General features: G+C 34.2%; 4 protein-coding genes and 1 long non-coding RNA gene across 11 annotated transcripts; 4 read left to right on the plus strand and 1 right to left on the minus strand.

Moving 5' to 3' along the window:
• Positions 1-8,594: 8,594 nt before the first annotated feature.
• LOC102613514 (phytyl ester synthase 2, chloroplastic-like) lies at positions 8,595-17,218 on the plus strand. 2 transcript variants are annotated; one of them, XM_006468795.4, is made up of 14 exons: positions 8,595-9,119; positions 9,679-9,730; positions 9,884-9,939; positions 10,203-10,361; positions 10,800-10,904; positions 11,844-11,950; positions 12,339-12,466; positions 13,352-13,460; positions 13,999-14,129; positions 14,588-14,957; positions 15,507-15,620; positions 16,128-16,213; positions 16,331-16,440; positions 16,932-17,218. In XM_006468795.4, exons 1-14 carry the CDS (start codon positions 8,858-8,860, stop codon positions 17,120-17,122), a joined length of 1,980 nt encoding a protein of 659 aa, XP_006468858.1. In that variant the 5' UTR covers positions 8,595-8,857; the 3' UTR covers positions 17,123-17,218. The 2 variants fall into 2 exon arrangements, with proteins under 2 accessions (XP_006468858.1, XP_006468859.1); XM_006468796.4 differs by having other exon boundaries at positions 12,345-12,466.
• Positions 17,219-21,626: 4,408 nt separating this feature from the next.
• On the plus strand, positions 21,627-30,013 carry LOC102613124 (phytyl ester synthase 2, chloroplastic-like). Of its 3 annotated transcripts, XR_369549.4 has the most exons (15): positions 21,627-22,309; positions 23,421-23,472; positions 23,638-23,693; positions 23,816-23,974; positions 24,121-24,225; positions 25,053-25,159; positions 25,501-25,622; positions 26,340-26,448; positions 26,728-26,858; positions 27,257-27,626; positions 28,183-28,296; positions 28,423-28,508; positions 28,616-28,725; positions 29,413-29,657; positions 29,889-30,013. XR_369549.4 is itself a non-coding variant. In XM_006468794.4 (14 exons), exons 1-14 carry the CDS (start codon positions 21,910-21,912, stop codon positions 29,601-29,603), a joined length of 2,112 nt encoding a protein of 703 aa, XP_006468857.1. In that variant the 5' UTR covers positions 21,627-21,909; the 3' UTR covers positions 29,604-30,013. The 3 variants fall into 3 exon arrangements, 2 of the variants coding, with proteins under 2 accessions (XP_006468857.1, XP_024951278.1); XM_006468794.4 differs by having other exon boundaries at positions 29,413-30,013; XM_025095510.2 differs by lacking the exon at positions 21,627-22,309 and adding an exon at positions 22,956-23,290 and having other exon boundaries at positions 29,413-30,013.
• LOC127899981 (uncharacterized) lies at positions 29,461-33,191 on the minus strand. The gene is made up of 2 exons (XR_008051856.1): positions 33,043-33,191; positions 29,461-30,149 (listed from the first exon to the last, which is right to left on the minus strand). It is a non-coding gene; the product is annotated as an uncharacterized LOC127899981 (long non-coding RNA).
• Positions 32,886-40,127, plus strand: LOC102611338 (phytyl ester synthase 2, chloroplastic-like). Of its 3 annotated transcripts, none has more exons than XM_025095508.2 (14): positions 32,886-33,471; positions 35,176-35,227; positions 35,325-35,380; positions 35,509-35,667; positions 36,364-36,468; positions 36,696-36,802; positions 36,943-37,064; positions 37,367-37,475; positions 37,658-37,788; positions 38,012-38,381; positions 38,777-38,890; positions 39,247-39,332; positions 39,464-39,599; positions 39,753-40,005. In XM_025095508.2, the coding sequence occupies exons 1-14, from the start codon at positions 33,054-33,056 to the stop codon at positions 39,768-39,770; spliced, it is 1,983 nt and encodes a 660-aa protein (XP_024951276.1). In that variant the 5' UTR covers positions 32,886-33,053; the 3' UTR covers positions 39,771-40,005. The 3 variants fall into 3 exon arrangements, with proteins under 3 accessions (XP_024951276.1, XP_006468851.1, XP_006468850.1); XM_006468788.4 differs by having other exon boundaries at positions 32,890-33,471; positions 36,696-36,778; positions 39,490-39,599; positions 39,753-40,127; XM_006468787.3 differs by having other exon boundaries at positions 32,892-33,471; positions 39,490-39,599; positions 39,753-40,127.
• A 6,025-nt stretch (positions 40,128-46,152) lies between these two features.
• Positions 46,153-60,599, plus strand: LOC102611830 (phytyl ester synthase 2, chloroplastic-like). 2 transcript variants are annotated; one of them, XM_006468789.4, is made up of 14 exons: positions 46,155-46,739; positions 47,106-47,157; positions 47,275-47,330; positions 47,450-47,608; positions 49,356-49,460; positions 57,188-57,294; positions 57,503-57,624; positions 57,931-58,039; positions 58,196-58,326; positions 58,459-58,828; positions 59,117-59,230; positions 59,563-59,648; positions 59,965-60,074; positions 60,222-60,599. In XM_006468789.4, the coding sequence occupies exons 1-14, from the start codon at positions 46,346-46,348 to the stop codon at positions 60,410-60,412; spliced, it is 2,106 nt and encodes a 701-aa protein (XP_006468852.1). In that variant the 5' UTR covers positions 46,155-46,345; the 3' UTR covers positions 60,413-60,599. The 2 variants fall into 2 exon arrangements, with proteins under 2 accessions (XP_024951390.1, XP_006468852.1); XM_025095622.2 differs by lacking the exon at positions 59,117-59,230 and having other exon boundaries at positions 46,153-46,739.
• Positions 60,600-60,948: the final 349 nt, after the last annotated feature.

Below are 60,948 nucleotides of genomic sequence, written 5' to 3' on the forward strand. Positions count from 1 at the left end.
CATTGAAACTCAACCAGGTGAAGCACATTAATCTAAAAAACATTCTAACTATCTTTTCAAAGCAAGTACCTCAAATTGAATAAAATCTTGATGATAAAATCTCTCTGCAAGATTACAAATATCATCAATATCAAATGATTTGAAAGAATCAATAGGATTTAAAGTAGAGCTTAGAGTAAGAAGTTTCATCGTCTGATCTATAAATTTATTATTTAACTCTATCAACTAAAAATCTATTACAGCATTAACCAAATCAATTCGATAATAATGCTCCACTATAACATAATCTTTCTGCAGACAAGAATGCATCATACCTTTCATATGGCGATCATTCATTTCAGGCACATCAATATGATGACTTTCACAAAATGATATCACATTCTTAGTAAAAGTATCCCAATCATTCTCCCTAAAGCTTTGAAGAAGTAATTTTGTAGTCGATATTAAATGTATAGTATTCAAAATGTCTTGAGATTTCATTTGTAATGTTTGACAAAGTAAATCATTTATCCCTAAAACTTTATTCATCAAATGCAAGATAAAAACAAATTTAAAGGTTGACATTGCATCATACACACCTTTAGCTTCCTCTCGTATGTCATTATTTGATCCATTACAAATCATCTTTTTAAAATACTCATGAACAACACCAAACATACTAATCAACCTACTGATCGAAGTAAAATGAGAGCTCCAGAGAGTTGCTCTAGGTCGTTGTAATGAACAAATTTGATTAGCTCTTATATCAATTTCAAGCTCCCCAGAGGCTATCAAATCAATAATTTTAGCCTCCCTAATAGATTTCAACTCAGAATGACGCTTAGGAGAGGAACCAAAAACATTGACAATGAAATTCAAAGTTGAAAAAAATATCCATACATCAACACATCTTTGGAAACTTTCACTAATGTAAGTTGCAGCCGATGAGTAAAACAATGTACATAATATGCATATGGACAATCTTCTCGAAATAATGTTTGCAATTCATTCCATGCACCTCGCATATTACTAACATCATTATATCCTTGTCCTCGTAAATCTTTAACCAAAAGATTATAACGAGTAAGGACATTGCATATTTCTTTTTTAAGAGTTGATGCACTAATTTCTTTTACATTCAAAACTTCAAAAAACCGTTCATGAACAAATCTATCACAATCAACATATCTCAAAATAATAGCCATTTGTTCTTTTTTAGATTCATCTTGCGCTTCATCAACAAGAATACAAAATTTTACATCTTCAATTTCTTCACGAATCTTTTGCCGCACTTTATTGGCAATGATATTCAAAAGCTCTTTTTGAGAGCTTTTAAATATCGGATGAAATATATTTTGTATTGCCCGGAGCATGTTCCAAGACAACTTTGTTAGGATCAAGCGCTTACCATTGGGCTAAAAGCTTAAGCTGGCCAGTGAAGGCCACTCCCACTTCACTACATACTCAGAGTCCTTCAGAGCATCTCATTTCACACCACTGACTTGGCTACCCCCCCCAGAGGATTTACGCCTCTGCCAGGCTTCGAACCCAAGACCTCCTTCTCTCCTGAGCATTAGTCCCTCAAAATTGCACCATCTCAACCAACAAGCTTAAGCTGATAGAGAAGGCGCAACTTTATTTCCTTATGCCATGGAAGCGCAGAGCCCCACACTAAGCGATGGATGGACATGTGGGACTGCACACACTTGTAATTGTGCCAATGGGCCAGGTAGTTACGCCCTAGGTAACCTTACTACCACCTTAATGGAATTACACAGAAGGATATTACACCCACAAGCGCACAGAAGAATTGTTGGGGCCTTATAACCTCAACAAACTTCAGCAATATCTTTATTCATCCTTACTGAATACTTTATCATTTCAATAAAATTTCTAGGATTAGAGGATTTAATGGACTCACCATGGCCTCTAAAAGCACATGCTTGCTTTGCAAGCCATTTAACAGCTTCTATTGAGGTCTGAAACCAAAATTTTGTAAAATCGGTTGTAATGATTGTCCATTCATGACTCTATTTATATGTTGAGATAGATTCTTTAAACCACCCCACTTTAGCATAGCCTTAGTATTATGTGAATTAAGCCTCCCTTTATGATGCAAAAAAGAACATCTCTCTCCATTATTAATCCTCTTCCAACTCCTAAATCCTTCAATTGTAAACTTAAGATATATATATATATATATATTTTGTCAAAAAGAAAACATGCAAAACAATATACAACATCAATTTCTTTAGAATACTCAAGCCAAGGAAATTGTGCATACCAAGTGTATTGAAATCGACACAATTGTTGCCCAATAAATGAAGGTGGAAACTCTTCTAACTTTGGTTGATATAGACCTATGCTGATATACATTCTCCTAACATCATTTTGTTGATTAACAAGTAATGTCCATATTGGTTTACGTAACTTCGGATCACATTCTAATGAAGCAATATTTTCACTTTGAACTTTTACTTTTTAAGACTTAGACGCGGGTTGCTCATCTAGTTTAGGATCATCAACATCACATGGAACCTCACTTGACAACTGACCATCATATTTTTTCTTAAAAAATGCAAGAAGAATTTTTATAGACTTTAATGATTAATTGTTTGACATTAATTAACACCTGAAAAATAAAGAAGTAAAAACATAAAAGAAATTAAAAAAAAAAGCAATCACCGATAAGTTTAATAAACAAATTAATAAAAGCATAGAACCGTCAGTCCATCACAATAACACATTGACACTATCCAAAAGCCAAACAATAAGTTTAATTGACAAATTAACATTATATATAATATACTGGATTGAATTTATGGTCTTTATTTGACCTAATAATAATTTAATCTTATACAATCAACTTTTCCAATCAAGTATAGTTACGACCCCCATATAGTTCTTATAACTGAGATAATTTATTCTTTACTGTCTTACAGTTTATAAATATATTGTAATTGTAATTGTAAATGAGTAAACAAAAAATAAATTTATTATCTATTCTTACTAAGAAGAAGACAAAGAATTAAAGAAGTCAAGAAAGAGAGCATGAAGAAGCCAAAAGAGAGTGCAAGACGTTCTGGAATCTGGAACCTCGAAAAAGGAAATCCTTTTTTTTTAATTTATTCATATGAATGGGCTGAATGGAAAAGTTGTAAATAATGAAGTGGTACGGTTGTAAATAAAAGTAAAAAACAATGACAATTTTGTAACTGGGCACAATGGTATTTTTGTAAATTTTTTAAAATTTTAGACAGGCTGTAGCCCGCTCTAGCCCACACATGGCCTTGCCACTGTGCCATTCTAATGTTGTCGTGTTGGGGTTGAGCTAAATTTCACCAACAAGTTCACAGAGGATGCAATGTTTGGTCTGGTGCATTAAGCTAGATACAATAAAGCACTAATTGCATTTAGATATGGTACTTCTTGATCAAGTATCTTTTCATCATCCTTTTTAGGGCAGAATGGATCCTTTTTATAATAAAGAAACCGAACAACCATAGGAGTACTTAGTTGATGAGCATTTCCTATATTAAATCGTTTTAAGATTTTCTCAACGTAAGTTGATTGATGGATAAGCACTCCGTTTGTTTTATGTTCAATCTATAAGTTGAGATAATATTTTGTTTTCCCCAAATCATTCATTTTAAATTCTTTTTTTTAATACTCAACAATTTTTAGGAGCTCTTCAGGAGTTTCAATTAAGTAAATGTCATAGCAAAACCTGCTATAATAGCAAAACCTGCTATAATTGCAAATCCAAATTTGGATTTTCTAATGAATATGCATGGGCAAATAAGATTATTTTTATATCATTCTTTAATTAAATATTCATTCAAATGATATACAACATGCATCGAGATTGTTTCAGTTCGCATGAGGACCATTGTTGCTTGATTGAACATAGATTACAATCATTTGATTTAGATGCTTTAGGCATTTTGACTTCTTTAGGGATTTTCATCTAAATATTAGTATCAAGTGACAATATAGATATATAGTCACTATGTCCATGAGACATATGTCAAGTTTTTCTGACACTGCTAATTAAATTAACTAAGAACAAAACGTAATAGTATTCATAACTAAGGAATACATATACAGGATGTATCTAAATTATAGAGAAATATTATAATTCCTATTCATACTTTTCATTTCTCTATGTTTTCTCACAAATACCCATTTGCATCTAACGAGTTTGACATCCTCAAGTATCTGGACTACAAGGACAAAGTCTTTACATTTAGTTAGAGAAGTCAGTTTTATGGAATTGCTTCTATCCATTGAGGTCAATCATGATCATTTACAACATCAATAGCTATTATAAACGCAAATACATCATTGATGATAATTTATTTACGATTCCACACATTTGTGTTTGTAAAATTTATTGACATGGTTTTATGTCCAGCCACTTCAAGGGCTTATGCCTCATCTTCGTCATATACCTTTTCAAGAGGTCTTTCAGGGTGTTTGGTGTCATCAAGGACCAAAATGCCTTTTAAAATATTACCTTAAGTATAGTTAATAGAAATCTCACTATCTCTTGTGTTTAAGGACCATCAATTTATCTAAAATTATTATGCATAAAACATAGGTACATTTATAGCTAAAGTTTTATTTCCAACAAGATCCTGATTTTTTATTCTCCTCTTCTGGGGAGTTTTATAACGGATAACTCATTAGCTATTTATACATTTGATTGTTCAGCAGGAACAATCACTTGGGTTAGTGTATTAGCAGCTGTAATATGTAACTTGGTTCTTTTATTAAACCTACATCTAATAATTGCTTTATAATTTGTTGTAAAAACATTATCCTCTATACTTACTTCGTTTTCACATTGACTAGTAAGAAGATCTAACTGAGATAATGTGGAAAAACTTTTCAGGACAATTCATTCCCTATTTTAAAAAGTTTTAATTCCCTAACGATAGAAAAAAATTATCTCTTCAAAGTGACAATTCACAAAATGTGCGATGAAAAGATAATCCTATAAGGGTTTCAAGATGTCAGCAAATGCAATATTGTGTGTACATAATAAACAAATATGTAATTACCTTGCAGAAACATTATTCAAAACCATAAAGTAAGGAAATGATCTACTAAGTGGATATATTCGTCCACATATATCTCCCTGAATTCTTAGTAGAAATAATAGAAATTTATGATTAAGATTATAAGGGAACCGTTTAACCACAATATTTTTTTTTTTTTGTGAGCAAGTTGTATAAAAAAATCTAATTAGACAATAGATCTGTTGGTTCTTTTAATAGATGTCCATAAGAATTTTTAAAAATTCTATGCATCATTGTAGACCCAGGATGTCCAAGGTGATCATGCCATAACATAAATATATTTAGATCTATACACTTTTGGTTTATCACTGCGTAACTTTCAATCACATTTGTGATTGTGTAATACAATCTTGATAAGAGTTTTTGAGCTTTTCTAATATGCATTTCTTCCCTGAGACATTTTTAGTCATAGATATTTTGTATTATTTTCATATAAAGTCTCAATATAATATCCATTTTGGCGGATATCTTTAAAGCTCAGTAATATTCCTTTAGATTTTGCTAAATATAAAGTATTCTAAATTATTAATTTTATTCCACTTGCTAATAAGAGGATAGCTCTTCCGAAACCTTTTATCTGATCTGCAAGACCAAAAATAGCATTTACTTTTCCTTCAAGTAATTTTATTTTCAAGAATTTTTTTATCTTAAAGAATAATATGTATGGTTGCACTCTAAACCAAGCATACATCTCCAGCTGTCGTTTCCAAAATAAATGATTTATTTCTAGAATGCATGACCTTACATTAAACAAAATTTCATGTTAGGCATCAAGATTAGATAAAAACATTAAATACATCTTATGAAACTATAAAAAAATACAAAAGTTAACATATTAGTAATTTAATAATTATAGCATAATCACGAAAGCTTAATTAATGTGGATATTTCCATCACTAACTATGTGACCATTTTTTCCCTCTATGCCTTCAAAGAAATCTGATTCATCTTGATGAATCAAATTAACAAGAGTTATTGACTAAATTAGTCTTAATTTTTCTTTTTCACTTCTTGGATGTATAGTATAGGTCCACTAAATGTTTGTCCGTATTGCAAGTATGTGACCAATGGCATTTTCTTCCACATCGATAACAATTTTTTTTTGTTATTATATGTAGCATTTTTTTTCTTTCTACACCATTTTCTTTATTATGTCTCTCATAAACATTCCACTTTCGATGCCGTTCATTTCTGTTGTTTCACAATCCTGCATACCTATGGCCACCACAATGGTAGTAACAACAGCCTCTTTTGCCTCCTCGATTATGTCTACTATTAGTATATGTATTTACATTCATTTTTAGGAATGCTTGAGAGTCTGTTGGACATAATTCATGATTTTTCATTAGGAGCTCATATTTTATTCAGCAACTAAAAGAGATGTTATAAACTCAGATCATTTGTTGTATTAATTCTCCTGATAGGATTGTTGCAGGACATGTCTTTTCAAGCATATCTCTATAAGTAGTTTCTACACCACACAATTTTATTTATGATGTGATGTGGAACAGAGCAGAGTTGTAATCAAATGCTCTTTTATAATCTTGTAACATCATATTTAACCACTCATGTTTAGCTTTTGAAAGGAAAATATTCTTGTGGTGGTTAAATGTATCCTTAAAATTATTCTATAATGTTAATATATCTTTCACTGTCAGATATTGAACTTTCAGGCTCTCATATAAATGGTGGCAGAGGAAAATCATAACCTTTGATTTTTCTTGGAAGAATGTTTCATTTCATTTTGTTATAGTGCCTTTCAGGCCCATAGTTTGCAGATGCATTTTTGCATCTAACACCCAAGAAAGGTAGTTTCTTCCAGAAACTTCAAGAGCAAAAATATGTGAATTCATGAGATTTGTCATTTTAAAAAGGACCTTGTTATTAATAAGCAAAGAAAAAAAAAGAAATAAATACCATAAATATAAATTAAGTAAATATAGACAAAAACACAAATTATGAAATATGTACATATTTAATGCATGTATTAAAACTTCAACTTAAAATCATAACTTAGAACTTCAGGTTCTCACCTCCTCATTTGTGTTGTAAAGTTTAAGTTACAACAATAATATTCAACGATAAATATATGCAAGAACAAATTATAATTTATTGCAAATGACTTGATAAGCGGTTAAACCAGTCATATAAGCAAATTAATTAAACAAAATAGGGGTTAAACCAACCATATAAATAAATTAAACAAATCTTATTAACATAATGATAACATATCAATAAAATAATAACAAAATACGTAGTATTATAGAACCAACCATTAAAATTATCATAAATAACAAACAATTAAAATAACAGCATAATAAATTCACAACATAAAAACATAATAATAATAAAGCTTAAAAAAATAAGCATACATAAACATAAGCAGTAGAAATTAAACTATCCACATTAAACCAACTATTGCATTGATAATGTGTTATAAAACAAATAAATGATAAAAAAAATTCAAATTAACTAAAGTACTTTGCATACTTTGTTATTAAGTTTATTATTGATAAGCTTATTGTTATTGATTAATTTAATAATTACATGAGCTTCCATGCATATATATAGTAGTTCCGGGGGGGGGGGGGGGGGGGGGGGGTTGCTTTATATTTCCAATGAGGAATTTTAATCTGATATACTTAAGACGTTAGGTCCCTAGCTAATAAGAATTTTACGTGGGACTTTACAGAAGTGGTGAAGTCACCGTAGCTTGTAACAAACATAGTTTGCAATTCTTCATACTGGTCCTTATAACTTTGACTAATTTTGACTCTTAACAAAGATTAGTCTATTCTCGGGTCCAAACATCTCGCCAAAATCAAACGCAGCTGCCGCTAGGCTCCTAGTCTGTTAGTATTAGGGGTGGCAATGGGGTGGGGTGGAAGTGGGGAGGCCTACCTCATTTTTCACCCCGTTAGAGATTTTTGCCTCCATTTCTCACCCTATTTTTCAATAAATTTAGTGGGATAGGGATGGAGAATCCCTATGTGGGGAATGCTTTCCCCATCCCCACCCCATTCTCCATTTATTTATTTTATATTATGTATAAATACATGATTTCAGTAAGTTAAAAATTAGAGATTTAAAATAAAATCATCACCATATTATAAAGTATTTAAATTCTTTTTAAAAAATATCTAAAAATTTGAAACAATATTTTAAAATGATATTAAAAATAAAAAATATTTAAAGAGCATAGCACTTTAAAAGAGAAAAAAAATATAATAATATTTCATAATTAAAAAATATTATAGGATTTTTTTTCATTTATATCATGTTTATATTACATAAAAATTAAAAAAATATTAATTGACATTAACATTATAATTCATAAAATAAAATTTATTAAATAAGAATTAAAAATATATTTATATATAATAGAGATTGAGGTGGGAGGTGGAGGGTGGGACGGAGAGTGCAAAATTAAACCCCATCCCATTAAAAATTTAAGGGTTATTTTTTCACCACTCCCCCACCTTATTTCCCAAAAATTATTTAAAATTTTCCCCATTTAAAATGAGAATCCGTGATAGAATTTTGCCATGCCTAGTTAGTACTAACCACCTCGACTCACTCCTCCATTCCTCCAATTTCCCCAATTCAAAAAACCTTCACAGAATAATCAAGCCACATACGTGCAGCGAGAATGGTTTGTCGTTCACGTTTGTTATATCACAATCAGTTTCGTCACAAGTTTCTCGCCTCCACAACTGCTTCCGCCATTTCTCCTTACAAATTACATATAAATTTAAATCTCCCGTATTCTTCCACAGTGTTGTATTATCACTCTCTCAATGGCGACAACCGCAGGAGCTTGTTTCTTCGCCGCCGGCTCGTTTCAGGCCTTTCACCCGAGTCCGAGGCGTGTGGCAGCGACGACGAAAACGACGGCGCGCTTTGCAGAGATGAATGTAGAAGGTACGAGAAAGGGATTGAGGGATTACTTTGAAGAATCAAAGGTTATGATCAAATCAGACGGCGGACCGCCTCGCTGGTTCTCTCCACTGGAGACTGGGGCCCGCTCTCACGATTCACCTCTCCTTCTCTTTTTGCCTGGTCAGTGTCTCTTTAGTTGCTTGTTTCACTGTTATTGAATTGTCCGTTAGCTTTCTATATGTTTCCGCTTAACCGTCTGTCGCTCACTGATTGGTTAACACTTGTAGTCGTTCGTTTATTATTAAAAATGAGTTTAGTTTTAATGATCTGTTAACTTAGCTATCAAGTAACTATTATAATTAAAAAAAGGAAATTAGAATTTAAGTTGTCAAGTTCTTATTATTTATTGGTATAACTTTTGTCAACATCAATCCTTTTAGTTTCGGTACAATAAGTTATCACTATTCAGAGATTTCACTAGTAAAAGGCATTTGTATTATGTAATGTTTGATTCATAAAACGCATTGCACATATGAAATGGTAAAAGATTAATAGATTGGTTTATAATGCTGTAGTATGTTAGATATGTTTTGTCATTATAGCTCAATTGTTGATTTGCCAATTTAGAATTTATTTGTTGCTGGAGTATTTTCTTTTTTCAAATGGTTTACTTATAGCTTTGAAGCTCTGAGTGGAAATAGCATGAATTATTCATTTTTTTTTATTTTAAATTTTGAAGGGATTGATGGAGTAGGACTTGGACTGGTTAGGCACCATTACTCGCTTGGAAAGTAAGTAATGTCCAAGATTTGAGTGCTTTATACCATCAATCATTGATAATCAGAACTGTTGAGAAGTTTTCGAAATTGAAGCCATCTTGATGTGGACATCCAATGATTCACCATGTATGTCTGAGTAATTTATCGATTTTTTTATTAATGAAGGATTTTTGATATATGGTGCTTGCATATTCCTGTCAAGGATCGAACGTCGTTTGCAGGTATCGTTATTCTTTGTGGTGGTGTATTTGTTGGTTCCTATAATGAGCAATGTAGATGGTGTGTAGGATTTACTTTAAATATTTGTTTCATGTATAAAATCAGAGTTTTGAAATTTGAATTGAGTGGTAAAGGAGATGCTAATATCTCTCTTGCTCTCTTTATATTTGAAAAATACAACCTTCAATCCATGCCGTTCTGATTCTGCAGCCAAATTTTGTGTTACCAAATGCGACCTTGTTGTAATCAAGTATTTCATGTACAGGTCTCATCAAGCTGGTGGAGAAAACAGTCAGGTCAGAAGTTAAACACTCACCAAATAGACCTATATATCTGGTTGGGGAATCTCTTGGGGCATGCATTGCACTAGCTGTTGCATCTTGTAACCCTGATGTTGATCTTGTTCTGATTTTGGCAAATCCAGGTGGGATATTCCTTTGTAGATCATATTATGGAATCGGTTTTCCTTACTTTTTGAAAGTTTTAGATCCTGGAAAATCCAACATTATGTAAGCATGTATTGATAGGACTGTTAAATTTAGTTTCAGTTTTTACCCCTAATCATATCATAAACTGAGTACACAGTGTTTTTTTATCATCATATATATTTTATTGTACAAAGAGAACTATGATTAACTAGTAGAGTGCTTAAGTACTTGGAAAATGGTAAAAGAGAATAAAACTAGAAGGCTGCAACATGTAGACAGTTAAAATTTGAAGAAACAAATTGCTATAAAAGCAGCAGAACTTCAGAATGATAAAATAAAAAATGCTCTGCTTCAATAGAAGTCCTGCAAGTGAATCAACTTTATAGAAGATAATTATTTGCTTTCACTTTACCTGAGTCATGTTCATTCTTCAGCTACATCTTTCAGCAAGTCACAGCTGCAAACAGTGCTTCCTTTGTTGGAAGTCATCCCCGACCATTTCCATCTTAGCCTCCGTTATGTACTGAGCTCAATGACAGGTCTATATTCCGACTTATATTATTTTGCTGTTGTTCAACATATATATTGGTTTTTTTGGTCCAGAATGGTCATCTCACCCACATTTTTACCCCTTAAAATGGAAGTGCATTAAAAATGCACCAAATATTATTTCAAAACATTCCTCTTACGGAATCATTCTAAAAAGTTGTTGAAGTTTCTTACTAATAGAAGTTTAGGTCCCTGGATGGCTGGAAGCATGGGATGTTGCCACCATTTAGTATGCTTTTTGGGTCTCATTTAGAAGTCAGTAGCATCAATTCATTTAGTTTTTTCTGGTATCCTGCAAATCATGGCGTGCTTTCAACTAGTCATCAAAAATCAATTGATTGAATTTAGGTGCCTAAACCAGTGGTCTTAAAACATGCTGAAGAGAAGAGGAGTTGTTATAAGTCTTGGTTATGTATCTCTAAAAAGAAAAGTTTAGGTGTCTGTCTTTATGGATTTAATGATAAAGGCTGAATGCACAATGGACATGCAGCTAACTGTAGATTATTATTTTTTTTCTTTTTCTTTTCTGATGAATCCAAATCAAAATGCTCATGCCAATACAGTTTTTTAAGAAATTTACAGTAGGATATGCCCTTATCCCTTTTTTTCTTGAGATATTTTTCTTTTTCCATTAAGTTTTTTTCTTTTTTGGTGGTTGTTGTTGTAAACATCCAGTAGAAGATCATTTCTGCCTCTCACCCTTGTATCATGATCTACATGTCAGAAGGTAGTTTGTCAGATTTGTACTTAGTACCTCTTTCATAGGTTGAGTAGAGGGGTCCACTAGCACCTAGTTGTTGAAAACGCTAGGATTCTTTATTTTGATAATGGATTCTTTACCATGATCAGATATTTTGATTTTGTTTCAATATAAGTCCCCACACGAAATCTTCCAAAATAGCATTAGCAATTTTGCGGCATATATCCAGGTGATCTTTTGAAAAGGGTGTCAGGTATCCTGGTAAGGGGACAAACTCTGCAGGAAACAGTTGGAGGTCTTTGCCAAGATTCTGTTGCACTGCCCTTGTATCTCTCCGTAAGTTTAATTCAATAGCATGTAAACTACCCATAGTAATATACTTGTCTTATACTTGCATGTGAAAACAGAGGATATATCTTAAGACGATAATCATTTGCCTCATATAGGAAAACAAAATCTTAAACACCATAGAAAGATGCATCTTTGGATCTGTATTTTGTCAATATGTCAGATACCATCACTTGCCCTTCAATTCATCTAATTGGCACATACGCTCAATTCACCACCCAAAAAAAAAAAAATGATAAGTTGCTTGTTGCTTCCAGTGTAGTTTGACCTTCTTTTGTATTTTTTTATTAAAGGAGATTGCTCTTTCTTTGATCTTGAAGTTGATTCTCACTCTGTAACTCTCTTTATTGCTCATCAATTTAATTTACAATTTAAGTTGCAGGTTCTCACAGACATCTTACCACAAGAAACACTTATCTGGAAGCTTCAAATGCTTAAAACAGCTTCCACATTTGTCAACGCACGCCTTCATGCTGTAGAAGCTCAAACACTGATACTTTCCAGGTCCATTTATCTTTTGACATGATTCCCTTGTGTTTCAGTGGTTATTAGGGTGAAAGAAAGATGTATTTCATGGTAACAACTTTATACTATAAATCCAAAAAGAAATATTTTTTTTTTTTAAAAAAGGCAGAATGACTGCAATAAAAACAACCAACAAACAGAAATTTTGAGCATCTACTGCTTGATGCAACTTTAGAAATCTACCCCTCAATTTAAACCATTATTATAGCATTCAATTTTGTTGGTTTTACCTCCAATTTTGACACAAATGGTGGGAATTTTCCTTAGTGAGAGTCTATTCGAGTACATAAATATTAAGAAGATAGATGAGATCCACATTGTTGAAATGACACCTTTTGTATCTCTTGGGAAATATTTTGTCTCCTTGAGAAGTTTATTGCAATTTAGGAAAAAGCAATGCCGATATATTATAGTTAAATTTGGTTTTCACTTGTGCAGTGGAAGCGGAAATGGCAAAGAGAAATTAATCATTTCAGAAATCAGGATTGCATGATAATAAAATAAACAAATTATCAACATTTGCACAGAGATTGAGTTTCACCTGTTATGATGGGCTGGTTTCTGTTTTGACTATATTATTCATATCCTTCCTAGATAACAAGATAGAGTAGTGAGCAGTAGGTTAGCATAGTCAAAATATAGTATTTACTTAAATAACTATAAACAGCATCCCTTATCTTTGTACACAAGAGATAAAGCTTCCACATTTATGTCCCTGATGTAAGAAAATGCTGTTTGTTGTCTAAATTGGTCATCTAAGCTTGTAAAGCACACACACACAAATACCATGATTTTCGCACATTTCTCTTTTAAGTTCACTATTCTTTCCCAACTGATTTGGCTAAATTGACAATGTCTTTCTAGTGGAAGAGATCAGTTGCTACCTAGTCTAGAGGAAGGTGAAAGACTTTTTCATGCATTACCAAATGGTGAGATTCGTCGTGCTGGGGACAGCGGCCATTTCTTATTTTTGGTAATTGATCTATGTCTCTCTGTGTGTTTGCATGGGTGAAGTCAAAACTGTCAGAGTTGTAATGTTTTAGGCAATCTTTTTATGAATACTCTCTTAGCCTAGGTAAATGCAACAGGTGATACTCTTTTGGACTATGATGAGAATTTTTAGACAGCAAAGAGCAACGAGAGAAGCAATTATTTCAATTTTGAACTCAGCTACAGATAATACCAAACAATTGGAATAAATAATTATCTATAAAACAAAAGGGCAGTAGTCGACCAATGTAATTTTAATGCTACCAACCAATTAAAATATTTCTTCTACTATACTGAATGGAGAAATCTTTGAGAGCCTTTGTGACAATCAAAATTGTAAATGATGGGATCAAAGCTCTTTAAGTTGAAGTAAATTTAAGCATTTTTGTAAGTTTTCTTGTTTATGTTCGTAACATTATCAATTCCTGTTAAGTTTCTGTCATCTTACATCCAAGCCGATTTGACTGGGCATAGTATTGAACTGTGTATTGCAATATTTTATATGCTTTCTTTAATGGCAGGAAGATGGCATTGATTTAGCGAGTGCCATCAAGGGTTCATATTTCTATCGTCGTGGAAAGTACCTAGACTGCGTTTCAGATTATGTGCCATTAGCTCCTTCAGAATTTAACAAATTAAATTTAATATTAAGGTAGGCAGTGTTCTGCTTAAAACTGAGAAATGCTCTTTGAAATTTGTCGTTGTCACAGTATGAATAAAAGGTTTGATATGAGCCAGTCTATCAGTTGATTAGCATTATTTGTAGGTTTGGGGTTTGTCAGTTAATTATAGAGAGACTATAGAGAGACTAATTGTAAGACCCTATCAGTTTGACAATTTTTTTTTTCCCTTTTGGACAGTTCCGTACTGTCCTAATGAAAAGGCGTATACTTTTTTTTCCCCTTTATAGACGAATTAAGGTGGGTAATTTTATTTGATTATGGATTTTATATGAGTAAATGTCACATTGATTAGTATGCCTTTAGCGGGCAGAGCTCTGTGCGGACCAAGATGTTTCACTATCTTCATTGAATAGATTTTCTGTTAAATTCAATTTCGTTTAGTGAAGTTTATTTTGAATATGAAATCTAATAGTTGTGAAATTCCCAGTTATATTGAGCAAATGTTTAGCCCGGTGACACTCTCCACTCTGGAGGATGGGATGATTGTGCGTGGTCTTGGAGGAATTCCTATGGAAGGACCAGTCCTGATTGTTGGCTATCACATGTTATTGGGAATTGAATTAATCCCCTTGGTCTGTCAATTTTTTATCCAAAGAAAAATTGTTTTGCGAGGAATGGCACACCCTATGCTATTCGTTAAGCTAAAAGATGGACGATTACTAGACTCATTTCCATTTGACCAAATTGGAATTTTTGGTGGGGTCCCTGTCTCAGCAGTTAACTTCTACAAACTTCTATCATTAAAGTCCCATATCCTACTGTATCCAGGTGGCATACGTGAGGCGCTTCATCGAAAGGTAACATTTTTAACGGTTATTTTTACCTTTAAAAGTGCTTAAATGACTAGAGACTAGTGCAATTTTATTTTTTCCCTTAAGAATTTAAGTCAAAATTTTAGTGATTTAGAATTTGAACTTAAAAATTTAAGTCACAATTTCCTTGTAGAATGTAGTCATTTTAAAGAAAGTTAGTGAAGTGAAGTAAAGCCTGTATTTTTTTTAAGCCAAGAATTGTTGGAAAATCTGGTGGAGTTAAAACAATTTTGACCCATTATAAAAGTGATCTGCTGTTGTAAAATAATCATGATATTGTCTTCCTCGTACTTATTCAGACAGAGAAGCCTTTTCACTTTCCATGATTGCCACGCCAAACAACTTGATGATGAGCTTCTCTCCTACTGAATTGGACCACAACTGAAATTCAAATGATAATTTATGAAGAAAACATAATCATTCTTACTTTAGAATCCTAATATTCACGTTTGAGGATATCTGGTGCATGAGTACGTATCATGTCTATCGAGAAAAAGGACTTATAATTTAATTATGTGATCCTCATATTTTCAGGGTGAGGAGTACAAGTTATTTTGGCCAGAACAGTCAGAATTTATCAGGATGGCGGCTAGGTTTGGAGCTAAAATTGTACCTTTTGGCGTTGTTGGAGAGGATGATTTTGGAGATGTAAGTCTGCAGAACTTTTAATTGATTGGTTTGAACATCTTATCAACTGCTGTTAGAAGTGTAAGCTTCAGACTCTCGATATGTGCAATGAATTTAATGGAGAACTTCTAGAAGGTGTTTTTCAACTTGTTAAATACCATACACAGCAGTTCCTGCCAACTTGTAGATATCCTAAGCTATCCTACTAGTGTCAAACCACTGGTAGACATTTTTGTTTGAGAGATTGTTTGTGGTGTTGGGCGCGGGGAGGAGGTGGTGGTTGGCAGGGTTGGGTGAGGGAAGAGAGGAAAAGGGTGGGGGTAGATAAAATTTCTTGTTTCTTCTAAAAGAAATTACATTTTGAATAAGTTTCCTTTATGCCTATTAATATTATACACTCCTAAATAGTGTCACGTCATTTGTACCTTGTGTATCTTTAACTTATCTGCATACACCACACTTTATATTATAGCTCCTCAGTTGATCACTTTTTCTAACCAATAATTGATACGTGTTTATTGTTGTCAGGTACTGCTTGATTATGATGACCAAATAAAGATTCCCTTTATGAAGTCTATCATAGAAGAATTTACAAATTCAGTTGGGAATCTAAGGTACTGGGTGTATATGTTTGCATAATAAACTATATATTTTTTCCCTTTCATTTACCCTTGGTTATGTTCCAATTATTGCCGGTAACTTAGAATTTTAGCATAAACTTATGATGATAGGACTGAGACGCGCGGGGAGGTGGCAAACCAAGATTTACATTTTCCCATGTTTCTGCCAAAAGTCCCAGGCCGCTTTTATTATTATTTCGGGAAACCAATTGAAACAGAAGGTATGGCCGTTAGATACACTGATTATCTATTATGTAATATCATTTGTGATGGTTATCTTGTTAGCCTAAGCCGACACAAAGTAATAGCGTCATTTTACTAAACCTTCTCTTAGGCTACCAATCAAAAAGTTGCGTTTCTGAGTTGTGTTTCATGCAAGTTGAATACAGAACTTTCCCATTCCCAGCATCCCTCCATCTGAACAATGCAGAAATGCCCATGGTATAAATTAGCTTAGGTTTACATAAACTGTTCTTTTGGAGGTATAAATGCATGATTTTATGTAGTCTCAAATCAGAATGAGAAAGCATACTGGTCCACTGCTTCAATCAATATATATGAACCCGGCCTGTCCTTTGATGCATGTGTATCATTTGTTCATGAGCTAGTTTTTGACAATTAGTAGATGCTAACATATTTGTCAAGTTCGGTAGCTAATATTAACTTATGTTCATTCATTCACTAACTTGAATCTTTTATTATATTTGGGAAGGGAGGAAGCAGGAATTAAGAGACAAAGGTAAAGCTCATGAATTGTACTTGCAAGTCCAAGATGAGATCAAGAAAAACATTGCTTTTCTGAAGGAGAAAAGAGAAAAAGATCCTTACAGGAGTGTGTTGTCCCGACTTGCTTACCAAGCTGCTCACGGCGTAACATCTGAAATTCCAACTTTTGAAATTTAATTAGGCCATGATGGTCTCCTAGTAAAAAGTTCATTATGGTCTTTCGAATTCGCAAGTTTTTTTAAATCGAATGATTAGCCGTCCTTGAGACTCTCATCATTTGTTTACTTTTTTGGGTTTTGTTAGTATTTAAAGTGACAAGAAATTACGAAATAGAATTAAACTTAAGCGTGGAACGGAGTTGGGATAATTTCTCACGACATTAACAACAATGAATAAATAAATTCATTAAATAAGGTCCTCGATTGAACCCGGAAAATTATTTGTACTTTTTTGAAAAATCAAACGTAAAATATAGAGAAAATGAATCTAATTTTGTTGGACTCTTCGAGGTGTCCATGACTCGACGTCAAAAGTCGGGCCGTCCATTAAATCATCATCGACTGCAACGTTAGTTTGTCTTCTCAACTTTCATGTCATAATCATTGATATCTTTTTTTTTCTCCTTGAACCTTCATTGACAAGACAAGGCTCATCATGCAGTTCATTAATCATTACCTGGTGCATGACCGTGATCTGGCTTTTTTTTTTTTTTTGGGGGTACTTTTTTTGAGTTATTTACTTATTATTCATCAAATCATTTGTTTTACTTTAACATCGATTAATTTTACAATGGGGACTGCAATAATCGTTTTCGTATGGTCATAGCCCATAGCGCACGGTGCATCATCTCGAAATCATGACTGCAAATGATCAAGTATATTCTAAAAGCAGACTATTCAACGACAAAGACCTGTCTTACAACACTTAAAATGAGACTATTCAATCAAATCAATCTCATGTGTTTTCATTTTCTATCTTTGGTTTCGTCCATCAAAAATTCATAATTAATAAATTTTAATAAAGATTATACACTTATCTAAAAGATAATAATATAGAAACACACACACTCGAAGTTAGGAATGACATGGTATACTACCATGACGTTGGATTTATTTATTTTTTTAAAAGATTATATCAAGATTAGTTTGGGTTGCAATAGTTACTAAAATAAGTTGTTTCTATTATGTGAATGAAATAATAATTTGACGGTTGATAAATTATATTGTTTGAAAAGTAAAATATATTTATTTGATAAATTTTATTAAGATGGTGTTGTTTTATTGCTTAATAATTAAAATAGAATGCTGCCTCTTGGATACCTACCCCTATTTTCTCCAGCCGTTAGATTTTAATTATTTTAATCGAACGGTTGGGATTTGTAAATGAATAATGAAGTGGTGTTTGGCTATCATCTTAACCCGTTGCTTTTAATTGGTTTTTGTATTTTTTGCTTTCTTCTCTATAATGCTTGACTAGCTTTGGAAATATCGACTGCCATCGACAAAAAAAAAATTCTGAAACTATTATCATTTTTCAGTTGTGGGCAAACATAATAGGATCAGGGACGACGTGTGAGTTTGGATTGGAATAATCACGTGAAATTATTTTTTAGCATGCTAATCTAACAACTTCCGAATACATTCATTCAAATATTAAACTTACCAGTATATGGATTTACACTTTGCAAATTGCGGTAGGATACCAAAAACTGTAGCTTTCCGGATGGTCATTCCCAACACGGCAACACCTATGGCTCTTTTCCTTTAATTTTGTTCTTTGAATTTTCCTTTGATTAATCATAAAAAAAACTGCCTTTATTTTTTTTAATCATGTGTTGTTAACATTTACATGGTTAATGTGATTGAAATCAAGTGGTTGTTATTCATGGAAAGAGAATTGCCAGAGATTTTGTTGTCCCCGTTGCAATAAGATATTGTTATAAATTGTATTGTTTCTTGTAACAAATACGATAAAATCTCGATAAATTAATAGTTTTGGGATTATGAAAAAATTTATTAAGTTTAACAAATATCGATAAATTGATAAATTAATCAATTATTAATTGATGAAAATATTCATCATTTTGAAAAGAAATGATCATGCTTATACTATTGATTTACCTTGAGTTGGTATCTATTATGTTTTATTTGAATAATAATTTTCTTTTAAGATGATTTTTTAATACCTAGCTACCTTATATTAATAGTATTAAGATTATTGTACGGTTTTTATTTTTCCATGTCAAAGATGATAATTCTACTATTCAGACCTTTTCAAACAAAGAAGTAACGATATTGATACTAAACAATATCTTCTCGCAGAATGACAAAGTCAAAGATGAAATCCAAATCGAAATTAATTTAAAAACCAAGCAAACATTGTTGAGAATATATTTTAGACAAGCCATATGGACATTTCATATGAATTTTGTCTTATACTATGTAATTATTAATTTATATAGTAAGTGGTAACGAAAGATGAATTTTTTTAAAAAACTATTATTTTATAAATTTATGGAATTATTAGTTTATCACTTTGTCATTGACAAAAACTATTATTTAACTTAGATTATCAATTTATTGAGATTTTATTATAAATAGTAATTAATTATCATGTTTACGCTTCTCAACTAGTAATTGCTTCAGCTTATTTTTGTTTTCACGTACAAATTTATTGGAAAGATAGTTCAACTTCAACATATGTCTTTTTTCCAATAACAATTTTCTTGCTACAAAAATAGTTTCCTTCTCATGACCGACTTCCCCAATATTCTATATGTGCCATGTGCTGCTTTTCTCACTGCTGCTTTTTAGTAGATTGGATTGCATTTTAAATGCCCCTAAATTCCTACATCTACTTCCTATCATTCCATTCTTGGTTCATTTTTTTCTTTCATTAAAGTTAAGTCACCTACATTTTATGTCAATTGCAACAACAAAATTGTAAATAGCCTACATTGTATTGTTTCTCACTAAATATTTGCTTCTACAAATACTTGTTCCAACTAACTAATTTATTGTTATATACAGCAACATTTTCTTGATTCCTTAAACAAAATACTTGCAACATTAAATAGTTCCCATCTAATGACCTACATTCCTGGTTTGCTTCATGCGCCATGTGGACACTTCTTCACACTTGCACGATATTGCTCATTCTCATTCAACGGCAACTTCACTACAAGATGAATAAAGAGGGTATAGTGCCCAACGGACACGATAAGCGGAGCCATTAAAAATAAACAAAAGTTAAATTCCCTTTTATTTATAAATCAGGATTTATAAAAAGCAGGACATAATTGTCTTTTCATTAAAATATTAAGGTTATAATAAGAAATTAAAAAATGTGTGGTAATTTATTTAATGATCTACTCATAAAAAATAATTTCTTTTTGCTTCTAAAAGTTGTTGTTAAAATAAAGAAACATATGAAATAAGTAGTTTTTAAAAAATTATCAAATATTATTTTTATTAAAATTTATTAAATAAATTATTTGAAATATTTCAACTTCAATATGAATTAGGGTGAGGCTATTTGCACCCTGAAAAATATTTTGAACACTCTTTATTTTTTATTACCAAAAAAAATCCTTTTATGAAATCACTAATAATGATATTATAAATTTAATTTTAAAAATAAAAATAATTTACACAACCATTTATCACAAACCCTAAATCTTTATTGACAAATTCATCATTAAGGTAGTATAAAAACTCTAAAACAACATTGTATATCTTGCCATTGGTGCAGAGAACAACAATCCAATGCTTCCAGCAAATAGGCTTAGTTTAGACTTTTATTTACAATATCTCATAAATTATGTTAATAGAAAAAAAAAAAAAGATTTATGCAATGTTTGGCTCAAAGATTAGGCATACTGAAAATTAATTAAAAAGAATAACAGATTCAAAGAAAAAAAAAATGCTAAACATAGATGAAATGATTAAATACATGAAATTCTAAACTTCAAGTTTAAGAAAAATGGATCCAAAGGCGAAAAAAAAAATGTTAAACATAGATGAAACGATTAAATACTTGAAACTTTAAAGGAAAACTAAAATCTTTCAATCAGAACACTCGTCCATTCGTACACATTAAAAGCCACGGGTTAATTCTTGAAACATTTTAATTTTTTGAAAGAGTTCTAATGAATTTGCAAAATCCAATAGATCCTCTTTCTTAAGATGTTATCTTTTAAGTTTGGTTTGTGAAAACAAAAGTAAGAAAAAACTAAAGGAAAAGAGAAGAAGGAGAAATGGGAGTTGAAAAAGAAAAAAAAATCATAGGTTATTTTTTAGATTTAATATGGTGTACATAATAAAAGTTTGATTTTTAAATTTTATAAGTGAGTGTTTTAAGTAACTAAGTGTTCTAACTAATTTTTTTGATTGCAAATAACCCATCCTATCAATTATCATTAAAAAAAGTTGCCATATGTTTTTTTTTTCTTTTAATACTGATTACATACTATATTATTGAATATTACATTAAATATTTACAACTACTATTATAGTAGAAAAAACACACGATACTTATAATAAGATATATAATTAAGACTATAATATTACATTTAAATTTTATAAAATACTTATTCAAATAAATAATTCTCACAACAATTATGAAGACAGTGGTTCACCTCCAGAGGCAAAAATTGCCATGTGTTAAAAACGGAAACTATCACTAAACCCCATTTGACCAATGTTATCCTCTCTGTAGTCTGTACCGACGTATAGAATTTACGTCCCTCTTAAAAGTAATACGAAAATATCGCCCACTCGCCGGTCGCCATCTCACTCTCATTTCTAATTTCTTGATATTTTCATATTAATACTTTTATTATCATAAAAAATAAATCAAACAGCCTTTTGAATCCCTCTGCACACGCTAGTGCGCTGCCGCCAGATATCAATAAAAACAACAACGAGGGAGTTCTTGTTCCCGCTGCTTACTCGCTTCAACTCTCCATGGCGACGATCCCAGCTAGCTGTATTTTCTCCGCCGATTTATCGGCAATATATCGTCGAGACAAGACGTCGTCGTTCGGAGAACGGAGGCGGAACCCGGTTTTGAAGAGAGTAGCTGTGACGACGGAGCAGACGTCAAGCAACAGCGGAACGGCAGTCACGACGTCGGGGAGGAGTTTTGTGCAGGAGAAGGCTCAGAGGAGTAGTGAAGCAGAAGCCGAGACGTCGTTGCGGAGGGTCAACGTCGAAGGAGATTGGGAAGAGAGCAGAAAGAGTTTGAAAGATTACTTTGACGAAGCCAAAGATATGATCAGATCAGACGGTGGTCCGCCTCGCTGGTTCTCTCCGTTGGAGTGCGGGGCCCACTCTCCCGATTCTCCTCTCCTTCTATATCTACCTGGTTTGTTTCTTTATTTTACTTCTTTATTATTCAATTATTTATTTATTTATTTTTTAAAAAAAAACATTTTAATTTATTCTGCCACCGCGAGGCTGCGAGCGAGCAAACGTCGTTTCTGGAAAGTGGAAAGACTTTTGAACTTTTGGTGTTTTAAAAGAAGAAGGTCAATTATTGATCAATTACGAGTGAGAAAGTTTAGTGACATCACTTTCTTTCTTTACAGTACTAATTCATGTCCATACTGATAATGCAAAATTATTTACAATAACACATTGGCGGCTCGTTTTGCGAACACATTTCTGTTTTTTATTTTTTATTTTGCTTCTTCAAGTTTCGGACAAAACCTATTATATTTTTAGCATTTTTGTTTCTGAGTATAAGCACGGTGTAAATGTTCTTTTTAATTATTTTAAAAACTTATTACACCCAGCAAGATTCGGTCAACAAACCCTAATATAAATATAATATAAGTAAATTTTAATATTATTATATTATTTGTAGTACGATTAGTATTACATTATTAATTTTTTTTTACTTTTTTTTTTTTTTTACTATAAGTATATTTTACATTTTATGTGGTGGTCCCGGCGGATCTACGTTGAGGCCCCTAAGCCGCAAGGCCCGAAAGGATATTTGAAAGAGTCACCGCTTGGTGCTTTGCCCGTACACATTGCACACAGCAAATTTAGCCTAGTTTATTAAAAAATGTGAATTAATTTTATTGTTTAGTCCTCTCAAATTTATTGTTATTGTATTAGGTGCCCTAATTTTTAAATATTTGTATATTATTAACTACAAATACTAATTCTTTGCTATCATCTCCTTCACCGTTCATTTATGCGTGCGCACCTATGTGCTTTTTAATTCTAATTAGTTGGTTTTGCCCGCTCAAACGATTTTTCGACATGTTTTCACCATGTCTCACGATTGGATACCATCTCAGACTTTCTCTATAATTCAAGCTTTTAAGCATGTTCAAGTGTATGGTATTTATCTTATAATTCTTTTTTTGCTTTCTATTTCTAGCAAATGACTTTTTCACTTCTAATACTGTCCATTTCATTGGTATTAAGATTCTCACATTTACCGATGATTTGTATGAATTTCGTAGGGATTGATGGAGTTGGACTTGGACTTATAATGCAGCATCAAAGAGTTGGACAGTAAGGATTATATAATGCTTTCTAATACCACCACCAATTACTTCTCTGTGTTGTGTGTAAAATGTTTATAATTTTTCCATTTTTGGGTCAGTATATAATTTGATTATCTTGCTTCCTCAACTTGATCCGTCTGATAATCTAATTTGGAATTTTCCATGAATGAAGGATTTTTGATGTATGGTGCTTGCATATTCCAGTCAAGGATCGAACATCATTTACAGGTCTTTTCGCTTCCATTCACTCCGTAATTGTTAATGTATTATACTATTCATACCAATGTGTAAGATGAATTTCCATTTTATTTTTATTCAAATTTTGCTCTTCTCAATCTCTTGATTTTCAGGGCTAGTGAAGCTGGTTGAAAGAACAGTCAGATCAGAGAATTATCGTTTGCCTAATAGACCCATATATCTTGTTGGAGAGTCTCTTGGAGCATGCCTTGCACTAGCCGTTGCAGCTCAGAATCCTGATATTGACCTTGTACTGATTTTGGCTAACCCAGGTGACTTTCTCATCATTTGTATTAGCAATAGTTGAGATGTTATTTTTAGTAATCGATGGGTATAACGTGGACACTGGGTATTATTTTTAAATGATGAACACTATTTCTTATTCATATGGTATCTAGTTAATGTTCTCTCCTTTCAGCTACATCTTTCAGCAAGTCACAGTTGCAACCTCTGATACCTTTATTGCAACTCACGCCTGATCAAGTCCTTCTCGCCTTTCCATATATGCTGAGATTAATGCAAGGTTTGCTTTCTGCTCCTCAAACTTCCTTTTCTGGTTTCTTTAGTTGCATATTTTCAGAGGTAATTTCTAAAGTTCCCATTTTTAGGAGATTTATTTTATTTTATTTTTTGAAATTCAGGACAAGAGGATAAATTAACTATTGGTTTCTTCCTTATTTTGTTGCAAATATAGGTTGTAGTTGATAATAGTCAGATGAAGAATTCAGGTATCTGTATGTGTTGTTTGTTAAATTTCAAGACAATGGCAAAACAAGAATTGGTATTTGGTGCTTAACCATACAACCGAGAAATTAAAAAGGTTCATTGGCTGGCTGCACAATGTGATGGTCACAGACAATTTCTCTGAGTTTCTTGCAGACTATTTTTGAATGGCATGGATTTTCTTATTCTTTTTATTGTTTTCTTCAAATCAGCATATAGGATTTCATTTTAGACTTTGGGGTTATTATGGTACTTTCCGATGATTATAATGCTTTTCTTATCTGCGCTTCAATGTTGACATGAAGTGAAATGCACTTGTTCTGTTCCTCATGGTAACCTTTGTAATAGCCTGAATGGAAGGGAAGACAATTAAAGGTTCTGGACTTCTACCTTTCAAACAATGTAGAGCTTGCATTCAGAACTGTTTTTCAGCTTGTGAAAGGGGGAAACAGAAAAAATTAAATTTGAAATGAAATGATTTTCCCTTCTTATTGTACTAGGAATTGATTCTAATTAATGTCCATTATTCCTAAACATGATGAAAATTTATGGCACATAAGTTTCTTCCATATTTATTATTCTTATATTATTGTGTTTAATAGCCGACATTATAATGTACCCACCTAGGTGATCCTTTGAGGATGGCAGTGGATATTCTGGTGAAGGGACTTCCTTTGCAGCACGAAGCCGGAGAGGTGTCACAGGATCTTGTTGTAATGTCATCTTACCACTCTGTAAGTTCTAACTGTCAAGATAATAGTGGCATTTTATTTCTATTACTTTTGAAAAGCAATTTTCAGTTTATGTTTTCAGAACTAATGCAATCAGCTTTTTGTTATGCCTTGGATCTGTTTGATTCATTGTAAACGACATGTCTCTGTTGTAATGTTTTATTATCTAGCAATATAACTTATTGGATAGCAGAAAGTAAGTGTGCTTTATAAATCTGTTTGACCTCTTATGGTGATGATTTTCATATGTTGACTGTTTATCTTTTCACGTTGATGCTTCCATTATATATTTCTCTTCACATGCTGTCAGTTTCATGTAGAAGAATTGATAACTTAATTTACAGGTTGTTGCTGATATCATGCCTAAAGAAACTCTTCTATGGAAGCTAGAAATGCTTAAATCAGCTTCTGCATATGCCAATTCACGCCTTCATGCTGTTAAAGCTCAAATGTTGATAATTTCCAGGTGCTCACACTTTGGCATGGTCTATTTGGTTCCAGTAATTATTAGATAAAAATTGGCTATATGTGAGGTTAATCTTTGCCCAATAGCCAGAGAAGCACCCTCACCTTCCTAACACACGCTAAGGCAAGAAAGAAAAGGCGGGGGGGGGGGGGGGGGGGGGGGGGTGGGGTGGGGTGTGGTGTTATCACTTTGGTAGACTGGTATCCAGTACACTGATTGTACAAATTCTTCTCTCTTCCGGGAGAATATTTGTTATAATCAGTCTTCTTATTGGTGCCATGGGGATCTTTGACCCAGCAGACCCAAACACACATGTGGTCTGCGACAAAAAATCAAATGCGGCAAACAACCCAACCAAAACAACTTGAAATAAAATAAGAGAAACAAACAATTTCTATTAGCAAAATAATATCTCATAAAATTCTGGAAAAAGCAACTGTTTCCATGATTAGCTTATTGACATAATCTTCTGCTGCTGCCACAACGGCTGGCCTTGAGAGCTTATTGCAGCAACTCTTACTGTAATAGCACTTTCCTCAGTTTTAAAGGAATGGACAGTTTTAAGTATTTTGAATCACATGACCTCCTCCCTGTTCTTATATTCTACGCTAGTACCTTCTATAAAGCCTAAAGTTTCAGCTTGTTTTTATCCAATTTTTTTCCGTTTAAGTGATTCTTCCAGTAAAATGTGTCAAAAACATTGTGTCTTCTTTACAGTGGAAAGGATCAGCTCTTCCCAAGTCAAGAGGAAGGTGAAAGACTCCGTCATGCACTGTCAAAATGTCAGATTCGTAAATTTAATGACAATGGCCATTTTCTCTTCTTGGTAGGTTTTCTTCTTGCTTTCTTTATATGTGTGTGTGTGTGTGTTCAATTGTACGCATTAATGAGATTCAGAGTTTAGAATTCAAATGGTAAAATCTCATAGGTTATTTCCTTGCTTGTGCCCTTATAATTATTTGCTTCATTATGTGCCATGATATGATGTAAGTTCATGTGAACATGGGGTGAGTGTATCTGCATATTTTATAGCATAATTTGCACTCAAAATGTGTTATTTCATTTTCTTTTTGATGTTCATAGTACACCTTCCCATGTGTGGCAGGAAGATGATATCGATTTAGTAACTATCATAAAGGGTACAAGTTTCTATCGCCGTGGAAAATACCATGACTATGTTTCAGATTTCATCCCACCAACCCCAGATGAATTCAGAAAGATATATGAATCAAACAGGTAAAATATAACTTGCTAAGGTTCTAATAATACAAGTTAGATATCTACTATAACAAAATAAAAAAATTGGCCGGTATGTATTCAAGCTATTAATGAAATGACAACATCATCTGCCCAAAGAATGCCAGTTGAAAGTTGGCTGAAAATAATCGATTGGACAATCCATTTGTTCCATTAACAGTCATCACGGGACTATAAGGTTTACTGGTGTTAAGAAAATTGTCTAATGGAACATGTGAATATGCTTAATATAACTTGGTATCCTGGTGTTTGTCGTGTTAATCTGATAACCTAATAATTCCCTTAACTGCCCTCACTACAGCATGCTTATGATTAACTGAGTTGTGATTTCATTAATTTTGTATATTATTATTGGCTCACAACTAAGATTGTCCTAGGGGGATTTGTGTTGCTACTGGCCCTGTCATGCTCTCAACTTTAGAGGATGGAAAGATTGTTAGGGGCCTTGCTGGAATTCCTTCTGAGGGTCCTGTCTTATTCGTTGGCTATCACATGTTACTAGGACTTGAATTGACTCCTCTGGTATGCCAATTTATGATCGAAAGAAATATTCTTCTACGAGGAATTGCACATCCACTGATGTTTGTCAGATTGAGAGACGGGTTGTTACCTGATTTAGCAACATTCGACACACATAGAATAATGGGTGCAGTTCCTGTCTCAGGAACCAACTTCTACAAGCTTTTATCTTCAAAGTCTCATGTCCTACTGTATCCTGGAGGCATGCGTGAGGCTCTTCATAGAAAGGTAACATCTCTCAGTTAAGTTGTTACCTTCATCCTAACTTTTAAATTCATAAACTTGTTTGATGTTCACTTCATTCAGAATTATGCAAATTCACTCTAATACCAAAACTTCAATTTCCAAATTCCTATATGCCTTTTTATAAATGCAATAATTTGAAAGAGAAGATAGCAAGTTGGTGAATAGCCTATTTACTTCTGCAAACTATGAATGCAAAAATCTTTGAATGAGCTAAATGATATATCTTGTTATATGATGCAAATAACCTTGCTGTTACAATAAATTTAATTTACTTTATTTATGTTTGTCCTGAAATTTGAATTCTCTTTCCATGATGTAATGCTGACTAGCTTCACATGTCCATGTCACAGTCTTACTTGAGTAGGGTGATTTTGTTTGAGCATGTATGCATGCATCTGTTTTGTGGGACTACAAGTATTAGATATTCTCCTTATTCATTTCTTTCTGTTTGATGGTTTTATAAACTTGTACAAAAATGAGACGCTAGGTATACTTGTTAAAATTCAGAATGTTTTATCTCATCTCTTCATCCTTTTAGGGTGAAGAGTACAAGTTGTTGTGGCCAGATCACTCTGAGTTTGTCAGGATGGCAGCTAGATTTGGGGCTAAAATCATACCTTTTGGTGCTGTTGGAGAAGATGATATTGGTCAAGTAAGCCTGAAACATTACCTCTGCTGTATATTTCTGCTTATTTTTCAGATTCATTTAATCAGCCACTAGCTTTAAGTCAACCTCTGGTATCTAACGAACAGTTGATTGCATATTCATTGACGTCAGGTAGTTTTTGATTATGATGACTTGATGAAGATTCCTTACTTTAAAGCTCAAATAGAGGCATTAACAGGCGAGACTATCAAGTTGAGGTAGTTTGAGTTATTTTGTATGTTTTTCCTTCACATTTTTCATTTAGTCAATATCTATGCCTTCCTGCATGACCTCATTAGAGTTTGACATGATCTGCTGATGATAGGACTGATGCAAACGGTGAGATACAGAACCAAGATATTCATCTACCAGGCATTCTACCCAAACTTCCAGGCCGCTTTTATTATTATTTTGGGAAACCAATTGAAACAGAAGGTATTGTTGTTCAATGACCCATATCATGAAACCTATCAGGTTACCTAATTATGAAGAATCTAGTCAGGCAAAACAAATTTTTATAGTTCAACTGTGTCTAGCTAACTAAACTAATCTCCTTTTTCGAAAGGCTAATGATATAATATGGTGATAGGATGTATTGCTAGGGACATAATAACTGTTATTTTGCTTCCACGATAGATATTCTTGAGTGAAAACCACTTCTACCAGTGACCATGTCGTGTTTGAATTATCCAGTACTTTAGTGGCTGAAACAACCAAGAATTCAACTGGACTGTGACAATAACTTTTTGTTCAATGCTTCTTGATTCTGGGTTCCTTGTCTTGCAAGTATCCGTCCCAACTAAAAGGCAAACAGTTGATACTTTGTTATAAATCATTAGTTTATCCACCTAGAAAAACCACTAGACTAACCTGCTAGAGGGTGTTCAACATTCAGATGTGGTAGGTCTATACCAATAGATGCATGTCTTCTTTCTAATGTTTTCTATTTCAGAATTTAGGGTACTTGTATAGATTAAACAAAGTTAAATTTCAATAGTTAAATAAAATAGTGCCTCTAAGTTGTAGTTATTGTATTTTCTTTTATTGTTGTATTTTCTTTTTCCCAAATCTTTCACAGCTTTGATATTTAATGCAAGTTGATTAACTTAAATTTTTGTGAAGGGAGGAAACAAGAATTAAGAGACAGGGAGAAATGTCATGAGTTGTATATAGAAGTAAAGTCTGAGGTTGAAAAGTGCATTGCTTATTTAAAGGAGAAGAGAGAAACCGATCCGTACAGAAATCTATTGGCTCGACTTACTTACCAGGCTACGCATGGCCCTACAAATGAAGTCCCGACTTTTCAAATCTGAGCATTGATTCTTTGTAATCTCTGAGAAGATCTGCAAGAGCTTCAGGAAATAAAGGTAGCATCAGTTCATGGAAAAAAAGTAGTTGATACTTTAGACAAACAGTTCAAGATTGTTGATTCTTGATTAGATAGTAGAATTTGTTTGAAGAAAAGAACAAGAAAAACGTAGATAGATCACACGTTTGTTAATACTGCACATAGGGTCTTGTAATAGACATTCATAGCCGTTCAAGACGGAAGAATAGTGTCTGTTCTCTGTAGATTAATTACAACACTATTTTTTCAGTGAAATGGAGTAAAAGTACTATTGTATTTGGTACATGTGGTGATCAGCTTGGGGACGAGTCTTCCCTGGTCACGACGGTATGTATTTTGCAAATATTAATATTTTATTGATATATTTACAATTAATGGCATGGACCCATCAGATTTTCAAGTGTGTCGACGGAAGAAGGTGGACTAATTTTGCAATTTGCTAAGTAGCCGTTTCGTACGGTTCACGTGAGCTGCCTGATTGGGGGAGCATGTGGGCTCACAGAGTCACTGTCTGTCGGACCAACAGACCAAATTAGTGTCAAAGAATAAAAATATCTAGGTGATGGGGTTCTTAACTAATGAAATAAAGCTTTGGGGTGAAGATGTCCGTAATGAACTTAAAATTCGGATTGCTTGATAACAAAATGATTTTAAGCTAATATAGTACTGCCAAATCATCTATAAATTTGTCGTTGTTGGTGATAAGTTTTTTCATCGATCAAGAGCTTCTTGTCATAAAAATGATAGAAACATATCCAAGCCTGCTCATCTAAGAAGATCGTGACACTCCACCGATCAATACTGGAATCTATGTAAATTAGATTCGCGTCCTTGTTTTTTACAAAATCAACTTATTAATTCGAAGTGTATAGAAATTAGGTCTGAGTGAGAGTGAGAGTGAGAGAGAGAGAGGAAAAAAGCAAAAATAAACAAATAAATAAATTACGTTTCACTTACAACTCAAGATATTCCACTATTTGAAAATGTGTTTTGTCTAGAATATAAATTGTACACTTTATATGATATTGCATGCCAGATTTGAAAGCTCAGCATTATGGCACGTTTGAAAGTATCACAATAGTTTATCTTTTATTGAGGTCATCGACGTGTTCTTTGGTCAAACCTCATTGTCATGGACAAATGAGAATTATTACAGAAAATTATTTTAAAAGGTCACATATTGTTTATTTAATAATAATAGGGATCTCAAAAATTAAATTATTATTAATAAAAACAATGATAACAATCATATTAACAACAACAACAACAACAATAATAATAATAATAAATATTATTATTATTATTAAAAACAATGACAGAATAATAATAATAACAATGATAAAATAATAAAACAATATATTAATAAAAGATAAAAGTAGAATTATGAAATTTAGTTAGAGTAAAATGGTGGGTTTAAAGAATGAAAACTTAATTTTCATGGGAGATAGGAATTAAATTTTTGTTCCTTAATCCTTAAAGTGCATGAGCCCCATATATTTCATTCTCATTTCTTTATTGTTTTAATAAGTAAATATCATTAATTATTTTTATTCTAAATTCAAATTCTTCAATCCCCCAAGTAAACACTATTAACGGTGCGATGCTATATTAATTAAAAAAGCTTGGGAGAGGACCAATGAAGGGAAAGAAAAAAAAAACTTTTCTAATATTTTATAAACTACTATCGAACTTCATTTTTTTCAAACTATTATAACCATACCAATAGGGTGACTTGAACTATTTACCTTAAAATTAAGAGGAGAAGATGGGGAGAAGATGACGCCCACTTCAATTAATTCAATTGCAATTAAATAATTAAAAAATTGAATAGAGAATTTAAAATTAAAAGAGAAGAAGAATAACACTAACCTCCCTAGTGTTTTTCACTTTGACTACTTAATTAAATCTTTGATTTTCTTCGTTACAAAAAATCTTTATTTTTTTAATTAGTTATTACATCTTTTACGTTAAAATAATATAAAATACACTTTTTTTTTGCATTATAACCTTCCTATTAAATTTTAATATGGTTTGTTTGTCAAAAGGTAAATTAATATGGTGGTACACTGTAGACTCTACGCAACATTAGTTCGTCGCCATTTATTAACTTATATTTTAATTTATTTTTTTTAAAAAAAAGACAATTTACAAACTTGGTAGCTGACAGCTGACTCCACATTCTTTAATTGGTAAGAAACAAGAAGTTATATTATATTCACAGCTGATCAGCTATCCAAATCTTATATTTCTAAGTAATGTTAATAAATATTATAAAATTATGTTGAACACTTTAATTTTAATAAAAAAAATTTATTATATCATCATCTATTACACGAAGGGTCCGACTTTGGCGGTATTGCTCCACTATAATGTACTTCTATAACCATATGATCATAACAATAATTTATTTTTTACTATTTATCATTTTGATCGTGTGGTTATGAGACAATACTCTACAAGGGAGCAACACCATAGCCATTGTGTTAAATGAATTACTATTAATTGTAAGATAGATTAAATGTATCTTACAATTAAGTTTTTTAGTACAAAAATGAAAAACGAAATAGTGGAATCAAAAGGCCCAGTGAATGAATTTTACCTAGTTATAAGTTACATTAAATGTAATTTAGAGAGACCCTCAAGGCAATATATTATAAGTATTATTATATGATTTCTTTGAATACTAATATAATACTCATTTTTAATGGATATTTCTCATGTTATTAAACGCTAGAATTTTTATTTCCAACATCTTATACTTAGATGGACAATGAGGAATTCATTAGTTTGAAAAAATTTTGACTACAAATTCTGTGCAATACTTTTTATTGTAAAATAGCCTTTTCTTTTAACTTCTTCTTCTCCTAATCTCCTTCTTTTTTAAAAAAAAGTATTTATAGAATTATTATTTTGTTTTGAGCACAAAATTCAATATTGAAGATAAATAAATAAAATTAATAATTAAATTGAATAAAATAATTTTTGTACAACTTGACTTAATTATATTGTTGTAAATATGCATTAAATCTCTTAAAATTATGTGTCTTAAACATTTTTTGGTGTTTTAAACAAATACAGTTAATTAATTTTTAAAAAATTTAAAAAGTTTGAATTTTTAAAATTAATATTTAAAATACACATAATAATAAAATTTTCAAAATAATTTTTAAAACGAAATGACACCAAGAGAAAAATACACTCGTTTTCTCACTTTCTCCTCCTTGTTCTGTTGTTCATTTATATTATTTTAATCATATATTCCGTTCATTCACAATAAATTGACTTTTAAATTATATTAGATCAAATCTGTTTACTAAAGATGGAAAAACATTCCAAGAACCTTACATAACATCACAAGTCACAAAAGCGCCACAAAACAAACAGAGGGAGAGAGAAATTCTTACTTCGGTTCTAGATGGCGACGGTCGGAGCTTGCATCTTTTCGGCCGTTTCCTCGCCGGTTTTTCGTCGACAAATTACGTCGTCGTCCGAGAAGCCGAAACGGAATCCTATATTGAAGCGAGTAGCGGTGTCAACGGAGCGGACGTCAGCTGCAACGACGACAGTGATGACGGAAACGACGCCGACGAGGATATTTGTGGAGAAGAAGAGTAGCGAGTTAGTAGAAGATGAAGCTGAGACGAAACAGAGAGTTAACGTGAGAGAATATTCGGAGGAGGAGAGTGAAGGTAACGGAAAGAGCTTGAAAGATTACTTTGATGAAGCCGAAGATATGATCAAATCGTCATCAGGCGGCGGTCCGCCCCGCTGGTTCTCGCCGTTAGAATGCGGGTCCCACACTCGCGATTCTCCTCTCCTCCTCTTTTTGCCTGGTGCGTTTCTCTTTAGCCAATCCGTTATTATTGTTTATGTCGTCACCTTTTACATTTTTTAATGCTTATGCTTTATCCAAAAATCATTTGCTAATTATTAATATACTTTTTATAATATTTTACGAGCAAAAGTTTCCCTTTTTATTTCTTACTTTTTGTTTTTCCCTCCCATTCTCATTTTTTTATTAATTTATCCGGTATGTATGGTAAAACCTCTCTAACGTTATAGTGGTAGGACCAAATATAATGATAGGCCCAAACTAATATTATAATTATAAAATATGCTGGGATCAAATTAATTTTATTATAATAAAAAATTATAATTTAATAGATATGTAATTACAAAAATTATTATTTTGATTCAATTTTCTTTAATATAAGTAAAATAGAGGTAAAATTCACTTGTTAAATTCATTATATAGACACAATTGAAAAATATAGACATAATTTTTAAAAAACTAGTTTGTAAATCTATATAGCGTTGGAAATATGTAAAGTAATATTAAATGTCTAAAAAATTAATCATTGTCCCAAATTATTTTAGAAAAAAATTTTATTCTATCATACACGTAATATTATATATATATATATATATATATATATATATATATATATATATATATATATATTGTAAATACAAATAATGATTACTACGTAGAAACAAGTTCTTTAAAATAAAATCTAGAAACATTATAATTTATTTTTAATTGAAGTTTATTCTATTTATAACTGTCCCAAACTCTTTTTTGTGATTACATAAAAGTTATTATGTAACACAAAATAAAGAGGTTTTACACTATATGCAAAAGAAAGTATATCTATAATAAACCATTGTTATAATAATAATAAGGATCTTGCGACCTTATAATTTCTATAAGATACAGCCCATAAAATGACAATGTGGCCAATAATATCTTGTCACATGTATAAAAATCAATGGTTGGAGCCCGCTGCAAATAATTTTCCCTTATTTCTTACTCTCTCTGTAGTCTTCTTCTCTCTAAATACTTGCTTGTGAAGTTCTGCTGGTCTCATTCTCCGAGTATGCACTTCCAAAATTTATAATGATAATTTGAATCTTACGCTCTTCTCCATCTTATGCAGTTGGTTATTTGAGCTCAGTTCTCTCTATATGATTAATAATGGATAATGCTGATTTTAAATTTTAATTAATTGCTTTTGAATATATCAGTATTGGGTTTGAGCTCTTGTATCTTATTTGTTAACTAATTTTTACAATATAATAAAAATAAAATAATTTAGTTGCAACAATTTTTATCTGCATCCATAGCGATGGATGGAATCAGCTCTGTAGTAATTTTTAATGAAATTTTGTAAGAAAGATGGTAACTCTAGAAAATCAAATATTATTAAGAAAAATTTACTGTCAAATTCAATCGATTCATGCCCTTCCGGTACCTTCCTCATGCGGAGATTTCCAAATCAAAACTGAAAGAATCAGTCAACCAGCAACGGCCACGGCGGCTAGAGTAAGAAATAACGGCTTTTTGTTACTTGTTACGATCGCTTAAAATCGAAATTATTTGAATCAGTTGCCCATTTATTACTTATTCACATTATATTGTATGTCATCCATTAGATTAAATTCTTCCAAAATCCAATGCTTGCGATTGGCTGGGCTGTTTGTTACAGCAACTGTAACTCGGCGGAGCCTAATAATGATACTTGTCATAAACTCTGCAGGGATCGACGGTGTTGGACTTGGACTTATAAGACAGCATCAAAGACTTGGAAAGTGAGTATATTATTAGGCCTTTTTATAGTTGTACTTAATGCTGTATACTACATATTTAAATTACCTCTTATTGATTATGTGACGTGGCAATTTTAAGGATATTTGATATATGGTGCTTGCATATTCCAGTTAAGGATCGGACATCATTTACAGGTCTTTTTTAATTAATATATTTTATTTGATTTACATGTCTTTTTTAATTTATATATTTTATTTGATTTTTTTTTTAATTTTCATTTCATTCTTCTTTTATTTAATCTCTCAATATTTTGATGACTCAGGTCTAGTAAAGCTGGTTGAAAGCACTGTAAGGTCAGAGAGTAACCGTTCACCAAAGAGGCCCGTATATCTTGTTGGAGAATCTCTTGGAGCTTGCATTGCACTTGCTGTCGCAGCCCGCAATCCTGACATCGATCTTGTACTAATTTTGGTCAATCCAGGTGAGGTGTGAGCACTTTCTGATCATAAATCATATATCTAAACCATGCATTGATGACATACGTACCATGGGATTGCATCACATCAATTAATACGAGCTGACTTGTATCAAAACTTTTAAGCGAAAAAAATATAAATCAATTCAACTCATTTCACCCATATATATATATATGGGTGAAATGTATATATATACAGTAATTTTTTGGTCAAGAATTTTAAAATGCGGAAAAATTAGGGAAAATTTTAAAACCGCACGGTTTTAAAAACTTATAATTTTAAGTTTTTAAAACCATGCGGTTTTAAAACTTTACCGCACTTTAAAATTTCAGACTAAAATATTTTCTCTCTCTCTATATATATATATATATATTGTGTAATTTAGATTAAAAATATTATATTAGCTATTGATTGATTTTCTTATTCATCATTAGTATGCTAATATGGTAAAACTTATTAATAACCGACACGTCAAATACTACATTACTTGATATACAAATTATGTATTTTAAACTATAAACTCATTTTTTAAAAGATGTAAAAGTTTTTTGTTCATCGATTGATCTAATGTTTAAACTGGAAAAACAATTCAAACACTTGGTTAAATGATCATTTTTCACTTACTAGTAGGTAGCATATATATTTGTTAATTGTTGAAGTATACTAACTCGATATTGATGTTTTTTTATGACCTTTTGCAGCAACATCTTTCAATAAGTCAGTGCTGCAATCCTCAATACCTTTACTTGAGCTCATACCAGGCCAAATAACAACTATGCTGTCATCTACTTTGAGCTTAATGACAGGTTTGCTTTCATCTATTCCTCGAAGTTCTGTCTAATTTTTTTTTTTTTGAATATGTATTTGTTTTTACAAGGAACCCAATTAAGCTGCATCAAGAAATATTTAAAATTGTGATAGTTAAAAACCATTAACTGAATTAGGAACAAGACAAATTGGATTTTAGAATGGAGTCTCGCTAAGGTTAAAACTTTATTGAACATATAACAACAATTGTATGATATATGTCCAGGTGATCCTTTAAAGATGGCAATGGACAATGTGGCGAAACGGCTCTCTTTGCAACCAACAATACAAGATCTATCACAGGATCTCGTTGCTATCTCATCTTACCTTCCTGTAAGGTTTAACTATATAACAATGTCACAAATATGCTGCAATAAAGAGGCATTTGTCTGTTACTATGTTGTCATTATCAGTGCCATGTTTTTTATGAATTAACCTTACCATTGTATCTCAATATTAGATTTATTTAACAGGTTTTGGCAGATATCTTACCCAAGGAAACACTCCTCTGGAAGATAGAGTTGCTTAAGGCAGCTTCTGCATATGCCAATTCACGCCTTCATGCTGTAAAAGCTCAAATGCTCGTTCTTTGCAGGTTCTAAATCTTTGGCAGAGGCCAGCTATGTTCAATTACTATAAGAAAATATTAGATCACTTATTAAATGTATTATTGAGTGCTGATAAGTGATAATAGAAATTCTTCTCCTGCTCAACTATTTTCAATGCCAGTAATTCATAAGCCTGAGAATAGGCATCAATCATTAGATAAGTTGTTTTAAGATCAATACATAGAATTTCTTGCATTATATCATGTTGCATTAGTTGTAGGCTTAGTGTTTGTCATTGTTTTGTAGTGGAAACAAAACATATCACCGAGTTTAATAATTATATTTTCAGTGGAAAGGATCAGCTGATGCCGAGTCAGGAGGAAGGTGAAAGGCTTTCTAGTGCCCTGCACAAATGCGAACCTCGTAACTTTTACGGCCATGGCCATTTTCTCTTGTTGGTAGGATGATCTCCTCTTTTCCCCTCCTATTCTTTGTGTGTGTCCAAATTTGTGACTCACAGGTTAAAATGGAAAAAAAGTAAAAAATAAAAAACAACTAGATACTTTATTCTTCAAAATTCTATTTCTAATTTTTTGAAAGTGTATTAGATTTCATGTGTACTTCTGCCCATGTATGGCAGGAAGATGGTGTTGATTTGGTAACAATAATCAAGGGTGCTAGTTACTATCGCCGTGGAAGAAACCATGACTACGTTTCAGATTTCATGCCACCAACTAGTAGCGAATTCAATAAAATATGCGAAGATTTCAGGTAAAGGTATCTATCATGAAAACTTAACAGTAACAAAACGTACTTTGTGTTTTAATTTGGATGATACTTAAGCATTGGTCTGTCCATTAATTAAATTTATGAGTCATACGACAACAATTGGTTCTTTGGGGATCTCTGTTAATTCATATGGAACAGGCCCACTGATTGTTTGAGATATTGTGATTAATTGATTACCAATAAATTTACTAATTTGTTGTTTCAGATGGATGCGTGTTCTTAGTAGTCCTGTAATGCTATCTACTTTAGCGAATGGCAAGATTGTAAGAGGTCTTTCTGGAATTCCTTCAGAGGGACCTGTCTTGTTTGTGGGATATCATAACTTACTGGGACTTGATGTACTTACGTTGATACCAGAGTTCATGATTGAGAGTAATATTCTTCTTCGAGGCTTAGCACATCCAATGATGTACTTTAAGTCTAAAGAAGGAGGATTAAGTGACTTAAGTCCATATGATGTTATGAGAATTATGGGCGCAGTTCCTGTCTCCGGAATCAATTTATATAAACTTATGTCTTCCAAGTCTCATGTCCTGCTATATCCTGGAGGAGTGCGAGAAGCTCTGCATCGAAAGGTATATCTTTTGATAGTTATTAAATTCTATTCACTATTCTAAATCTTAATCAGCTTAATGTTCAGTTTGTTGAAAATATTTATTCATCGAGTGAATTGAAATGATTGCTTGCTAGTTACATTTGAAATGTGAAATAAAATAGACACCAGAAGGCGATGTAATCGTAGGTTTCCATTTTTATTCACCCAAACATGGAAAAGAAATTTCATAAGAGTCATTCATGTTGCAAAAATTTATTTTCTTCTCTTCAATTATTGTTTTTTCTTCTGTGAAGTGAAGCTGACATATCACACGTTATACGTGCTTGTCTCCCGCTTTACCTTTATTATGATTAATTTACAAAATGGTTTCTTGTAGAAGATGTATTAACAAATATATCTCTTTCTACTTTCCAGGGTGAAGAATATAAGTTATTCTGGCCAGAAAGTTCCGAATTTGTCAGGATGGCGACTACATTTGGTGCTAAAATTGTACCTTTTGGTGCCGTTGGAGAAGACGATCTAGCTCAAGTAATCTCAAGCTTAAATACTTCTATTTTCTCCTAACTTCTCTGTTACATAAACACACTTTGTCTATTGGGAGCATCAGATTGCCTTTTTTGCGCTTGTGTTGGTGAATCTATTTTGAAGGTGTTGTCACTAAATGATCAATACATTAGTCATTAAGAATGTCGGAGTTTTTGTGTTGTGCAATAGCCATACGCAAAATTTGAAAGCCATAATTTGTCAGTGTTGGCAAAAAGACTATTCTCGTTCTCTATATAAAATAACATGTATACACTCTGTATGTACCTTTACCTTGGCATTGTGCTTGGCCTAAACTGATTTCAGATATCTCATCGATTGCATTTTTCATTACTTTCCAGATAGTTCTTGATTACAATGACCAAATGAAGATCCCTTACTTCAAATCTCAAATAGAAGAACTGACAGTAACAGCTGCTAGGCTGAGGTAACTACAGAGCATATTTTCTTAGTTAATTTCTGCAAAAGTTTCTTCTCTACATTATATGCAACGCCCATAATGAATATATTCCTTGTTTTTTTTTTTTCCATATTTATAGTTTATGCTTCTTCATTCAGCTTTTCCCCTTCACATTTCTGTATAGGACTGATACAAAAGGTGAAGTGGCAAATCAAGATATGCACATGCCATACCCTGTACCAAAAGTTCCAGGCAGATTTTATTTTTATTTTGGGAAACCAATTGAAACAAAAGGTACGTTCATTGAAATATATGCCTTATGTAACTACAGTCAGTCTGTTGCATTCACTTTAGAAGTTTCCAAGAGCTAAAAGTCGTATGCCCGGTTCATCTTTTCAAATATTGATTCTTGACGTACTAAAAGAGTTGTTTAATTATGTTATGAAGGGAGAAAGCGAGAGTTAAGAGACAGGGAGAAGGCTCACGAATTGTATTTAGAAATCAAGTCCGAGGTAGAGAAATGCCTAGCATATTTAAAGGAGAAAAGAGAGAATGATCCTTACAGGAATATATTGCCACGACTCATTTACCAGGCTACGCATGGTTTTACATCCCAAGTTCCAACATTTGAGCCTTGATTTTTCATTTTTCTACAGAAGGATTTGCATTCAATTTATGCAAACATGTGTATTATATACGATGTAGCTGAGGGATTATGATCATGCATTTCTGGGATCACTATTATCCCTGTAATTACAAAGAGCCCAGCTTATTAATTTTACTTTCAAAATAATAAGAAAGAATCGTCTATCTAATTAATCACACGCACTCTCTCTCTGTTCTTTTTCCTTTACCTCTTCCCCTCCCAAGCTCTCTCTTTGCTCTCTTCTGAGCACTTTGTCTTGATCAGCAAGAAAACATATGATTGACTGGACACAAACTCTGCAGTAACCATAAGCTGACTGTCTCCTGAGACCGCACGGAAGGTCAATAAATTTTTTCACTTTTTTACAAGTCTTATGTTACATACGTAAATTTAATTTTTGTTTACTAGATATCAACAATTTACTAGTAATAGATAGAGCTAGCAAAATTTAACTTTACCCAATTACCCAACACGAACACGATACAAATAAACTAGTATGCATGTCAAATTTGACAAGATTATTAAATGGGGTAGGTCCGGGTCAACATGATTTTTTTATGCATTAAGTTAGGGTTAAAGTTTTTGACCCATTTACTTAATCAATGACACGATTATATTTTTTAGGGAAATTATCAGTGATATACCATTAAATTACACCCGTATCAAATGTGTGTGAACACTTTTCAAGTGTATCACTCGTATACCCTAAGTTGACAAAACACTTCTGACGTCCACCAATCTATTAACTTCCGTTAAAAAGTTAACAGAATTGTGGCAAATTGACTATTTTGCCCTTAAAACTCAAAATGAGGTAAAAAGATCAATTTACCCCAAAAATTAACGTAAATTTTCAATACACAAATTTTTTTATTTTGTTATTAACAATACATTTTTTTATTAAAAAAATAAATTATTAATGGTACATATTATTAACAATTATCCATAAAAAATATCAATATTATACCATAAAAAAATTATTAACAACATATTATTTACAATTATACATATTATACCATAAAAATTTTTCAGTTGGAGCTTGGAGGAGTAGATCTTAAAAAATTTATGTTAAATTTTGGAGAAGTAGATTTGATTGTAAAGTAGTTTTTTTAGCAATTATTAACAATTATCCCATAAATGGGATGATATGTCATTTTTATCAATATATATCATATGACATGTCATTGTTTACTAGGTAAATGAGATGACATGTTGTTTTTTTAAATCAAAGTTTCGTCAATCTTAAAAGACTAAATTACCCTTATGATGTCAGCGCTTGCAAACAGAAGTTAACGAATTGGTGGACTGCAGAAGTGTTTTGTCAACTTAGGATATACGAGTGATACACTTGAAAAATATTCATACACGTTTGATACATGTGTCATTTAAGGGTATATGGCTGATAATTTCTATATTTTCTATTATAAATTAATTTGTAGATTCTTATCATCAAAACTCAAATATTAGACATATTCTCTCTCTCTCTCTCTCTCTTTTTTCTTGGAAGGATGAACATATACACAATGTTTCATTTGTAATATTTTATATAGATTTAGAACTTCATTAATGTAAATATGTAAAATATTGGTAAACATGGGTATTTAATAATAGCAATATATAATATTATTTACATATATATAATTAAAACTTTAATAGTATAAATGTGTAATATTTTGATAGATATGTATATATAGTGTGCAAACATTTGATGTAAATTTTGTTATGTATATAGATATTACAAATATTTTATCCAATAATATATAAAATAATTAAATAAACAAAGATAGTTTCCTAAACAGTTATTTTTTATTTACTGATCTAAATAAATGAGATTTTTTTCTTTTTGATGTATTATATTTTGAAACTTTAAATGTATTTTCTAGCTTTATTTAAAAAATTAATTTATTTAAATCTTGTTTAATTTTAAATTTAATCGGTAGTAAAATTATTTTTATATTAATTTTTTTTGTTAGAGTGCAATTTATGTACTAGTTTTGCATTGTTTACTTCCTTTAATGTTTGAGGATGATGTTTGAGGATAATTGTTTTCTTGGAGAAATTATGAGCTTCAGAAAAACTTTGTTGATAAGGCGTGAGCACGTGCTGTCAATTAAGGACCTGTAGTTTTTATTTTAACGTGTTTTATCTTTTTGGTTATTTTTGTAATTTTGAATTTAATATTTAGATAATATTTTAGATATTAGTATTTTATTTTTGGGAGAACTCTAGAAGAGGGGAGAGACGTGAAAAACAAAAAGGGAGAGATTTTTGAGAAAGAAAAGAGAGAAAAATAAACCCTAGATCTAAATTTTTCTCTTTTCTCTATGAAGAACTAAACCTATTATTCTGGTTGAAGGTTAATAAAGTTTTGATTCATCATTACCGTGAGATCTTTCTTATGCTTTAATTGTTTTATTGCTTTTTGGGTATTTGTTTATTCTCTAAATTATTGTCATGATTATGTTTGTTAATTAGATAATTGGTCACTATTTAATTATCAACTTAATCTATTGTCAATTAAAAGATTCATCATATGAAGATTTTAATGTTTGTGACAAATAGCATAGCAGTGCATTGTGTTATGAGAATAAACAATCTAATTTAAATGAACCATCGTATGCGTTTGTTAATTAGGATTTGAGTCTCTCTGATTTTTCAGGCTGTCAATTGATTAAACCATATGATCGTATCTAGGGTTGTCTATTGAATAGGGAAATAATCAATGGTCGTACCTTAGTTATCGACTAATTAAAGAGAGATTGGCTATTAGAGGGTCTTAGTAGCTATAACCATTCTATTCATAAGTAGTAATGATTTATATTTGAATCAATGATCAGTAGTCGAATCAAGCTTAGTTAATTCCTTCAACCAGAGCTTTCCCCAATTTGAATTACAATTTTAATTTGCATTCTTGTTATTTTAATTTGATTTTTGTTATTGTCAATAATCCCCCCCCCCATTTTGCATTTTATATTTTAAAAGGATTTAAATAATTACCGATCTCTATGGACACGACCCTATTCAATCACTATACACAATTTATTTAGAGTAGGTATTTATTTTTGTTGGCTTCGACAACCATCATTTTTTATTTAGTTATTTTGTGGATTGTACAGAATTAAAAATTTTTAGTTTGCAAATCAATCCACAAAATGGTAGTTTGAATATGGATTGGGTCAAATTCGCATCCGATCCGCACAGTATGGATCATATTTGAATTGAATTTCACAAATCCGTGAATTAGATTGGATTAAAAATTTATAATCTGTAAAATTGTGGATCAGATATAGATTGATATCCAATCCGTAAAATCTGATCCGCGAACACCCCTAAAGCTGACTGTCTCCTAAGACTGCACGGAAGGCTGATAAAGTTTTTCATTTTTTTGCAAGTCTTATGTTACATACGTAAATTTAATTTTTATTTATTAGATATCAACAATTTACTAGTAATAGATAAACTTGGCAAAATTTGACATGACCCAATTATCTGACACAAACACGACACAAATAAACGAGTATGGGTGTCAAATTTAACATGATTATTAAATGAGCCAGGTCTGGGTCGACATGGTTTTTTTCTTCATCAGGTTAGGGTTAAAGTTCTTGACACATTTACTCGATCAATGACGCGATTGAATTTTCCATTCTAAATTATTTTGTAGCTTATCATCAAAACTCAAATATTGGACATTATTCTCCTTTTTTTTTGGAAGGATGAACATATACACAAAGATTCGTTTATAAAATTTTATATAGATTTAGAACTTCATTAGTGTAAATATGTAAAATATTGGTAAACATGGATATTTAATATTATCAATATATAATATTATTTATATGTATACAATTAAAACTTCAATAGTATAAATGTGTGATATTTTGGTAGATATGTATATATATTGTGCAAATATTTGATGTAAATTTTGTTAAGTATATAGATATTACATAGGTTATTGGGTAACACGTTTATTTCTATGTCCAGCTAGGGTTACAATAGTTTGTTGCAATTATTAAATGGGTCATGTTTTGAGTTGACCTAAATTTGACACAACGTGAATCTAACACAATATGAATATGACTCCGTAACCCGTTTTGTTAGCTCTAATAATAGATTTATTTATTTAGGGATATTATTTAATACCTACCAAATGATGTTTTCTGACTACTACATTTTATCACCTAATGGTTCTATTGTTATTATTTTACCATCGGAATGTTTTTTATTTTTTGTCTGAACCACGAGGTGGTCCTGAGTGGGCCCCAACTGTGGGAGGTATCTTTAAACCCGTACCACAACCCAGACTAATTTCCGCTCGCAACGGATCGGTTCGTAAGGGGTAAAGTGTTGGCCAAAGTGGTGACTTCATACGAGAGCATGGGTTGAACCCCTGACCTCTCTTAAGGAGTGAGAGTGCCGAACCATTCACATCAACCAACTTTGGTTACCATCGTCAAGAGCTCAATGGGATGGATCAGTAGGCAATTCTATCACTCGTATGGTTACCACCGGGAGAAGTTCATCCACCGGATTCGGAATGGGGTGAGGCTTTGTGAGGGGCCTCAGGGTGCCCGCGGTGAGTTGCAGGCCCAGCCCTGCCCAAAAATACTACCCCGAAGGTCAGGGTGCCAAAAGGCCCCAGGAGCCTCGATACGGGTGGGCTATAGCCTTGGTGGGGGGAGCGGGCGAAGTTCGTCCGCCGGACTCAGAATGGGGCGAGGCTTTGCGAGAGGCCTCGGGGTGCATTTTTAAAAGTTGCGGGCAGAGCCTAGCCCAAAATTAGAGCACGAAGGTTGGAGTGCTAAAAGGGCCCAGGGGCCCCGAGACGGGTGGGCTATAACCTTGGTGGGGGGCGCGGGCGAAGTTCGTTCGCCGGACTCGGAATGGGGCAAGGCTTTGCAAGGGCGTCAGGGTGCCCGCGGGGAGTCGCGAGCACAACCCCGACCAAAAATACTACCCCAAAGGTCGGGGCGCCAAAAGGCCTCAGGGGCCCCGAGACAAGTAGGCTATATAACCTTGGTGGGGGGAGTGGGCGAAGTTCGTCCGCCAGACGCGGAATGGGGCGAGGCTTTACGAGGGGCCTCGGGGTGCATTTCTAAGAGTTGCAGGCAAAGCCCCGCCCCAAATTAGCAGCCTTGGTCGGGGCGCTAAAAGGCCCCAGGGGCCCCGAGATGGGTGGGCTATAGCCTTGGTGGGGGGAGCAGATGAATTTCGTCCGCTGGACTTGGAATGGGGCGAGGCTTTGCGAGGGGCCTCGGGGTGCCCGCGGGGAGTCGTGGGCACAGTTCCGCTCAAAAATATTGCCTCAAAGGTTGGTGTGCCAAAAGGCCCTAGGGGCCCCGAGACGGGTGGGCTATAGCCTTGGTGGGGGGAGCGGGCAAAGTTTGTCCGCCGGACTCGGAATGGGGCAAGGCTTTGCGAGGGGCCTCGGGGTGCATTTCTAAGAGTCGCGGCCAGAGCCCCGCCCGAAAGTAGTTCCCGAAGGTCGGGGCGCCAAAAAGTCCCAGGAGCCTCGAGACGGGTGGGCTAAAAAAAATGACATTTAGTGGCGAGATCACCTATTATCCCAAAAAAATAACATTCAGGTCATGAAGAAACATTCTGTCTTAAAAAATTAAGTCCTCACAAAATATGGTTGCAAAAGAATATATATCTTGTAGAGAATTTCCGAAGAGTGTCGCGCAGTTCATTTAATTAAGAGAGTGAGACACCCACTAACAGTTCCAGAGAAAGAACGACGCCAAGCATTTGGATTAACTGGAATTCTGAACCTATAAATAATGACTACATTCCACTATTGAAGGCAAGATATTCTCACAGAAGTTAAGAACATTGAGTACTCTAAAAAATCTTCTTAGCTGATCATCTATAAATTTGAGTGTTTTGAGTCTCGTAACAGGTAAACCCCACACTCCGGAACAGCAAACCAAGAGGAAATGAGTGAACCATGCAAGTTTTATGAAAGGTAAAAAATACTGACTCCTTCATTTTTTCGTATACCGTTTTTGTTTTTGATGAATCATGAGTGTACGACAAAAACATTTACCCCTTTTTAAATTTTTAAAGTTTTCTTTATTGATCTTTTTTTTTTCCCTAAAAGCTTTCAAAATTGACTAAAAGACAAAAATCTTTTGTCATTATTAATCACGATTTTTGTTCATTTGACACTGTTTTAATTTAAGACAAATTATGAATTATGAAACAATGGCACCCGGAGAAAACTAGCCACGGGCACAGTTTACTAGCAATATTAAAATTGTTAATGTAATACTATTTTCACCGACCATCAATCATTTAAACCGGAGACGACCGCATCAAGTATAATGCAAAACAGCGCGACAAACTTAACAAACAAACGGAGAGGGAGCTTTTTACTTTACTTAAATTAGTTATCTCGATGGCGACCGTCGGAGCTCACATCATCTCAGCCGATTTATCGCCGGCATATTGCCGAGACCCGACGCCATCATCAGGGAAGTCAAAACGCAATCAGATTTTAAAGCGACGACTGGCGGTGTCCAATGAGCAGGCGCAGGCGTCAACAGCGTCAAGGTCGACGGCGGCGACGAGGAGCTTTGCGCATAACGAGTTAGAAGCTGAGACGAAACGGAGAGTTAGCGTGGATGAATATTGCTCGGAAGGTAACGGAAAGCGTTTGAAAGACTACTTTGACGAAGCGGAACGTATGATCAGATCATCATCATCATCAGACGGCGGTCCGCCTCGCTGGTTCTCTCCCTTAGAGTGCGGGCCCCACAGCCCTCATTCTCCACTCCTACTCTTTTTACCCGGTACGTTAATTCGTTTCGTCATTACGTTGAATCTCAAACCAGTAATTACCTTAATTACTTTCTTATCTAACTGTTTTAAGATTTTGTTTTCACAAACGCGACCATTTCTTCGTGTCCGTTAACGTGGGCATGCATGAAACATCGAAAGACAATCGTTGGTGAATCCGATAATAATTACTGTTCGGCGGTTTTTATACTGATACACTGAGTGACTAGCAAGATTTTATTTTTTATTTTTATGGTCAGCACAAAATCAACTGAGCATGATAACAACTCAATTAAAAATATAATAACATCAGTGAAAATTTTGATAATTGATAGCTTGATACTCTTGAAAAAAAATTGATAGTCTTGTGAACTTTGAAGGAATCGATGGTGTGGGACTTGGACTTATAAGGCACCATCAAAGACTTGGAAAGTGAGTATTTCTTTTTCTTTTTTGGCCTTTTTCTTTTCGGCATGTTGACCTTATCATAATGGTGCAATAAGTTGGTTGATTGTGTGATTTAATTAGTGAATGTTTGCTTTGGTGAAGGATATTTGATGTATGGAGCTTGCATATTCCAGTAAAGGATCGGACATCATTTACAGGTTTCTCTTTTTTCTTATGTTTATATTAATTTATGAAGCAAAAAAAAAAAAAACTTTTTTATTTTTTATTTTCATCCTTAATTTCCTTTATGAGTTTAATAAAATACATGATGCTCCAGGTTTAGTGAAGCTGATTGAAACAACAGTAAGGTCAGAGAATTACCGTTCGCCGAAAAGGCCCATATATCTTGTTGGGGAATCTCTTGGAGCATGCCTTGCACTGGCTGTTGCATCCCGTAATCCTCGCATCGATCTTGTCCTAGTTTTGTCCAATCCAGGTAACAATTTTTTTTATTAATTTTAATTTTATCAGTAGTAGGGCTTGGACCTACACCTGAACCTTTAGAATGCAAATTTTCCTATCGGACCCGTTCAAATATGATGAGGATTGAGGCATGAACAGTCGATGACGTTTCACATAATATTGAGAGAAAGTCTAAAATATATAACACGTCATTCTCACATAATAATTTAATAATTTGGACTTATCTTTTATTGTAAAAATTTGTCGGGCTAGTTGGCAACGATTATGACTTTTATGCAAAATTAGTATAACTCAAAAACTAAAAAAAAAAAAAAAACATAGCGAACCCAGCCAAAACTGCTAAATTGACCGAGTTGGGTTGCATTTGGGATAAGTTTGTATTATTTTATTAGGTTTAGTAGCTTCTAATCCACTAAAGGGCAGTTGCTGTACTTCATAGAGTTAGATGAAAATTAGTTTCAATAATTATCCGATTGTAAATATCATTAGTCTTGTGGTTAATTTGGTAATATTATAATTTTTAAAATAATTATTGTTAATTACGCTGTAAAAATAATCAAAATGAAATGAATAAGTTAAACATTAAATAATAATTTTTATTTTGTTTATAATAACTGATAACTAAAATAATTTTTTTATTTTGTGATCTCAATTTAATAGGTAATAATAATAATCTTTTAAATTTAATAATTTTATTTCCTAATTGAATAAGGATAATTTTGGATTTTATAATAAATATAAGGATACATATGAAATTATATTTATTATAAAAATGATTATCAAAATCAAATTTTAAAAAGTTACTCATTATATGCTTTTCAAAATCTACTGTAGTATAGATGATTTTGCCAAAAAATTTTTTTAAAGAATTTACCAAACTCCGCAATTTGCTTTAATTTTTCAAAATCAATTTTGAACCTCTCAAAAGTAATTCCAAACGTGCCCAAAATAACATTCCATTTCCACCAGGCATAATTTTCCTTTATTAGTGGCAATTTTTTTAATTTGGTGATTGATGAAAATAATTCTTTATATATATATATATATATATATATATATATATATATATATATTCAAGTACGAACGCTTTCATTTTTTTAATGTGGACACGCTATTAAATCATATGATTTAATAGAGTTAGTGTTCAATTCACTATAATGCTATATGGTTTAATAGTGTTATGACAAATTTTATTAAACTATATGACTTAATAGTATGTCTATATTAAAAAAAAAATAAGGACGCACGCATGAGAGAAGATTATAAATAATATACATGATTTTGCTAAATTACAATTAATGCAACTCACAGCCCACCTAAAACATGCATAAATAAGTATAATGGCAGTGAGATCCACGTGATTTTTGTATTGTTTAACAGGAATAAAATTCGCTACAAAGGTAGCAACTAATGTCTGTTAAATTTTCGGTTTTGATATTTTGAAGAAAACTTTTAATAATTGTTAATTTGCAGCTTTTTTTTCTATTATCATGTAATAAATTTTATTTCCAGAGAATTGAGTAATTCGGGTTAATATAGATTTTTGTCTTATCAGGATTTCGTAATTTAGAAGATTGGTAACTTAATTCAATACTTTTTTTCTTTTTCGCTACCTAGGAAATTAAATTCAACTATACATTAATTCGAATAAAACTCGCTACACATTCTTGCATGAAGCATTTTTCTAACTAAATTTGATGGTATCAAATTAATGGATGATGAACTTTAGTAACTCAGCACGAATGTGTCTTTTTGGGCAGCTACATCATTTAGCCGGTCAGCGCTGCAATCCACAATACCATTACTGGAGCTCATGCCAAGCCAAATCACTCTTACCCTGTCTTCAATCTTAAGCTTAATGACAGGTCTGCTTTTCACTGTTCTCATTATTCCCTTCGTCGTGTACTCTGAGATACATATAAATTTGTATATCCAGATTGTTTGGGGATAAATAGAGTATTGAAAATGAAGCGCCACGTGTCGATGCAAAGGTTATGTAATTATTAGTTATCTCCGGGATACCCAACCTACCCCATAAAATTTGGTACCCGGGATACTCGAGATACCAGACCTACACTATAAACTCGGTACTCGAGGTACCCGACCTACACCATTAGTTCGGCACCCGGGGTACCTAACCTACCCCACAAAACTCAGTACCTCGGGTAGACCATAAAAGGATATAAAAATCTTTGTAAATATGTGAAGGGATATGTGGGCCCGGAATCTCAAAAAGATCGGTTTGATACGTGTCGAAAAATAAGGAAATCTTGTGCCGCAAAAGAGGAGATAACCGCCTGTCACGCCAGCGAATCCGTCAAAAGTGTGATATTATGACAGTTGGGACCACCAGCTTTTCCTGCTACGCCTGCAAAATTACAACGGAATTGCACAGGTACGCGGGACCACTCCACTACGCCCAGAACGTGAATACGCCACAAACTTGCTCTCCACTGATATTTTTGAAACGTCTAAGCCGCCATACGCATGAAAATAAGAATATTCCTGACATGACAGCAGGGAACGCCACTAAAATAGCGCCAGGTGGCACGGCGACCGGGGTACACCATATAAATACTCAGGTTTGATTTTTATCAAGGGAACACACTCACCAGAAAAAACGAAGGTTTCTTCAACCTCAAAATCTCCATTACCGAGAGCTTGCAAGCTCTCTAACCTGAGATAACCCAACTCTGACTTGAGCGTCGGAGTGTGGTCGCCGGCCACCCCCGGCTCCACCTTTGACATCTTTTTGGTTGTTTCGCAGGTTTAAGGCGAGTTTCACCAGCCCTCCGCACCTGAAGTCAGACCCCCTCCATATCCACCGTCATCTCAATCCTCCTTCACTCCACAAAAATCCCAAACAGCCCGCACGTGCCGAACAAGCGAGGTACCCCGCTCCCCGACAAAAATATAAATTTATTGCTCTTGCGTTGGTTTTGTGGTTTTTTATTCATTAACCCAAAATCAGCCGAAAACAATTGGCGCTGTCTGTGGGGACACGAGCAAAAAGCTTTCACACGGTGCTAAGCTTGTCGGTACGTGTGCTTGCACAGCCATGGCACCCGACGTACCTGTTGATAACCAAATGCTAGGTCATTATGGAGAAGAGGACCACGGCGGTGATGAGAGGGGTGACTCGACAAGGAGGGCATCCCGCCTAGAGAAAGGCAAATCAGTTAAGCAATCAACTGGTATTCAACCCGACGAGGAGCCCGTTACTCATAAACACTTTGAGGATTTAGCTCATGCGATTCTCAGAGCAGTAGGATCTCGGGTACCCAAAGCAGCCACTTCCCTGGTAACTCAAGATGTCCCGCCTCCACGCGGTGAAAAACAGATCATACCAAGATCTGAAATACCGGAGGGAAGTAGACCAAAGCATGGGCCATCGGGCACCCGTTCAAAGTTTCAAGCCGCCGGCTCCCGGGAAGAACGCTCCACTGCCTCTTGCTATTCCCGTAGCAGCCAGGGTACCAAACGTAAACAAAAAGCCCATGAAGATCTCCGGTATAAGTTGAATGCCAAAAGAACTTCCCAAACAACGGCTGCATCCTTAGGTGTACCTGGGGTACCCCATGAGTTACTAGAAAAAAATGGAGTACCTCGAAGCTCAGGTGAAGCTCTTTTTTGAAAAACAAAACCCCACCAATGCTCTAGCACCAGTAGTGCATAACTCGCCATTCACCATGGAGATTCGGACAGCGGTTCTCCCAAAAGCGTTCACCATACCTCAAATACAACAATACTCAGGTACCTCGGATCCCGTGGAACATGCTGAGTTGTATCGTGACCAGATGATGATTAAAGGAGTGGGTGACAATGTTATGTGACGGATGTTACCGCATACCCTCACCGGACCAGCCAAATCATGGTTTCGATTATTGAAGGCAGGTAGTGTATCCTCCTTAGACCAGCTCCTAAAAGCTTTTGTTCATGAGTTTGGTTATGCATCCGCCCAAGATATAACATCCTCCAAGCTTGCTTTCATCAAGCAAGGGGATTCGGAGTCTTTAGCCGAGTACGTAACCCGCTTCCACCAAGAGGTGTTACGTACCGGTACGTTTGGTCACCAACATACTCTTACTCATTTTGAAAAGAATTTGCGTTTGGGGAAGTTATGGCAGTCATTTCAAAAACACCGCCCTCTTTCATATGGGGAAGCTCGTTCTCGAGCCCTGCAACAAATAGAAATTGATGAGAAGTGTAACCTAAAGCGGGAGGAAGATAGAGTCGAAGTTGTGAGAAACAAAGAGAAACCCAAGAGAGCTGAGGTACCTCCGGTACTCTCTTAAGCACCCCGGGTACACAGCCCACCTTGTCCAACCCCATGTGTGAAAGAGCTGAATATTCCTGGTGTACCCCGCGTACCCCAGCAGTGCAATGACATTTAATCGCCTTACTAATTAGGCGCTTGCAATACAATGAAGAGCTACGCGGTGGAAAGTGTTATAGACAACTAGTCCTCTAAAACAAAAAAGAGTAGGGCCAATGAAGGTAGATACGGTTATGCATGATGTACCCGAGGTACTCCAAAGTCTTAATTCAGCGTTAATCGAAGAGTTAGAGGTACCCCTGGATCCTCGGGTGCCGAAGAAAGAAAAGGAATGAGCACACATGCTACTCTAAATGAAAAGAACAATTATAAAGCACTTGTGAAATGCTACCATATCGAGGAAGTACTACTAATAACGGGAAACACTTTACCTCTTTTTATTTACTTTATTTATTTTTCTTCAATGCTTATGCATTTATAATATTTGATCTATTGTGTGGTGTACTTTATCATGCAGGGTACCTAGAGTACCCCAAACTGATTAGTTGCACTTTTCAATTCTCCAAGTCTCTAATGACAAGGGTGATCTCAAGATCCCCCATTTCTTTAAGATAACAGAACATTATCATGTAATGATCTTGGTTCTATCGTTTATAAGTATGTTTTTTACTTTATGAGATGATGTGTATTCTCCTTTTTGATTACCGAATATGATTGCAGTTAAATTTTCACCATTAATGTGACTCCATCTTATTACGCCACGTCTTATTCAGCTATAATTGCTCCATTTCAAGATAATCAGGGGAACCTGAGGTATCTGACTCGATTCGATTGTGAAGATTTGTTCGAGGTCAACGCCAATAAGAAATAATACAACAAATTTAAAGAGGGAGGGTCAGAGAAGGCCCGAGGGCGAGGTAAACCAGCATACCCTAGCGCCATGAGGTTCCGTTAAGGTATGCACACGCCCACACCTCCAATCTTTTACTTGAGCCAAGTAAAGAATAAATAAACGAAACGAGGTAGGCAAGCATGCCCCTCTATTCGCATTATTTTATTAAATATTGACTACAAGCGGATGGCAAAACAAGCATGTTTTTGACCATTTCTGTAAAAAAGGGGGCTAAGAAGGTCCCCAAAAAAAAGAGGGTACCTAGGGTACCCGAGAAACTCCACAAGTCTATCTGAGATACCCCATAATCTTTATTTTATCCTAGTTGCGCCAAATATAAATGTCTTTTTATCTTATGATGATGTGCGAATTATTAAATTATTTTGAGATACGCCATAATCTTTATTAAGATGAGCAGTGAGCACATCTACGGAAATCACCACGCAAGCGCCAAAAATACATCAGGGAGGTACCTGGGGTACCCGAGGAACCCCCGCGAGTCTACACAAATCAATTATAAGCAATGAATTCAATGGTATGCCGAATAAAGTCTATTGCAGAAGTTTAATGCGAATAAGTAGCAAGATTGCCGAGGCAACCTTCCTAAAGACAAGTATCCCAACACAACAAAAGGATGATGCCATACTACAAAGGTACATAAGCAAAGAAAGAAAGCTGCTAAGACATCTCGAGATAAAACCCTAAATGGCAAGTAAGATCAAGCAGAAGGGGGGACATCCTCTCCACCGTTCCCTTCAACAGGGGGATCAACAAGAATACTCGCGGTCAAAGAGCTGCTACCCGCATGAACAGCGCTAACCGAAGGGAGATCTGCCTGGGGTACCCCCAAAGATTGCTGTGGGCTGTAGGATGGTGGAGCCTGGGTTACCCTCTTATCCTCTATTGCCTTCAGGATGGCCGACTTGTCCACCCATTTCTCTACCCGGGGTACCACCAACTCTAGGTGTTCTCCTGGATTTGGTCGTCTATACGCCCCTGTAAAGCCCTGACCTCCACCTCAAGCTTCTCCTTCCGAGACTGACCAAGTCTGATCTCCCCTTGTAATTTATCTGCCTCCGCTAGCGTAGCCGAGGTACCACTAAAGTCTCAGAGACTGTGGCTAAGGTAGAAGGTCGCCTACAAAAAAAAAGAGGAAGCACTCATGTCATGACAATCCTTGAGCACCCGGCTATAGCGCTCATTTAGGTCCAATCTATCCGCCTCAATAGTCATGTCTGTATAAATGCACTCGGAGGAGTGGAGGAAGCAATCGGTGAGATGAGATATGCTCTTGTTTGCCACTAGGTCAAGCTCGCCCTCCATGAGATCTCCAGAGACCGTGAATAGAGAGCCAAGCTTTCTCTTGTGGGTAGCCGGGGTACCCCGAGAACTACCAAAAGAGGAATCGGGCAATTTGCCTTTGGCGCTTGGAACGGCGAGAGGTCGATCACCCTTTGCTGAGGTACCTAGTGTACCGGAGGAGGCTGCCGCTTATGCGACTGAAAAAAGCATCGAAGTCTTCGGCGAAAGGGTTCATACCTACCCAACACCAAGCAAAAAAAAAAAAAAAAAAAGAGATCAAGAAAGATGTTAAGAATCGCCATAATCTCTTAAAGACTAACAACAAGCATATCTGGATGAATTGCCATATGTTCGATGAAATTGGGTTACTTCGCTATGAAGAAAGAGATAGCTCAATGAATATTTATGCTGATGGATACCTGAGATACCCCATGCTCAGAATCAGATTTCAGAACACATGAAAGGTACACAAAAGATCCTAAAAAGGCCGCCAAGTCAAGTAGTGGCATCTAAAGCTATGTGAAATAAAGTACCAGGAGTTTGTTAGTATAATATTGAAGTAGTTCGGGTACCCCAACAAAATAAGGTTGGTCATCTTCACCTTCATCCCTCAGGATAGGGGGATCAACAAAAGTGCCAAAAGCAGCAAAAGCGCAAGCATTGATATCAGAGATACTTGATGGCGACTTTGGCTGAGGTACCCCAGCTGATCTCCATGGCTTTCAGATCGCGATATGTGGGAAGCCCTGATCTTCTCCCCAAAAACTTCATCAAAGCTTCCATTCAAAATCTTGTTCAATCTAAAGAGCTTCATTTCACGGGGTCGAAGCACATCTTTCTTTTTTTGCACCTGGGCTACTCCTAAAGCTACTAGGAAAGGAGCCTTGGGATTTTATTTTCGTCCCTGGAGCATGTAGAGGAAATGTGCCCTTAAATGAGATGGATCTTGAGGTAACTGACGAATTGGTTCTCAAAAGGCCAAGAAAGGCATTGAAGTACTCACCGGAGCGATCTATACTTGCTAATTACTAGAAAACAAAATATAGGTGATGGTGGGGTACCCCTACATCATCCTCTACACATACTTGGTGGTTCGTCCCCATAAGCAGATGAAAATTTTTGATCAATCAATTCCGCCCTCTCTAACTTATCCAAATTTGATAGCTATTTATAAGGCATAGAGAAAAGGGAGTCCATCTTTCTTTTTGGGGTACCCGGTGTGCCCCTAGAGCCGCTATTTTTCAGCTGGGTCCATCTGCACAAGCAATTTTACTGAGTAAGAGAGGAAGTAAAATTTGAGTTTTTGGGTGAATTAGTTCACACCCCAAAAAGTGAGGAGGCTGAGTACACCTCATTGAAGGAGTAGTACCCGAGCCATTCAAAGAGCCTCCGTTTATTGGGCTAAAATGAAAAATAATAATAATAAAGGAGAAAGAAAGAAGATAAAAAATATCAAGAAATTATTTGATTTTGGGAATTCACATAGTCAACCAAAGGGTGGTAGACGAGGTACCTCTTTTTATCCAATCCTGTGAGAGGAAGAGCTGAACATTGCCACGTGTCGTTCATAATTCTTCTATGAGTTTCTTTTGCCTCAATTACATTCGCCACAAAGAAACTAGGGGGATGTTGTTTGGGGATAAATAGAGTATTGAAAATGAAGCGCCACGTGTCGATGCAAAGGTTATGTAATTATTAGTTATCTCCGGGATACCCAACCTACCCCATAAAATTTGGTACCCGGGATACTCGAGATACCAGACCTACACTATAAACTCGGTACTCGAGGTACCCGACCTACACCATTAGTTCGGCACCCGGGGTACCTAACCTACCCCACAAAACTCAGTACCTCGGGTAGACCATAAAAGGATATAAAAATCTTTGTAAATATGTGAAGGGATATGTGGGCCCGGAATCTCAAAAAGATCGGTTTGATACGTGTCGAAAAATAAGGAAATCTTGTGCCGCAAAAGAGGAGATAACCGCCTGTCACGCCAGCGAATCCGTCAAAAGTGTGATATTATGACAGTTGGGACCACCAGCTTTTCCTGCTACGCCTGCAAAATTACAACGGAATTGCACAGGTACGCGGGACCACTCCACTACGCCCAGAACGTGAATACGCCACAAACTTGCTCTCCACTGATATTTTTGAAACGTCTAAGCCGCCATACGCATGAAAATAAGAATATTCCTGACATGACAGCAGGGAACGCCACTAAAATAGCGCCAGGTGGCACGGCGACCGGGGTACACCATATAAATACTCAGGTTTGATTTTTATCAAGGGAACACACTCACCAGAAAAAACGAAGGTTTCTTCAACCTCAAAATCTCCATTACCGAGAGCTTGCAAGCTCTCTAACCTGAGATAACCCAACTCTGACTTGAGCGTCGGAGTGTGGTCGCCGGCCACCCCCGGCTCCACCTTTGACATCTTTTTGGTTGTTTCGCAGGTTTAAGGCGAGTTTCACCAGCCCTCCGCACCTGAAGTCAGACCCCCTCCATATCCACCGTCATCTCAATCCTCCTTCACTCCACAAAAATCCCAAACAGCCCGCACGTGCCGAACAAGCGAGGTACCCCGCTCCCCGACAAAAATATAAATTTATTGCTCTTGCGTTGGTTTTGTGGTTTTTTATTCATTAACCCAAAATCAGCCGAAAACACAGATCATTCAAATGGAGCATTATTTTTAAGCACTTAAACTGTATTTCTTTCAACAATTACATTGTTTCAACCTTTGCTTCTTAATCAGCATTGTGTATTTTTTTCAATCCTAATACAGTTCAAGAAACCTTTCCCAAAAAAAAAAAAAAAAAAAAAAAAAAAGACCTAGTTTGTTTGATTTCTCTTGTTCAGATTTAAGAAACATATATATCTATGCAAAAAGTTTATGTTGCATCTTTCTTGAAGAAGCGCTTGGAACAGTGCTGTTATTTTCAGCTATCTGGCTGAAATTCGCTCTGAAGAATAATCGTGAAAGATAGCTAGTGGACATTTTCAGTTATGCCAAAAATTAGAGGCGTTTTAATTATAAAGAGCTACTATAAGAATTAGTGCCCACATATACTTGTTATTACTTAATACCAGCAAATGCACTACATGTATATGTTCAGGTAATCCTTTGAAGATGGTAATGGACAATGTTGTGAAAGGACTCTCTCCGCAACCAACAATCGAACAGCTGTCACAGGATCTTGTTACAGTGTCTTCTTACCTCCCTGTAAGATTCAACTACATATAGAGACAAAATTAAATAACAATTAAAAGAAGATTACTTTGTCCATTAATGTTTTGCACTATGTCACAGTGCTTTTTTTTGCTTTTTTTTTTCTTTTTTGTATTTTGAATGCCGCTGGCAGTGCTAGTATTTTCGAGTTCTGTAGTGATGACTATCTATGTTTTCAATAATTGATTAAACTAATTAGCAGGTTCTGGCTGATATCTTACAAAAGGAAACACTCCTCTGGAAACTGGAATTGCTTAAGGCAGCTTCTGCATATGCCAATGCACGTCTCCACGCTGTTAAAGCTCAAACACTCGTACTTAGCGGGTCCTTACATCTTGGCTCAACCCATTTATTTTCTGTAATGATTAGGAAATATTGGATCACTTAGCACATTATATTGTTGAGTGCTGAGAATAGAAATATCTGTTTCTGTTCAACTAATATACTTACGGATGAAGAATTAATTAGCCAAAACAAGCACTGCCAATAATATGTAAGCCTGAGGGAGATTTATGATGAGTACATAAAACAAAATTTCTTGCCATATATCATTTTGCATTAGATGTAGGCTTATATACAGTTTTGTTTGCTTTCAGATTAATGCATTGAGTTCAGTATTAATGTTTGTAGTGGGAAGGATCAGCTGCTGCCGAGTCAGGAGGAAGGTCAAAGACTTACCAGTGCTCTGCCCAAGAGTCAGCTCCGTAGTTTTGAGGATCATGGCCATTTTCTCTTCTTGGTAAGATGATCTCCTTCATTTCCCATGTACGTGTGTGTTCAAGTGTTCGACTCAGAAGTACTTAAAGTGAAAATTAAACCGCTGGATACTTCCATACTCCTGTTTCTTGTTCTAAAAGAATTAGATTTCATGTGTTGTTGTGATCATGTGAGGCAGGAAGATGGTGTTGATTTGGTAACCATAATCAAGGGTGCTAGTTACTATCGCCGTGGAAAAAGTCTCGACTACATTTCAGATTTCATGCCGCCGACTGCTACTGAATTCAATGAATTAAATGAAGAGAACAGGTAAATTAAAATTTGACTCAGCAGGAAATCATGCATACAAATGCAGAGTGTTCTGTTTTGTATGATTGTTTTGAGATTTTATGACTAACTGAAATTCGAATACATTCTCAAATATGTTTTGTTTTTCTCCAGATGGATGAGCGTTCTTATGAGCCCTGTGATGTTATCAACTTTAGAGGATGGGAAGATTGTGAGGGGCCTTTCTGGAATTCCATCAGAAGGACCGGTCTTGTTAGTTGGATATCATAACTTGATGGGATTCGAAGTGTACACGATGGTGCCGCAGTTCTTGATTGAACGAAAAATTCTTCTTCGAGGCTTAACACATCCAATATTGTTCGTTGACTCGAAAGATGGAGGATTACCCGATTTAGGGCCCTATGACAAATTTCGAATTATGGGCGCTGTTCCCGTCTCAGCAGTCAATTTCTATAAACTCATGTCTTCAAAATCTCATGCCTTGCTATATCCAGGAGGAATGCGAGAAGCTATGCATCGCAAGGTATATACTATATCTTTTACTAAACTTTATTCCATTTATTTTGTGCAACACTCTCTTCCCTGGCCCTGCTAATAGGATTTGTCTGCTTCTCGGATTCCTCAATACGTGCTTGCCTCTTACTCATAATTCTTAGTTTATGAACTGCTTTTGGAGAAGCATCACAAACAGTACTGTGTTTCAGTATGCGTGCTTCGTGTGTATTTTGCGTGTCCGCACTATTACAAAATCAGAGATGTACTTCAGAAACAGTAACCTGATTGACAGTAACTCTTCATAATTAATTCGTAGGGTGAAGAATACAAGCTATTCTGGCCAGAAACTTCCGAATTTGTCAGGATGGCAGCTACATTTGGAGCTACAATTATACCTTTTGGTACCGTTGGAGAAGACGATGTTGCTCAAGTAATTAAGCCGAAATTCTGATTTCTTTATCTTCATTATAATCAGCCCCTATGATATACATACGTTTTGTCTTTTGTGAGCATCAGAATTTTTTTTTTTAAAGTTTTTATTGATGAGCATACGTACTTGGTGGTATGGTATCACTGAATGATCTATACCTTGATCCTTGCAACCAATTGTTATCAATGTAAATGAATTTTGGAGTTTTTGCTGCCTGCAAGAGACATAAACAAAATTTTTCTCCATACACGAACTTTTCCGTATATGTTGACAGTGGACATAATAGATTTCAGATGTGATTTTAATTATTTGGCATTTTGATTATTTTTCAGATAGTTCTTGATGTCGACGACCAAATGAAGATTCCTTTCATGAAGTCTCAAATAGAAGAATGGACTAAGCAGTATATTAAAGTGAGGTATATTTCAGAGTATATTTCCCCAGCAAAATTTCTTTATCTACAATATGGATGCCTCGTACGGTCGTACCTATAATGCTGCTAGTTCTTTTATCTTATTGTTTTTAAAAGACGGGAAAACCCCAAATTACTTATTTAGTCCCGCCCCAAGTTTCGAATACGAGGGGACTGCTAGCTAAATAAGACTACTTGAAAACTACTCAAACTAAATCCATTAGGACATAACGTACTTATTATTTCGCATTTATGTTTCTTCATTAATCTACTTTACCTGTTTGCATTTCTAATTTTTTTTGTGAACTACTGAACTGTGTAGGACTGGTACCCAAGGAGAGGTAGGAAACCAACCAATACACTTTCTATTTTATTTACCAAAATTTCCAGGAAGATTTTATTATTATTTTGGGAAACCAATCGAAACAAAAGGTACGTTTCATTGAACTAGTTTTATTTCTAAATATCAATTGAATGGTCACATTGGTAACACACATTATTCATCGGTAGCACTCAGTATTCTATTGATTCTTGATGCAAGTTAACTGAATAAAGATGCTAATTATATATGTTATGAAGGGAGGAAGCAAGAATTAAGAGACAAGAAGAAAGCTCATGAATTGTATTTAGAAATCAAGTCAGAGGTAGAGAATTGCCTTGCTTATTTAAAGGAGAAAAGAGAGAATGATCCTTATAGAAATATATTGGCACGTCTCATTTACCAGGCTACGCATGGTTTTACATCCCAAGTTCCAACATTTGATCTTTGATTTTTCATTTCTTCCCGATGATTCAGAATTTTGGATAAGACCAGTCATTCATTTTATGCAACATGTGTGTCTATGGCAATATGGATGTTGCTGCTAAATATTTCTTGGTTTTTTTCCTCTTCATAAACAGAAAAGAAGAATGTAAATAAAGAATTTTTTGTTAAATACGATTTGTTATACACGATGATTCAAGATTTTCATCAGAGTTGAACTATAGTGCTGGTACCCTTTCAGATACCTCTTAAAACCCCACATTTTTTTTAAACTCCACTAAAATTGGATAAAATTTAAAGAATTTCTCATAAAACCCCTTTAATTTTAAAAATAACCCTGATTTCTTCTAGAATAAACACTTCCCCCTCTCTCTTCATATTACTTTGCTCTTTATATATATATATATATATATATATATTGTCTGATTTTGGTTCAACCCAAAAACACTATGAGAGTTTACTTTTGTGGGATGGTATTGTTAATAGTGTAGGCTATTTTGCCTTAAAATAATTTCTTTGGGGTGAATAAAACTGAGGCGGATC

The sequence above is a fragment of the Citrus sinensis genome, chromosome 2, assembly GCF_022201045.2.
Source record: "Citrus sinensis cultivar Valencia sweet orange chromosome 2, DVS_A1.0, whole genome shotgun sequence".
Classification (NCBI taxonomy): domain Eukaryota; kingdom Viridiplantae; phylum Streptophyta; class Magnoliopsida; order Sapindales; family Rutaceae; genus Citrus; species Citrus sinensis.

Bases quoted from the DNA above. Each gene is read 5' to 3' on its own strand.
- LOC102613124 (XM_006468794.4), top strand. From the start codon at position 21,910: ATGGCGACGATCCCAGCTAGCTGTATTTTCTCCGCCGATTTATCGGCA. The intron at 23,975-24,120 runs GTGACTTTCTCA...CTCTCCTTTCAG, and splicing joins ACTGATTTTGGCTAACCCAG to CTACATCTTTCAGCAAGTCA. The intron at 28,726-29,412 runs GTATTGTTGTTC...ATTTTTGTGAAG, and splicing joins GAAACCAATTGAAACAGAAG to GGAGGAAACAAGAATTAAGA.
- LOC102611830 (XM_006468789.4), top strand. From the start codon at position 46,346: ATGGCGACCGTCGGAGCTCACATCATCTCAGCCGATTTATCGCCGGCA. The intron at 57,295-57,502 runs GTAAGATTCAAC...ACTAATTAGCAG, and splicing joins CAGTGTCTTCTTACCTCCCT to GTTCTGGCTGATATCTTACA. The intron at 58,040-58,195 runs GTAAGATGATCT...CATGTGAGGCAG, and splicing joins ATGGCCATTTTCTCTTCTTG to GAAGATGGTGTTGATTTGGT.
- LOC102611338 (XM_006468787.3), top strand. From the start codon at position 33,054: ATGGCGACGGTCGGAGCTTGCATCTTTTCGGCCGTTTCCTCGCCGGTT. The intron at 35,381-35,508 runs GTCTTTTTTAAT...TTGATGACTCAG, and splicing joins GGATCGGACATCATTTACAG to GTCTAGTAAAGCTGGTTGAA. The intron at 38,891-39,246 runs GTAATCTCAAGC...ATTACTTTCCAG, and splicing joins GAGAAGACGATCTAGCTCAA to ATAGTTCTTGATTACAATGA.
- LOC102613514 (XM_006468795.4), top strand. From the start codon at position 8,858: ATGGCGACAACCGCAGGAGCTTGTTTCTTCGCCGCCGGCTCGTTTCAG. The intron at 9,120-9,678 runs GTCAGTGTCTCT...TAAATTTTGAAG, and splicing joins TCTCCTTCTCTTTTTGCCTG to GGATTGATGGAGTAGGACTT. The intron at 10,905-11,843 runs GTCTATATTCCG...GCATATATCCAG, and splicing joins TGTACTGAGCTCAATGACAG to GTGATCTTTTGAAAAGGGTG.